The sequence below is a fragment of the Haliotis asinina genome, chromosome 9, assembly GCF_037392515.1.
Source record: "Haliotis asinina isolate JCU_RB_2024 chromosome 9, JCU_Hal_asi_v2, whole genome shotgun sequence".
Lineage (NCBI taxonomy): Eukaryota > Metazoa > Mollusca > Gastropoda > Lepetellida > Haliotidae > Haliotis > Haliotis asinina.
Genome location: NC_090288.1, coordinates 37,568,886 through 37,629,833, shown reverse-complemented (window position 1 = coordinate 37,629,833; position 60,948 = coordinate 37,568,886). Strand labels below are relative to the sequence as shown.

At 39.0% G+C, this 60,948-nt stretch overlaps 3 protein-coding genes across 4 annotated transcripts in view; all 3 read left to right on the top strand.

Annotated features, from left to right (window-relative positions):
- The first annotated feature begins 1,091 nt into the window (after nt 1-1,091).
- On the top strand, nt 1,092-9,929 carry LOC137296309 (uncharacterized). The gene has a single exon (XM_067828080.1). It carries the CDS (start codon nt 1,571-1,573, stop codon nt 4,532-4,534), a length of 2,964 nt encoding a protein of 987 aa, XP_067684181.1. The 5' UTR covers nt 1,092-1,570; the 3' UTR covers nt 4,535-9,929.
- A 9,850-nt stretch (nt 9,930-19,779) lies between these two features.
- Nucleotides 19,780-46,314, top strand: LOC137295899 (uncharacterized). Of its 2 annotated transcripts, XM_067827468.1 has the most exons (8): nt 19,780-19,859; nt 26,117-26,161; nt 28,573-30,899; nt 33,602-35,167; nt 36,449-36,617; nt 37,453-37,582; nt 42,360-42,572; nt 43,663-46,314. In XM_067827468.1, the coding sequence occupies exons 3-8, from the start codon at nt 28,589-28,591 to the stop codon at nt 43,801-43,803; spliced, it is 4,530 nt and encodes a 1,509-aa protein (XP_067683569.1). In that variant the 5' UTR covers nt 19,780-19,859; nt 26,117-26,161; nt 28,573-28,588; the 3' UTR covers nt 43,804-46,314. The 2 variants fall into 2 exon arrangements, with proteins under 2 accessions (XP_067683569.1, XP_067683568.1); XM_067827467.1 differs by lacking the exon at nt 26,117-26,161.
- Nucleotides 46,315-52,731: 6,417 nt separating this feature from the next.
- LOC137296747 (uncharacterized) overlaps nt 52,732-60,948 on the top strand; it is a 17,929-nt gene continuing 9,712 nt past the window's right edge. The window contains exons 1-4 of the mRNA XM_067828588.1: nt 52,732-52,781; nt 55,180-58,042; nt 58,768-58,899; nt 60,334-60,481. Coding sequence (XP_067684689.1) covers nt 55,186-58,042; nt 58,768-58,899; nt 60,334-60,481 — 3,137 coding nt within the window. The 5' untranslated portion in view covers nt 52,732-52,781; nt 55,180-55,185. The remainder of the gene's footprint in view (nt 52,782-55,179; nt 58,043-58,767; nt 58,900-60,333; nt 60,482-60,948) is intronic.

Below are 60,948 nucleotides of genomic sequence, written 5' to 3'. Positions count from 1 at the left end.
ATATTGTGAGTAACACCGTCACTATTTGAATTAAATTTACACGAATGTATACATTGTCAAATGTACCGTGTTGCCTATAACAAGCGCTTATATTTTTTCAACGGCTCATATAAGAGGCCCGGCGCGTTATTGGGATGTCCGCCTAAGACATTACATTCGGCAAACTAAAGTCAGTCGATTAACAATATTTTCTGTTTGTGAGAAACATGTAGGTTGTTCAGCGTTTGTTTACTGAGCAAAAATTGGGTGTACTTAATTTCCTAAACAAATCATACCGAAAATCAGTTTCATAAGGACAGCTTATTAAGAAACTGACTTCTACAGTGAGGACTGTCCGCAAGGGGCGTCCTAGGGCCAGAAAATCTACCACTTTCTCTGCTAATGTTGGTGTACCATAGCGTAGTTTACTAGCAGCCTACGGTGACGTCTGGGCAGTATAGAAGTTACGTATGGATCTGGAGTAACGATGTACTTAATCTGTCCATATGTGCGTAGCTTATTGTTAGAGAGCTGATTTATCCTTTGCCCTTATTATAGACAATACGGTACACTGCACAGCGACAACGCATGTGTTATTTCAACATCGCAGCCAGGGATTAAGTCACATTGAGCAGCACGTCATTGTTGTTTGTAAACAACCAAACCTTGTCCTCTAATAAAATATATGCGTCTTTGCACGCATTCATCTGAAAAATCTTATTTTGTGTTTCCAAAGAGACCATGCCCGATTTCTTCAAATTGATGCTCAAAAGCCCGATGTCATTTGTCCCGGCAACCACTTAAGTAACGTACGGTTTTGAATTACGCGTCTCTTGTATTATATCCATCCAGTCTTTCCAAAATACATTATTTTGAAAATTGTTTTTGTCTTTTCGGATTTCATCCTTCCTCTGGACTTAGTCTAATCAATCAAGCACGATTTCGACACATTTTATTTTGGACTCGGAGGAAGATACGTTGAGAAAAACATAATACGCATGATACGGAAGAATGTCACCCAACCCACGGACACAACGCAAACACAGTTATGTCACCTTGACATTGATCCGAAACCAGGACCTATAAAACCCCGCTCTATCTCCTGTACCTAGGCGACATAGCTTAAGCAGTCAACGGTTTCACCTGGCTGTGGACCACAGACTACAACCTGTGGCTGAAAAGTACAACAGCTGTTTGATTACAACCACCTCGGGCTGACAATATTGTGCGACTGTACTCTATCTGCCTCTGCAGCGAAGCGCGACCGCTGGCCAGGTATACCTCGATCGATGCTGACGTCAAGCTCTGAACTGGGGTACAAGTTACCTTCTGTTCAACGTGTAGTGGTGTATGAACGACTGCTTGAATTGTAAGACAAGAAGGAATCAGCCTAGCAGTGTATCCATGGGTTGACCTGAGGTCGATCGTCACAGGTGACTTAGCGATGGAGACGCTCTTTAACACAGCTTTGCAGTAAGACTGCATTACAGGCTTACAGTGAGACTGCTCCTCCCAATCGCTTCTCGTATGAAATATACCGCCGGCTTTTGTGGCAATACAAACAATCGTGTCGTGCAAGCGGGAAATCAACATGGCGGTCCGCCGTTGCATACATGTTGTTTGTGCCTTGTTGATGTTCAGAAGTGTTGCTACTGTAACTACAGCATCATCGAACACCACAACCAATATGACGACTTTGACTACAGCCTCAAAACCCAAGACGACTGTGACTACAGCGACAACAGCCGGTGCTGGAAAATGTGAGTTTTTCCTCACGAATTCTAAACTTCGGGATGAGCTGAGCGAGGCTTTGAAAAGTGGAACCAGGATGATAAAGTATAACATTAGATTCAAAGGATATCCTGATGACATTTTACTTGCTAGAGGAGGTGAACTCTTTCGGCCGAACCTATGGATACGATCAACTTCGAGACAAGGACAAAGTTTGTTGATGTTGGACGACAACTTCGAAATGTTGTCGTTGTCGTTGCTTGGAATAGGAGTTGTGTTGATGGACGTTGAGCTCGACGAGAAGCCTTTTGGATGTATGAATCAACTGACAGCAGCGGAACGAGAGAACATGACAAGGTACATGGTATTTAATGACTTTAAGTTACCTGGCCCAGGTGAGAAGAGTGGAAGCCTTACTAAAGGTGAGCAAATATGCAACATGAAAATAGTCGCAATAGACCACGCGGCTAATTTTGTGTATCACTGTTGCCATATTGATCCAGATGGTAATGAAATATGTGAAGATGTTCACCGCGACTTATGGATCAACGTCCTTTTGATATGCATCATTCTCATCAAGGTCCTGGTCGTCCTGTACAGTCCGCTGTTTGTCCCTGACACGTTCTACAGGAAGAAGTTCACAGCCACAGAATATGTTTACCGTATTCCTCAGGACAAAAAGAAAAAGAAAATTAAAATTGTGAAGACGATGTATCCAGGATCTTACACCAGTGAAAACCCTCCGATCAGGCTGGAGGAGCTTGAGGGACTAGAGTACATGAAGCTTTCACTCAACAGTCTGCAGGTTGACAAAATATATGACCTGAAGCTCGATCGTATCCAGCTCTTTGTGAAGGCAAGGAAACTGTTGTCAGAGACTTACGTTCCTGTATCTGTTACGAAAATGATATATGAGAATATATTCCGTTGCAAGATGAGAAACCTTCCGTCCCTCAAACCTTGCTGTGATACTGGAGTTTGTGGCGTCATTGACGTGGGCTGCAAGGTGTTAACCTGGTTCAGATGTCTGAGAATATTTGCCAAAATGGTCCTCATTGGTCTCCTGGCCGTCCCCTGGATTATTCGCCTTGTTATGTACTTCACATACGAAGCTGTTATAGTGGAGGAGAAAAACGCAGCAGCGGACCGTTTTCAAGCTGGTATGCACTTCCATGGCAGTTTCACTCTGTACCTTACCCCACTCCATGGGCTGTTTGTTGCTGTTTACATAATAGTCGCCATTGATTCTTTTGCGTATGGACTCCTTGGGGAAAAAATGAAAAATCGATTCAAGTTTATTCTCAGAAAATGTTTCCGTGACATGCGTGAACGATCTCGTTTATCTGCGTATGGGTGGGCAATTAATCTTGCTCTCCTCCCTTTCAAGAGGTTTGGATTGATTGGTTTTCTCCTGGTCCCGTTTTACTGGATCATTCTCCTGCCTATAATGATCCCCGTCCTGGCCTTCTACACTTTTCCAGCTCTTAATCTCAGCGTCAGGCTCATCATTCATCTCTTTCTCTTCATGTGTCCTAACAAAGTCTTGGCTCGCTTCAACAAGATGTCAGAAAACATGGCCAATGTTAAAAATACTCTCAACCTGAACGACATTGGTGAAGAAGAGGAATTCCAGGGAAAAGAAAATATGTCCACAAAAGAAGTCTGTATTCAACTTTTCATCATTATCATGTGTCTCACATCCTTCTGGTCCCTTACATTCCTGCTGATGGAGTGCCTGTCATTCTTTGTGGAAGTTGGAGTGTACACTCTAATGGGCATCATTGTCAATGCCGGAGCCACTCTCCAGTATGTCACTGTCATCTTCCTTATAGGGATGTATGCTAAAAACGCCTTCGGAGGAGTTCATGCAAAATATCTGGCTTACCACAAAATCATCAGAGCCCAGTTGCTCGACAGGAAACAAGAGGAAATGAAGAAGACTGCCAGACAGGAAGCCGATGTTCAGGAGAACACCGTGTTCCGAGTGCAGAGTTCATATAATGCCACTGACAATACTTCCGGGATAGGAATTGAAGTGAAAGATGGATTCCTAAGATGGAAGACTGAAGGTCTGTTAGTGTTCCTAAACTGCATGGATCAGCCTTTTACACCAGAAAAGTTCTTCTTTGAGACGATAAACATGAACTACTGTGGATGCCCTGGAAAGTTATGGCAGAATACTCTTTATGCCTTCTACAACTTCATGAAGATCATGGTGTTTCTGTTCTTTGTGGTAATTGTAGTGCTTGCCTTTGGAAACCAGTTCTCCACAACCAACCAAATGTTGGCAACTTTGGCCGGAGGATTTGTGCCTTTTGTCTTCAGGAATTTCTTCATGAAAGGAGGTGCTTCCTTTACAGTTGACACTGGAAGTATTCAGTTCGTGACTGAATTTGACAGAACCATTGCCGCCTTTACACAGAAGTGGTTTGTGTCGGACATCGTACCAGCATCCATCACGGAGGCTGGAGTACCACTTGAATCTGCGGATGAAGTCAAGCCAGAGGAAAAGGAAGGAAGAATTGACGAGAGGGAAACAGTGAATCCAGAAAACAACAATGGTGAAAATAAAGATACAACCCCCCTCATTGATACCAGTGTGACCAATGAGACAAATGACATTAGACTTGAAATTGAATCTGATGACTCGGAGATGGATGAAACTAAGGTAGATTTAATCATTGATATAGCCAGGTTCGACAAGTTAAATCGCCGTATTGGCATGGAAGGGTCTCTGGTAAATGTAGGTTCCTTGTCAATGCTGGCAGATGGTAATTCATCAATATACAGATCTCCACGGCTGTCAAATGCACTTGTTGTGTAGTCATCCATTTAAAGTAATAATTGAAACACCTGATGTCATCACTGATTTTCAGTGACCCTTTCGTATAATTTCCACAGCTATATTTACCTTAAGCATTATTTGTTTCGGAGGACAGTCAAGGCTGACGTTCTATAATATACTTATGTGTAAAATAAGGAGACGTACACGAATAACATTGAAAAAGTGCTTCCTGTCATACTCATGATTCAGATCTTAAAATACAATAAACTATAATATTCCTTTCATACAATGTCCGCAGCTTCGGTCCCATTTGCACAAAACATATCTTGTTTCTCAGCCAAGACTTAGTATTCTTTAACACGGATATTCTCCAATTTTGAAATCCTATTTTTTAGATAAATGCTAGTTTTATTTTTTGATACCGTGATAAACTATTTGGTTGTACTGTCCTGCGTCAACAGGACTTTAATACTTGTATATTTATCACGAGTTCATAACTATTTTATTACTATGTCTGCAATGCCGCCGCTGTGACTATAAACTTTAAATCACTCATTTACTGGCCTATATTTAATGATTTGTTATTTACTGATAAGTAAAGAAAAGAAACGTAAATCAATACCACTGAAAAAGCTGTCACCGTTATACTCATTAAGACTTATTCAGACCTAAAACTACGTCTTCTGTTTCCTGTTTTTAATGTGAAAGATATTACTTGTTTTTTTATAACATATCCAAATAATATCTAGCCAACACGTGTATGACGCCTGAACAGTTTCCTTATACCTTATCACCAGTGCATCAAGAGCATCATGTAAAATTGGCAAGTATAACATTTTCGACGTGTATAACCACATACAAATGTAGTATGTCGGTTTAACTGCAATGACATGACCAAGATCTCAAGTTGGACAAAAGGTCCAGCTGTTTCTTGTAACATGATCTATGAAGATATAGATCTTTGTATTACAGGCTAATATTATGTCTCAACACTGCCTACTGTGCGTAAACACGCACATTCCCCGCTTATCAAATTTGTCTTTACTCGTACACTATTCTCACACTGATTGTGTGTAATATGTACTGATAGGTTCATTGGTGGTATTGTATTCGCATATGTAGGTTTAGTTACTATTAGCGAGTGCAAACTATTTGGATATGCAGCTGTGCTTGAAATTGCAATATGGAAAGAAACACATCTTGAATCATGGTCAATTCTCAAAGCGACCACTTTAAAATCTGGAATTAATCTAAAACAGAAATTTGTGGTTGTTTTATCAGGTAAAAAACATGAAACATAATATTTCAGTTATGAAGTCTTTCATAATCAACTTTGAATTCTGGATTGATCATAAAAAAAAATTACTCTGTTACTATGCAGGTAAATAACAGCTGTATACCACGATACCATATTGTCTGTCAACGCATATGACATGCTATATTACTATTTAAAGCATAAAAGGCGTTCTGCGCATGTGCCTCTTCAGATCAATACAACCATATTGGCAACTATGCATACTGCTCAAAATAGCTCGAACATTAACTCAGGTAAACGCGTTTGTACTGAAATATTGGCATGAACTGCAATCCATAAACATTCACATCAATGTTGTATATATGTCAAGAGCAGTTTGGTATCTCCGAGTAGTCGTTGTGTAATCGAAGTACTGCACTGAGTGATAGTCTGATATGGCCTTCACACCTGCCCACCAGCATGTAAACTGTTCTGTCAAATTGTATATTACATCACCAGCTGGTGTAGAACCTTGAAAATATTCACTTTGTATCATTAAATGACAAACACTTATCATAACATGGAAGTGAATCACGTGATATCATTAATATTGACGAGGCGTCACCACGAGCAGGAAGTACATTGATGTGCTCAGCTGTTAAAGTCTTCATGACAACAGCCCTTTGTTACCCTTGGTTCAAAGTTAGAGGTGGCCGAGTGGTAAAAGCGCACGCTCTTCAGACCCGAAGACCCAGGTTCGATTCCCCACATGAACACAATGTGAGAAGCCATTTTCCGATATTCCTGTGGTGATATTGCTGAAAATCGATAAAACGGCGTAAAACATCACTCACTCAAAATTAACACGCAAAAATCGGAAACTAGAACAGTCAGTTTTTGAAGTAGAACCAACTTACAGTAAAATCACAGCATCTACCTGTGAGGCAACTTGCCAACTGTAGGTAGAAGCTTTGTCAGTAATGACCGGGGTTAAATTCAAGCACTAGAAGCAGATGGTAAATATGAATGGTATACACACACTTGATTATAACGATTATTAATATATTTACCCCTTTTGTTCCATGTATTTGACCCTGGTGAGTTTTTAATATACAAGGTATTTTCTGCAACTGTCAGACATATGGGGAATTTTAATATATTTTTGACAACTGTCAGATTTTGTCAATGTATTCTATCCGTTGAGAGACTTTAATATATTTTTCACATGTCAGAATTTGTCCATGTACTTTGACCTAGGTGAGACCTTTCATATATTTTTTCACAACTGTCTCATTTTGTCAAGTCATGCTTGATAAAACATGTATATGTCTCCACAACATTATCTCTGTCCTTCAGCTTGTATAATGTACTTATATGCTGGAGTCTGAGGGACGCCATGATTAATGTTACGTGGAATGCCCGTAATTGTTGGATGAGCATTTCTGTCACAGTCTATTCTACCTTTTGAAATTTGACGCATCGAATGACATAACACTTGCTGCCTTCAAATACACTGACGTCTTTACGTCTACCATTCATGTCATATTCTCATGTTTGCTTGTGTAATGTAAATATATTGCATGTTCTTTACCTTATGAAATAGGCTACGCATATTCATGAAATCCATCACGTACAAAGCACCCAATACCATACAAAGCACTCAATACCATACAAAGCACCGAAGTTATAGACTGGGGTAAAATCAACAACCCTATCTTCCTGTTGCTTCGACCATGCTTCAACTGTAATTTCATACTGCCTGTTTATGTGAATGCATAACAGTCCATGAATGCATATGGTGCTATCAACTGGCCAAATCAAATGTCCCTTAAGCATTATCAGATAGTGTTTAGTATTGCATGTATGAACTGGCAATACGCGGGAGTCAATCAGTATTTTTATAATAGAGTATGAACAGCGTGTTTGACAGGACTGGATATGTGAGGACAGCATGATTGTTAATATAAGAGCTATATTTTACTCAATTCATGATATTCGCAAAACTACGATGCTCATATTGCTGTGTATTTGGTATATAAATACATTGAACTCAGACGTAAACGATTCTTCAAAGGCGATGTATACACTGAGAACTTAATTAAAACCCTCTGTGTGTTTGCTATAATGTTTTCAACACGTACATGGAATTTCTCAAGGTGACCACAATGTAAAAACATTTTTCTGATCCGTATGATCTTTTGACTCATACAAAACGTCAAAATGAGTGGAAGCAATGCTGATTTTCTAATGATAATTGCTATTTTAAAAAGAATATGCAAAACCATATCTGTACAAGCTTGATCATGCAATGTTTAATGTTGAATTTATTGATGAGTGTGAACATTCAAAATGCCATTTTGCTCGACACAGAGTGTAACCTCCAACTGACTGTGTACCAGTCAGCACTCTCCTCCTTATACCCCTTGTCAGCCTCCTGATCCCTCTGAAGGGGCAGTCCACGTCATACTCGTATAAAGCAACTTCTAATTGGACCAGGTTCTGTAGAGGAGGATCCTTTGTTGCACACGACGTCCAATCATGTCCCAGATATACTCCCATAGGGTTAAGATCGTAAGATATATCATACAATCGTAAGATATGTCAGGGGGTGCTTAACTTAGTTCTTTGTGTATATTCGATACAGGTATCCCATATTATTGACCTAGTATTTCCCGTTTCAGAGCCTAGTAACGTTTTTAAAACAATGATGTTTGCATTTGTGTTAATATTTAACTGTAAGGATGTACTTCCTGTGCCCGGCAGTATAGTTTCATAAAACGTGTCTGTAGTTTGAATTTCTCTTCCAGACTGAAACTCTTTTATTTCAGTCAAATAACATGTTGCTTTACACACAGGCGTTTGAAAAACAAAAACTAGCCACAAACTATTCGATTGTCACTGACGGAGTCTTTGCACTATAGATACGTATTTGTACGCAGTGAATCCGCAAGTGACAATTATATGTCTTGGGGCCATTTTGTCCGCAAGTGACAATTATATATCTTGGCGTTATTTTGTGATACACTGCCCACATTCGTAACTACTCGTGTCATTCCGGCGACTTCTTGTAGGTCACGGAAAGAGACGAGCAGTTATGAATAACACTAGCCTGTGGCTTTACAATCGTCATCTCGCTATATTTCCCTTGAAATGTTAACGACATAACGATTTTAGCAACAGTGTTAAATTAAAACAAGCGATAAAACTCTTACTATAGTCAGAGATAGCACTGACAAGGAGAGTTGATTATACGACTGCGACAGTGTCATCAGCATGTACCGGAACTGTAGCGTGGAGACGAGGGCGGGTTGTTTTAATCCCGACATGCGCAAATGGGATACAATGGCATGTGTCTACTAAGTCAGCAAGTCTGACCACCCGATCCCGTTAGTCGCCTCTTACGAAAAACATGGGCTATTGAAGGCCAATATTCTAACCCGAGTTCTATATTCTATATGCTATTATGAAAATCAATAGTACTGCGTTAAGTGTAAATATGATAATGTGTATTCCGCTTTTCATCAAATATTATGCTATTAATGTTGATATTAGCTAATGTAACATTCTTTTTATTGTGGTGAAACAACGACAGTGTGTCAGAAAACAGAATGATGACAGATGACATCCTGGCCATCTCACTCGTTTGTCATTTCTGTTATATGCATTAGGCTGCATAAGAAAATCAAATGTTTCACGGACACATTTGTTTCAGTAGTGACGAGGGCGGTAGGACTTATTTTTTAAAAAAATGATAGAAAAACTGTGATGACGGAGGGACACATTTTTTTTTCACCCTCGGAGACAGCTTGGACAATTTAGCACGTGTTAATGAATTGTAGATTCAGTCACATTCGTTCTTTGAGTGGACAAATGGATGATCGGGACGCGGCCAAGTCAAAATTATTTTTTTTAACGGCAATAAAAGATTGTTACGCACACAGATAAAAGTGACGCACCTATGCCCGAGAAACATTCAACTTGTTTTGTTTAGCCTTGCAATAGTTCAGATTACAGGGACAGCGGGTATTGTTAAGGTATATTGTACATACAGATGTATTGTTGCTTGCTATTTAACGAATCTCACCATGCCAACAATCTATTTACAGAAAGTATTTCTCATCTATTTTCAAATTGAAAGTACTTTCATATGCTGTTTACATTCCTATGCAAAAACGTTAGAAATAAACCTGTTTGAAATGACATATGATTTTGAGGTGTTTATATTGGTCCATCGTCTGCCAAGGTTCCTGATCTGGTCCAGAGAATCCAGTGGTCAACATCAAGCGATCTACGCAACTGGGATACGATGACATTAAATTTTGTCAACTTAGTCGCATCTTATGACAGGCATGGGTTGATGAAGAGCAATTTTAGTCTAGATCTTCACGTGTGTAGCAGAGCACTGCAAGTGGTTTTACAGCTATTTGTCCCCTTCACACTAAATTGAATCTCTGTATTAGGATAGTCTAGGTTGTGTATTATTTATTATTACCAACTGATGTTTTACATTTGCGATGAGAGTAAGCAAGGTACAGGCGGTAAGGTTGGTTGGTACAATGTGTGGTGGAACACATGACATACAACGTGCGTGGGAGATACATACGTGTACGATACGGGAGTAACGCGCAGTTCGATTGCTACTCTCACTATGCTAAGTGTGCTGTGATAGTACGCATGGTAAATGCAGTAGGTGTGTAATGGATACAACCAAACAGTGGCCCTGTGCAGATTCCGGAAATAACGTCATGCTACAAGAACCATCCTACCTATAAACTGCACTGTTTACCTGTAGAGCGAGACTCGTTTCTGACTAGCCTGTGCAACCTTGTCACCGTACCCCGGCACTATGACGAAACACCTGATATGCACTGATCTTATCAGCCAGCCGAAATGAAACAGATAAATGTTGGTACGGAAATCCATTAGCGCTTTGACACTGTGTGTTGACAATTGGATTAAATAATTGTTGGTTTGACAACTGGCTTAGCGAGTTGTACTTGCTAGGCTTAAACGTTACGTGTGTTTTCAAAAAGATTAAGGGTAGCGTTGGGGTTAAAAGCGTTCGCTCGCAACACTGAAACGTGACTACGTTACGTCTAGCGCCTCTTTCAGCAGTTTTGCGTCGTGTTAACTTAATGAGTGAGTATGGTTTTACACCGCTTTTAGCAATATTCCAGCTATATCACGGAGGGGGACACCAGATATGAGCCTCACTCGTTGTACTCATGTGGGGAATCGAACCCGCATCTCCAGCGTGACGAGCGAAAGCTTTATCCATTAGGCTATCCCACAGCCTGTAAACTTAGGGAGGAAAACCCGAGGTAATGAAGGTTTGGTACGTTTGGTAACATTACCTAGTATAGCATTGTTTTTCAAGAAACACAATCAGGATGAAATTAGGTTCGACCCAGTCACATATTTCTATCATGCACAGAGTCCGTCAGGGTGAAGACCCATTTCTCCACATGACTGAGTTGCTTGAATCCCATTTCTGTCCAAACCCACACGTGGCTGCTATATGCACGAGTAGATTACAAAAGTGTTGACTCTTGAAGATCCGAGTTAGAACTGATCTTCAGTAAACGGTGATCATCCTCGCTGTCATCTTATAGCAGTTTTGTACATTTTATATCAGTTTTGTAGATCGTGTTGTTAATCACTGGATTGTCTGGTCCAGGCTCTGTTGTTTGCAGACCCCCGTCATATATCTGGAATGGCGCTGAGTGCGGCGGTAAACAAACAAACAAACAAACCCAAAGCATGTTACAGGTGCGTTGCAGAGCATGAGAGGAGATTGCTTTTTGTCATGCAGTCACATGAAGGTAATACACGGTATTCACCTTGAATCGTGGAAACCATGCAAAATGACATTAATCACTGGATTGTCTGGTCCATACGTGATTATTTACAGGCCGTCGCCGTTTAGCTAGAATGCTGCTGAGTGTGGCGTAAAACTCTTACACTCACTCACTCAATGTCAACTAAAATCACCAAACACTAATCCCCAGACGAGCCTCACAGACATCTAGGTGTTCTTTTCAGATTGATACCGTGGGGTCTTAAATTCTAACTTCACACAACGTCATGTAAAGAGGTACATTTGTAACATTAACAATGGGAATCACTGCACCCTGCCGTTTAATTCACACGGAAGATGACATTGAGTTAAAACCACTGTCATCGACGGTAAGGCACTGTGCAGAAAACATCCTAACGTATGTCCATGAGCTTCACTACACATCCACCCCAACAGCGAGTACAGACTTCCTGACAGACAAGGTGTAACCTTGGACGTTTAGATTTAGTAACAGACGCAGGGGGCACGGGGTTCGTTGTGTAGGTGTCATTGAAACACTGTCACACAACAGGTGGGTTTTTTTATAGCATGGGGAAACTATTCATGATCAGCCTGGCGGAGCGGGAAGGCCTTGCATGATTGATGATGAACGTCTTCACAGCAGTTTTCTCCCCTGGTGATCGTTCAGCCCGGTAACCTTGAGGTTAAGCGTTGACGCATCACCCTAACCCTGAAGTTCATGCCTCAGAGCAGCACGATTTGCAAGGTTACTCTCCTAAAGCCCTGATGTCAATGACTGCATTCATGCCTCGAACGTTAACACTGCACTTTGGACATGAGGTACAAAAGTTAAGTTGCTTTGAGTCACAGGGATATACTGCACGTCTTAAGATATTCAGTATCAACTTCATTACAGTGTATCTTAACATCATATCTAGTATATTAGATTACAATTTATCACCTAACCGTATACCGTAAGTGATTGTTGTTTGATCAGCGTACACCCACTGCTCTACTATGGGATATCATACTGGTGTTCAGAGGCTGCATAACCCACCTTTGGTAACAAGGATAATATACACGAGAGTTCGGATATTGGTTTTATTTGTTTGTTTGTTTGTTTGTTTGTTTGTTTGTTTGTTTGTTTGTTTTGTTTTGTTTTGTTCGTTCGTTCGTTCGTTCGTTCGTTCGTTTGATACCATGCGCAATGATCAACGTCAGTAAAGTAGGGCGAGCGTGTCAATCATTCATCATGACTATTCGATCAACAGTTTATTATCCACCGGTTTAGTATCCACAGCTGTATTCAAGGTAATCTGTCTTACAGTAGCTGAACAACATTATTTTCATTTCTGCGATGCTGAAGCCCCTAATGAAGCAAGTCTAGATTTCCCCAGGGCCAGGTTTTGATATCACCAATCTCAGTGTGGATATATATTCAAAGACTAAGCGTAAGTCTGACAGCCACAACTGTTCATGTGGTTGTGTACAGAGCGTGACTTATAGAATTGCCTACAATCAAGATAGTCCCTCACACTTTCCATAAACTGTTCAGATGAAAATATCCCTGGGCGATTTTTAAAATCAACCCTTTCAATGCTTTATGTTTACGGTATTAAAATATAATCTTCTTGCGTGCACAGTGTATTAAAGCCGTTGACTATAGAAGCCCGCGAATTGGAGCGTGGTGCATAAACTATATAAATGTATGTATTCCGGCACGCTGCTGGATGTCGTATTGTCAAGGAAAGTCTTACAAAAAGTTTGCTCAGAGACATGTTCCGCTCTGCACGAAATTATAGCGATAAACTACTCATATTTAACTTGCCATCTAACTGTTCATAATAAAAACAGGGAATGAATACAAAATGCCTTGTATTATGGATAATGTTTGTTCGTTGTTCGCGTGTTTAGAATGTTGGGTCGTTTATACCCTTACTGTTCCAGCTCGTTCCGTGAGAAAGCACTGAGTGCACCGGTGAAACAGGATTGTCACCATCGCAATGGAACTTATTTAGCGATGTTTGCATTTTAAAATAACTTGAGTTGCCCCCACAGAAATATATTTAAGAACTGAACGTCAAGGGTGGTTATCATGATGGAAATGTAGGTTTGGTGATTCACCTAATCCACAGTAGAAAACACATTGGCTGAGTGGGTTAGATGGCTGATTTTGCGTGCTGGTGATTAGGTACCTGACTCTGACCGTGTGGGTTTGAATCCCGGATAGCACAACATAAACGTACTAGAATCCGCATTTTATGAGGAAAGTGTAATCCTGAATATAACATTAATGTGGTTAATAATCTAATCGAAGAAATAGATGCTTTTTCTCTTAAAGTAAACAAAAGTAATGCCACGACTCTAAAAGACATTCTAACACCTCCGATACAACGGAAAAAGAAGTTTGAGGAGTTTTTGGTACCTGCTGCACTAGATGTTATGCAGGTGAGCTACAGTGACTGGCGAATTCATTGGTCGCCATTCTCCACTTTCCGTAAACACGAAGACACTATTCGACTTTTTCCGGGATAACACTAAAGAATATTTCGCTCATATGACAAGGAGCATATGTATGTGTGGCTGCTTGTACTAGCCCAGATTTCAGCTGGTTATTTTGTGCTAGCTCACTGAGATACCATGCTGCAGTTAAGCATGAATATCCCACTCAGACACGTTCTGACTACGAGCCAACAAGTCCTTTAATGCCGAGCGCCAGGCAGGGAACAAGAAGTACCATATTGTAAGGTCTGTGGTATGAAGCGACCGAGCAACTCCACAGAGATCTACCTAGACATACTTCAGAATTTTCTGAAGGTTGATGTGTTTGTATTTTGCTTTGATGCATACACAGCCATGATGGGAAGTCGGTGTGTCAGTGAAAGAGTGAGCACGGTGGTATTTGGAAGCTTTCGTACCAGAATTTTGTTATTTGTTGGGTATAATTTCACAAGTTCATCTTTGACACCTTTAACTGGTACATAGAAGTTTTAGTACCTTTTAAAGTCAGAATTTCATAATTTTCCTGTATAACTCTTTCATCTTTGACACCTTTAACTGGTACATAGAAGTTTTAGTACCTTTTAAAGTCAGAATTTCATAATTTTCCTGTATAACTCTTTCATCTTTGACACCTTTAACTGGTACATAGAAGTTTTAGTACCTTTTAAAGTCAGAATTTCATAATTTTCCTGTATAACTCCACAAATTGACTTTTGACACCTGTAAATTGTACTTACAGCTTTGTTATCAAGTTAAGCAGAATTTCATATTTCCCAATTAACTCACATGCAGATGATACTTGGTTTTGACACAAAACACATGCACGGGCTGGGTAAACAAATCAGAAATACACCCTAACAATAAGTGACAAAATAAAAATCAGAGACGCAGCATGCAGAATATCGTTGTAATTTTGTCTAGACAGGTCTAGACGGTGCAATTTGATTACACAAACGTCATGACGTGACTTTAAACAGATCCGAATAAGGGGAATGTTTGCGCAGTGTAACTCGTTAATGCTATATATCCGAACGACTCGTGTCATATTTCACATTTAAAAGCATGTGAGTAAATACAAGGGCATGACAACAAGTGTAGTTCGGTATATGGGAGGAGCTGATATTAAACCAGTTCGTCCCTTCGCACTCTTATTAAAATCTTCTTTTTTTTATTCCAGTAAGATAACTACAATCTGTCAGTAGCTCGACGTACAACGTAGCCTTAGCTGGGGTAGTGGAGTAGCTTAGTGGTTAGAGCGTCACAGGGTCTCACCACGCTGAAGGCCCTGTTTCTTTTCCCCACATGGCTTCAATTTGTGAAACCCATTTCTGGTTGCCCCGCAGTGATATTGCTGGAATATTGATTGATCGCAAGTCAGGTGAACTTGCGATCAATCCGAATCAAGGTTCATATAAGTCCTTGTGCTTCTGTCAGTGCACGGGGTTAACCATGGCTCGGTGGTCTTCAGTATGAATACAGATTGAATTGAACTGGGTTAGATGCATGCAAGGTTTTAGTTTTACACCCCTTTTAGCAATACTGCAGCAATATTCGGAGTGAGTTTAATTTATGAGTTTTTTACGCCGCACTCACCAATATTCCAGCTATATAGCGGCACTGTAAATAATCGAGTCTGGACCCGACAACAGCATGAGCATCCATCTGCGCAATTTTGAACTAATGACATGTGTCAACCAAGTCATCCAGCCTGACCACCCGATCCACTTAGTCGCCTCTTACGACAATCATAGAGGCCCTTTATGGCAAGCATGGGTTGCTGAAGGCATATTCTACCCCGGATCTTCACTGTTCGCAACAATATTGACTACGGAGAACAACAGAAATGAGCTTCACACAATGTACCCATGTGGGAATCGAATCCGGGTCTCCGTCGAGTGAACGCCTGAACCACTCGGCCACTACATATGTCACTAATGGGTTCAAGTACTGACATTTCTGAACTGCATCAATCGGAGATGCTTGAGTGAATGGATTTACGTCGCTTTTAGCAATATTCCAGCAATATTCCAGCAATATCACGGCGGGGGACACCAGGGCTTAACATTTTGTACCCATGAGGGGAATCGAACCCCGGTCTTCGGCGTGGATGCTGCACGCTTTATCCTCAAGGCTATCCCATCTGTCACTAAAGGGTTCATTCCCTACATGCATCACACTTGAGCTAACTGCAAAACAAGGTGACGAGTTGTCTCAATTCGGTGTCCGTGTTTATAAAAATAAATAGCTACAGGTTATTCAAAGCTAAATCACAATCCGCACTTTTAACAAACACCTTTCTTAACATGTTGACTTATACTGAATGTTACCACAGGTATTATCAAGCGTCTGACATTTTGTGCGGAACGCATGTTAGCCTGTATAGCTCCCTGTTTTCTGAAAAGGAGCTGGCTGAGGTGTTCATTTATATCATTTTATACTTCTCCAAGGCCAGAATATACATGTATATCTAGCTGGGGTTTTTATCTTAAGAAAAAACATTAGAGTGAGTGAATTTTAATTCTTCGTCACACTAAGAAACATTCCAGATCTTACGACAAGCAGGGACTACAGGATGTCAATTCTATTCCAGTATTTAAAAAAAACCCCAAAAAACAAATAACAAATAGAAATTTCTGTATAGCATTACTATAAGTCAATGGGAAAATGTTTGGTTCTGTGCAACCTGTACCACGGTGTCTCGTTTGGCCAGATCACGATAAATCCGGCATTAGCCCAGACAAGCGGAAGCGTGCACACACATCCACACGCATTTAAAACGTGAAACCTCATTTCACCTCACCTCAGTGTAAGCATACAGTATCTCGCACCACCCGAGGCCACCCTGAGCTGTAGCATGTGTAATGTCCGTAAATGTGTCTTGTATCTCTATAACACAGCTGGTGAAGATATCAGCTTGGAAGTACGAGGTGCTGACACCCTACCAAATGACAGAATGAACGATTATGCTACCAGCAGGTAATACATCACACAAAAGATTGATAAATTCATATGCGTGGGAACTTTACAGTCTGTTGGAGCATAAACCTTTAGCTTTCTCACAATTACACATTTCATGGAATATCACTGCAAACCAGCTCACATGCACAAGGTATATTTTTATAGAGCATCAGTCAAAAATAATAATAATAAAGAAAATAATAACTAAAGAAGACTGAATATGAGTTTTAAGGTAAACATTGTTTCCTAATTAAATCTCCGTAGTAATAAAAACTACTGCATTAATACATAACTGTAATTCAAACATGATGTCTACTGATATAAAATCGGTACAAGATGATACTAACGTGAGGATTCGGGTTACACTTGATCTTTAGTAACCCATTCTTGTCACAAGAGGCGACTAACGGGTCTTGGTTGACACGTCATATCCCAATTTCGCGCATCCCACAACCCCTCCTTGGGTCAGCCTATGATGACAAAACCTAACTTTTCAGCTCACTGGTCCACAGAACCACTAACCTTTCAAATCAGCTGACCTTAAAGCGTAGATCAATGTTCATGCTGTTCATCACTGGATTGTCTGACAATCCGCCATATAGCTAAAATATTGCTGAGTGCAGCGTTAAATATCAAATTCTGCAAATATGCAATTCTGATATCCTCAGATACCGGGTCACAGATCAGTAGCTCGTAAATACCTGGCGTAAGATAACGTGTTTGAAGGAGTTTAGAGGTATGACTGAAATACCCGGGGGAGTTTATGGTCTATGTGGTCGAAGGTGAAAGGTATAAACTTGGTATGCATCTACATACGAGGATATAACTATAGAAATGCTTTGTTTGTAGATTAACACCCGCAATGTAATACTCTTCCCCCTGTGGTTAAATGTAGGCTGGGTATTAACTGATTATCGATTAGATTCATGTGAAGCAGTTTTATATTAGTAGGTGTAGAACGTGGAGTTTCTCTCTCTCTCTCTCCATGTGTGTGTGTGTGTGTGTGTGTGTGTGTGTGTGTGTGTGTGTGTGTGTGTGTGTGTGTGTGTGTGTGTGTGTGTGTGTGTGTGTGTGTGTGTGTGTGTGTGTTAAAGCGTTCGATTCCCTGCGTGGGTGCAATGTGTCAACCCCCTTTCCCACGCAATGATACTGATGGAATATTGCTAAAAGTGGCGTAAAACTAAACTCACTCACTCATTCCACCTGAACAGTAAACATTTCGAGACATGGAAACCGAGGTAGGCAGCTGACGTACATCATTTACACAACGTACGGTACATGTATATGCTCTGTGTGGAACATTTATTCCTTCTCTGAATTCAGTTTTTCTTTGTTGTGTCCTTTAGAATATTTATCTTTAATATCAAAATATCAATACCTGATAGTGGAAAGTGAGGCCAGTGTACCTGCTCTTGGAATTTGAAAAGCTTTAAAAAAGAAAAACACGAATTATATTGCCGTATTTCCTTTCTTATCTACGACAATGGCGTCATTTAATCAGAGATACAACGTGCATGAATCTGGCATCGGCATACAGCATAATGGTTACCTGTTGCTTGACGCTGTATCATTTTCAGTAGACTTGCCAAAAAGGGGGGCGATTTATGCGGATGAACTATCTATAACTTATATATGATCTAAACGCATCTTCTGTCAATGTATCTTTTGACCCGTGAAGATGTTCAGTCTTCTGTAACAGAGGTTTATAATGAGAGGTGACACATCGGCTTGTCAGGCTTGCTGACTTTGTTGATACATGTACCCGTGGTTCGATACTCATGTTGTTGATCACTAGATTGTCTCGTCAAGACTCGATTCTTTACGGACCGCCGCCACAAATGCCGGTAATGGTGTAAATGTGCGTCCAAAATCAACCCCCGCACACCCATGTCCAAGGTGTGGAACATGATTTCAAAAGACTAAGGGCAAAGGATCAACATCTGGTGTTTGCCATCTCAAAGATGGTGACTCTTTTCACAAACAAATTTGAAGTTGCAAACGAAATCAACAAACCACTCCTCCTGATCAAAATATAACCCTCGGTTCCAGAAATACCAAACCCATCAAGAAAAGAAATTAATCAATTTTAACTCTGATGTTGGAGAGGATCACAATGAAACATTTATCTCCTTGAATTACATACTGCCCTGGGCAGAATGCCATTATAATCCCTATACCACAGACGACTGGCTGGGATCATATTCTCTGCGTGCGTGTGTGTGGGTGAGTGAGTGAGTTGAGTTTTACGCCACCTAGTGGCAATATTCCAGCAATACCACGGCGGGGGACACCATAAACGGGCTTCACACATAGTACCCATGTGGAGAATTGGACCGGGGTCTTCGGCGTGATGAAAAAACGCTTTAAACATGGCACTGCCTATTAGTCAACATTATTTTCATTTCGTGTAAGGATATACAGAAATGGACTATTAAAAATTGCTAAAATTGTGAAAAAGGTCCCGAAGACAAAATCACTGAAAACATAACTTCCTTAACGCCACCAATGGCGTTTCTGTAATCTGCAGGTATGGGTGCACTAATTCTGTCACCTTATTTTCAACATCAATTTCTGGGACACTACCCAAAGATATGGCACTAAACGTTTTCAGGGACTCAGCATGTACAGACGTTGAAACAATTTTAAATATCTCTATACAATATCATACTAAAATTGTAGCATTTGAAAACAAAATCTAAGACACCTTAGTGAGAATTTTAGTCTCAAGACTTTCAATCGTTTTCCGTTTAAAGTGCCATGGTTCCAATGTGACATTTTAAGATTCCCGCGACGTATCACGTGATTTTCCAAGACACGATGTAGACGCGGAGGACTGGAAAGCTGGAAGTTCTCTCCTTATTAGTTTCAAATTTGTAAGTGTCAATGATATTTTATGACATAATTGAAACATATTATTGTAGTGTCCTCACTGACATTCTAATATCAGACGAAAGCTGGCGGAAATGATTTATTTCAGACACTGACATGGAACGGCGTGTTGCGTGTCAGATGTTGCTGAGTCGATCCGACGTTTACTAAACTTTTGGGCAAGAGGGCGAGCTTCTTTTAAACCGAATCAGATAAATTGATAGTTTTCCAAAATGTGTTTATTGTGTTCCATATATTAGAAATTTAATAAGAAACAATTTTAGCCGTTATAACGTAATTGGGGATCACCACTACTTTCAGTTTTCCGCACTGATTGATTTTAGACAATTTTTTTTTGCATTTTCATAAATGACAGTTGAAATACTTTCATATCCAACTGTTTGAAAAATCATATCAGCATCCTCTATACCTCATATATCTAAAGAAAGATAGATATTTGATGTAGCCCAGCCCCAGGTACTTTTCAAGATCCAGAGCTTTTCCCTAGCTTGTCCAGCATATAACCGGACGACTTCGCACTATCAAAGGCCTTGGTTGGAATACGAGTTTACTCATATGATGATTTTTTCCATCCCAGTCTTTTCAAAAACATGTCTTAATTTTAAAAAAAAGAGTATTATGATGGAATGTTGAATACTAGACTGTCAAGGGATGATGAGACGAGTTGGCCTGTATAGGTACATATTTGCTTATCTGGTTTTCAGACAGTTAAGGATACGGTGCTATTGCATGGATGAATCAGTGAGGAAACAACTCTGAAACAGTTTCTTTAGGGATCAAATCAATATTATTCCCAATCACTGTCAACTGTGTATCAAGATCATCACACAGTTACAGTTATTAAATTGCAAATGATATCATGTCCCAGCTAGTGGCAGACTTAATGTAACTAGATCAAAATTTTTGCAACTAGTATTTGGACCTTTTCTGCATCCCTGAGGATGTATCCACAGTCAATTTTGATGGGTATATGACTCAAATCTGTAAATGTCAAAGTAGCAGACTTTACAAAAAGTATCCAGGATTCCAATAAAGTTCATTCGTAATAGTATTGATGTCGTCCTTACATCAGGAAGTCTGATGCGAAACATTTTGCAGGAGTGACAGTGGAGGTGACAAGTTTTGATGAGGCCACATACCGTCTCTCGCTATAAATAATGCGACAGTTCACGAGTAAAACATGTATCTAAAAATAGTAGTAGTCTGAAAATCCTGTACAAGTTGATCCATGCTCCAGCAGACTGGCTTGATGCTCTTCATATTGATCACTGGTTTTCCAGGTTCAGTATTTATATCTGCTAAAATATTCCTCAGTGAAAATTTGAATGACTAATACATCCTAAGAGAAATGTAATTTGACATAGTTATTTTCGAAAATACAAGCCATGGAATGATAAGGCATTTGCTCTTAGTGTGATATATCCTTTCACCTATACAATGCACAGGTTAGTTCAATATTTGATTGAAAGATGAATCAAGAGATTAAACATATGTCAAGAAATCAATGTAATTACATTTCTTCTTCAAAGCTGATAATATGTAAGAAATTAAGTCTTGCTTGATACCTACATCTTGACATACCTTAACAAAACAAAAGTATTGCAGAAACTTTGGTGACCTCATTGGTCTAATATCAGTCTCTATCAAATCATGATAAGAGATAATTTTTTCAGTTTCTCTTAAGTTAGATTATTCAGTCAGTGCTGGATATGCTGGTCATAGCTTACCAAGCAGTGGTGTCCCAAGACCTTTGCACAGGGGCATTATCGTCCTGAAAGATCCAGGGTTAGTTGAGAAATTATTGGTAACAACAGGTCATAATAGGTTTGACAGGTATATGAAAATGCTTTGCTGTGTTTAATTTGTTCTAGACTGGTACCAGTACACCTACACCATTGTAGCTGCCAACCACCACCAAACTGTGATGCGTGCTTTTGAATTTTTAACATATTGAGACATACTGGTCTTGTCTTCTCTGGGCCTCTTCTCAAAACACATATTATGGTTGTTTTCCAGTTACTACCTGTGTCTCATTAGCAAACAATAGTTTTAAGTCCCTTGCCAATTTTCCCCAGTTTCTGACGACGTGTTTCCCCCAGTTGACTTTTTTAAATTGATGTGCCTTTCCAAGTCATTCTTTTCTTATAGTGAGTGAGCTGAGTTTTATGCCGCTTTCAGCAGTATTTTAGCAACGTGGTAGCAGCCTGTAAATAAGTCTGGACCAGACAATCAAGTGGTCAACTGATCATTGTTGGGAACCAATGACATGTGGGTCAACCAAGTCAGCAAGCCTGACCACCCGATTCTGTTAGTTGCCTCTTATGATAAGTACCTTTTGTGGTAAGCATGGTTGCTGAAGACCTACTCTACCCTGGATCTTCAGTGGTCTATTTTCTTATGACCTGCAAGATGTTACCTTTGTTTAAATGTTGGTGGAGACGCATCAAAGTGATGCAACGTCATTTATCACTTCTTGATAAATAGTCCAGTAAGTATTAACATCAAATACCATGTTGATGTATTCCTACACAAGGTTCGAAATTATTTTTTTTTTCAAGTGTACCTCACAAACACTGTCATGACAATTTAAGTGTGCCATTTCATTTTTAGGATTGTCTTAATTTCATGGTCTAGTAAAATGAACTTCAAAACATTACATCACTTGAAGAGAATGTAGAAGTTGCAATTGTAACATTAACTAATAAATCATGAGTACTAAAACAATGCTAGGTATGTATTTTTGTTTATTCACTGACAGACTTTGAAAAGACATTGATAATTAGCTGGCTGGCTGACCTGTACACATTATCATTAGCCATTGTTCACAGTGTCATTTTATATCATGAAAGATCACAAGTGTGAAAATGTTCTTTCATGCACTTTTGCAAACAAATCAAGTGTGCCATTTTGTTACAGTTAAAAATTTACCGTGACAAAAGGTTTAAGAAATCCCCTATGATCCAGCAAAATATAACAATGACAAGTCTAAAATATTCAATAATATATATTGATTAAAGAGCAAGATACAATGCACCTGAGTCAAATCTAAAGTAATGGATCACAAATATAATATCACTTCACCAAAGGCTTGGTTTTCAGTGAGACAGTTACACTTGCTGTTACACAGTGAGCAATCTTGAATGTACTTCAAACATTGACAAAGAGGCAGACAAATGTAGGTAGGCCAAACTCCAGTATAGCTCTGAGTGTAAGTCCAACAACCAACCTTTATATACAAAGTCACAGATTCTTGTTAATTCCAGCAAAGTGTGGATGCTTCATGATCTGCCTCATGTTTACTAACAGTCAAAACACACTTATGCACAGAAGACAGCCCAAAGGGAGGCAGCTCCAAAGCACTACGACCGCTGAAGGTCCCGGGATAGAATAGGTAGGCCTTCAGCAACCTATGCTTGCCATAAAAGGTGACTCTGCTTGTCGTAAGAGATGACTAATGGGATCATGTGGTCAGGCTAGCTGACTTAGTTGACACATCATTGGTTCCCAATAGCACAGATCAATGCTCATGTTTGTTGGTCACTCAGTTATGCAAAGAAGGCCGCCGCCATTTTGCTGGAATATTGCTAAGTGCGGCGTAAACCTAAACTAACTCTTCCATTTCAATCTTATCTGATTCAATTTTAGCCTTGCCATATGTACGATGGCACGAATAACTTCCATCCCTGTTTCATAATTACTTCAGCATTATTATGATTGTTGTTTCAAGAATCACATTGGGCTGAAACACTCTCACCAAAGTTTATTTCCATTTATCGCTGTTGTAGCATACGTTCAACCGTTGTAAAACAGTGGACGAGGGGTTCAGAAAAACTACAAAAGAGAAACGAAATACCTTCTGAGTAAACAATACAACTGAACCTAATAAAGTGTACAAATATTCAAAATCCTTAATTTCCAAATAAGCAATTACATCTAATATGTTTTCTGGTATCTCGTTTGGACATAGAAGCAAGATAAATTGAAGAAGTTACTCACATCTGTGTTCTGCCATGACTAGGTGTGTTTCGCTCACAACAAGGAGGCCTTCTGACTGCCTGAGCCAATGTGCTTCTGATCATGTGATCAGATTGCCAGGATGTAAATTGTTATAAATTTGAAAAAGTTTAGTCAGCAACCTGGATTCAAACCTACAACCTGCGTGTTTCCAAATGGTTAATGTAATAATTCAGTAAACAATCCTTTACACCAAAGGCAGTTGCACAGATATGTTGACAATTTTAAATATTGAAATAAACCTTTACTTCTTTACTTAAAATCAAGTAGAGAGACTAAATTCAGTGTTCTGCATGTACAATGATCATCCTGAGTAAAATAATGGTAAGTGGAAAATTAGTCAGTGGAAGCCTGTGGCAAGTGTTTTTGTTTTGTTTTGTTTTTTAAAAATGAACCCCATTCAACTGAACTATTTATTTCTATTTTTTGTATCCGTTCATTAGCCATTGTCTTCTTAACTACTGATCTCCAGATGATTTTTAATGGTGAATATTTGTGCCTCAACATAGCCATTAGTGGTTTGTTAAAAAAGAGGGCATTAGTCTGCCCTATCCTATTATCTGTTATTTTAGAAAATGTGTACAAAAAGAATCTTTCTATAAACATTTGTCATATTTGAACCACCCAAAATCAATACAACATGAATTTATTTGTAGCATCTGTGAGATTGGATCAACTGACAATTGTGTATTTATTTTATGAATATGTTCACTGAACAGCTTAAGGCTTGCCAATGATTTTTTGCTGTTTATTATCATTTGTCATGCAAAAATGTGCACTGCTTGACCTAGGAACCATTGACAGTTATGAAGGATTTTATTGGATGTTTTAATCACTTTTGGTGACGTTGAACTCAGGCAAGTCTAACATGGAGATTGTAACTGTTGGAATAGATGACTGTGACATGGTGTGGCTCAGTGTCATGTTGTGTAATGCCAGGCTGGTTTTGTCTTGAATTATTGGCAAACAAGAATCAGTTGGACCTGCGCAGACAACACGTTTATGAGAAGTAGGTTTTGCACGGCAGTGAGCAAACCTGTTTGGTTTGTGAAAGGTAGAGCAGATGTAGGCTAGTGCATGTGCAGTGCATGATGATGAATTCAATCCGCACATAGCTGCACATGCCTTGCTCCTAAGACTCACCTGGTTGATGTATGATGTCAGTTTTACACTACACTTGATCACAGACCACCAGGGGCCCCTACAATCATAATCGTTTGCACCAATGTGCTCAACTTATCTTTATTTGCCAGTAGAATCTCATATCCAAATGTCCTGATAAGTTCAATATGTCCAGGTCACTTGCTTTCATCTGCTTTCTTATATATTAATAAGATACAATGATTTCACAGGAGAGGTTTCTAGTACAATGCACTTAAGTCAAATCTAAAGTAATCAAGTCAGTAGTGTCTGCCAAGAGGATGGTTTTATATAGAACTGTGTGTCATGGCCTAAGTGGAGAGACAGTATATATCTCAATACCAGTTCAATGAGGCAAGATGATATATCATGGAACGTATTAGCAAGGAACCCATGGGACAAAAACAGAACATGTTTGATGCATAAAATGACTGAAACTTTATTTGTTATCATGGTTATACAGCAGGACTTGTGTTAACTTCACACACATGCACAAAAAAAAGCTATTCATCTGATAAACTTTCTGCATTTAAAGTATCAGTGCTCATGATGTTGATCACTGGATTGTCTGGCCTGATATTTACAGCCGCCATCACATAGCAGAAATATTAGAGTGTGGCATCAAACATCAAAGAAGAACACTAATATTCACCATTATTGATAGTTTGGGATTCAATAAATAACTTGTTTGATTATCATTATCTGGGGCTCCTTTCACAAAGCTAAGGTTAACCTTAACTCCCATTCTTTAACATTGCACTAAGGTTACTTAACACTAAGGTAACCTTAGTGCAATGTGAAAGAATGAGTGGTTATCTGTATATCATCACGATTTTCAAAACTTTTACTGCTAATGTTCCCAATATGACCAGAACAGTCCTGAAAAATAAGTTTTCAGTATTATGTGACAGGTCATTTCATGAAAGCACAAGAAGAAAATATCAGGTTTTAAGATTACACAGTGAATGTACAAGATACCCTTTAACAAGATAATCAAGTGAATGATTGCCATCAGCCAACTCCCAAGGAACACATCAAGAGAACTAAAAAATTGTCTGATATCCTTAATTTGACATTTTACTTTTAGCCCTGTTTGACAGATCTTCAAGTAAATTTCAAGAAATAAAGATTGGTGAGTTCAGCTTAAACTTTCTTCAGTATTTAAATTGTTTTGCCACAGTTGTGTTTGTATATGGGATATGGTCATATCAGTGAAGTCTACTTTTATATAACACTTACTGTGACGTTGCAATTTGTTCAATTTAATACTAATTCTTCAGATCTTTATTTTACTGATTTTTAAGTTAAGGGGCTAATCTGGATTAAAAAGTAATTGTTTGCCACTATCGTCAGGTGTTGATACAGGGATATATCCAGATCAAAATGTAGACTCAAAGTTTGCACCAAATGATAGAAAAAGAAAAAGAAAAAATCCAAATTACACAGTATTTCCAAATGAGAAAAGTTTAAATTTTTTATCTTCCTTTTTTTTTTGTCTTCGTCAGAAGAACAACAAAACATCCTTCAGTTGGCCTGTGAAAGGTCTTTAGTTTTAAGTCCCATATTGTATCACCTCCGTCTCACAATTTCATCCAAACATTAAAAAGGCTGTAAAGCTGGGTTTGATTCCCACATGGGTAAAACGTGTGAAGCCCATTTCTAGTGTCTTCTGCCATGATACTGTTGCAATATTGCTAAAAATGGCCTAAAACCATGCTCATTCTTTCAAATCCCATTTGCAAATATGGCTGTACATCATTAAAGGGTCCAGAAGTGTATGCAGATTTGTAAATTGAGCTAAGTCTTCTGTATGATATGTTGAGAAACAATTATATGACCATAATGTACTAAAAGTTCAGATATTGAATGCTTCATGTAGGATTAAATGATACTGGAAACACACAAACAGATCATTATGGAAAATGTTTCTTTGTAGAGTGTACATTGTAGATATTCAAATCATGTATATGCAATATGTACTCTAAGCATTGGAGCAAGCATATTTGTAATCATGTCACATGTACACCAAACAGAGTGGTTTTTTTGTTTTTATTTCCAAGAGACACATGTTAGATAAATACATTGGGCACTTATTGAATGCATAAAATGATCATGATGATACATACAATGATACATACAGGCATATATATGAACCTTCAAAGTCACCTTCATGTGGGTGTTCTGTAGTGATAAATAGTGGTACATCCTCATATTCTATGCAGAACCATAGGGATAGTTATTTAAGAAGCATTTTATGTTTGCTACCTGTATACAAACTCACAGGTTTCAAGTGTTCATATAGCTGGAATATTGCTTAGTTCTGCGTAAAACACAACTCAACTCACTCAAGATAGAGTTTTATGTAACAGGCACTTTGTATTAAATATGGACATGCATACATAAAAACAGCTTTCAAGTCAGTCATCATGGAATTGTACAGTAATCATATGAGAAGTGATAACATCAGACTTGGAATAGTACCACATTAGATCAAGGTAGACTTGTATGTAACAAGCACTTTGTATTAAATATGGACATGCATATTTTAAGAAAACAGCTTTCAAGTCAGTCATCTTGGAATTGTAGAGTAATCGTATGAGAAGTGATGACATCAGATGTGGAATAGTATGTCATCACATAATTATCCCTTGTGGGACCATATGAGGTCAAAGTAGACTTGCTATATATAAAACAGGCATTTTGTATTAAATTCATATATGCAAACATACAAACCAGCTTTCTAGTCATGATCATCATGAGAGTTCACAGTGATCATTCTCTAAGTACTGAAAATTTCCAATTAATAATACTTCATAGCACATTGACATGCATTGAATGCATACATACATCTATACAAAAAAGGGAGCTTTCTGGGCTCACCCATCATGAAAATGTTCAATGATCATTATCTGTGTAGTGGTAATATCTGGTTAATGATGGTAGATCATACTATTATTCCATGTGGAACTACATCAGGTAGACTAATACCGCAGACATGTATTGAGAACAAGTTACATGCATGCAAACAAACCAGCTTTCTAGTCATTGTCATCATGGAAATGTACAGTGATCATTATCTGAGTAATAGTAATATCTGAATAATGTTAGTGCTTCGTCATCAGCAACTTTCAGGTCACAGACAGTCATCCTAGAAGTGTACAGTAATCATTATCTGAGAAATGATATCTGATTAATGATAATAGTCATATATTATAGATCCAAGACCATACTGGATCCGGATAAATTCTGCATATTGCATATTATTGTGCTAGGACTGTGTGGAGATACGACCAATATGTGAAAAAGCTAGCTTGGTCAGCGTGAAATATTTCCAATACAAGATTATTCTGTGTATTTTAACAACTAATACCTATTTACATAACATTGGAATTAGGGAATCACCACTGTGCACATTCAGTGTGTATGGCATCTACTGTTTGAGTGTAGTTTTGTGAAGACCTTGTGGAAAAAAATTGAAGCATGTGTGAAGTTGAGGACTCTGATGTAGCAGTACTTTGTTAACATTTGTACCTGTTATTTCAGGAATAAACAGCCTGGCATGGAACAGAGGCCTGTATCAAGGAGGCATCTTGGAGGCATATTGAGAATATTTGCCAAGTCCGTGCAAGATGCTGCAAAGAACAGTAAGGCACCCAAAACCAAACCCCAAGAAACGAAAGTGAACAGTTCTGAACATCCAAATAATGGCACTGCGTCTGATACCTCACCTAGATATGAAGCCATATTAAGGAAGAACTTTAGTGATGGAGAAGATCTTGGTCAGATTCTGTCAGTAAGGACGAGAAATGAATATGAGAACACTGTGCTCAAACACGATGTTCTGGAACAAAAAACATCACCCAGTGTATCCAAAACACTTTCACTGGATAATTTATCTGGTCAAAGTTTGCAGGGGAAAGAAAATAACCCTAGATTACAGAAGAACAAACAGGATGCTCTGAAGAACATGGAAGACTGGGGATCAGACTTACTGGATGTTGACTCTGGTAGAAGTGATGATTGTCACGACAGAGGAGTAGTCAGTTCAGGTGTTGGTGGTAGTGTCACCCCTACAGTTGGTTTAGGTAGAAGGAAATCCAGCATTGATATCTGTGACAGAACACCCGCATCCCATGACATCCATGTTCAGGATGAAGAACCAGAGTATGCCTTTTCTTCAGTTAGTAGCATTGCTCAAAAACAGTGTAATGAAGAGGAGAGTTATGTTGGAGGACAAAAGTCAGAGAAGAAAACGGATCCGTACGATGAACTGCATTGTTGTCAGAAAGAAAAAGGGCCAGACTTTCACAACTTTGTGGAGCAGACTAGGAAAGAGGTTGAAAAGATACACCAGAAACATATTAGTATTGGAATGCTACAAAATAAGGATGAGGATACATGTAAATGGAAGATGCACAATTTTTCTGATATCAACGAAGATGACAGAAAACTACTGAAAGAAAATGATAATTCTGACCACATTGTCACCTCGCTCCCAGATAATCTTTTACTCAACTATGATACTAATGAAGGAAGTAATGATGAAGACTGGTCCTCTGAACTTATGGTAGTGGCTTCAAGATCACCTGTTACATCGACTGATGCTAATGCTTTGATTTTGGACATTACTTCAGACAAACAGGAGGAAGACTTGGGGATATCAGAAAAGGACAGTAACTCTTTATCTGACTTGGAGCAAGATATAAGGACAGTGGAAACTGAAGCCTTGAAAGGTGAAAATGAAAGTTTTCATTCTGATCAGTATGCATCTGTTTTTGCAGAAGAAGTTCATGATTGTCTTGATGTGACACTGACTGGTGTGGAATGTGAGGATTGGTCCACTGATCTTATGTCAGTTCCATCCTCAGCAAGTACATCTCCAGAAAGTGGGAGAATTCTATCTATACCCGAGGAACATGACAATCAAAAGGAACAACCTAGTCAACCAGTTAATGAAGTATCTGACCCAGAGTGTCCTTTGGGAGAAACTTCCAGTCTGTCTCAGTCAAATCAAAGTGATGATTCTGAAGGAAGTTTCCAATATCTTCTTTCAGAAGGGGGTGATATTTTGAATGATGGAGACTTGCAAATAGAGAAACCAATAGTGGAAACTGGATCCAGACAATGTACTGGCTTTGTAGATGACAGTTCTGATACTGCCAGTGATCATGGCTGTGTGTCAGACTTAGATTCTCAAGGTTCTGTCACTGGCAGAATGGAGTCTGTGAGGGATAATGCTAAGTACAATTTCCTTTCTCAAGAAGACTTCTTTGACCATGCCCCTACATGTATATGCCACATGCAGTCAGAAAATGAGAGGAGAAGAGGAGAGGAAGGATCCGCTTATTTTGGAAATGTTGATCAGGATCTGCCACGGAATTTGCAAAACAAATTCAACAAGGAACAGCTACATAATGACCGTCCAAGAGAGCAGCTGTCTCAAGACTCAAGTTACCACATCCAGGATACTCCTCCACAGAACTGTTTCCCTTTTCTGTGTATTCCATTAGAGAACATCAAGTCAAGAGCATCAATCGAGAAGCTTATGGAATATATTGCAAACGTTGATCTTGGCCATCAAATGTTTCCCATGGAGGCAAGGAACAGCCACCAGGAGCGGAGAGGAAATGTTTGGTTCAACATCACTCAGAACCCTGACAGACAAGAGCTTCATGTTGGAATGAATCCTCACCATCCCCCAAATCATGGAGGAGGCTGTCTTTGGACCTGGCCTTATGGATGGACACCTTTCATGGATCCAAGATATGACATGTATGATCCCAACATGTCCCCCAGCAGACTCCAGACTTGCTACAACAGCCTCTGGCATAGTTATCAGGGTGGCTATCCATATTCATACTCACATAGTTGTAAGTTGTCATTATGCTATCAATCTTGAAATTAATACACAAGTTAATCAAATGCAGAATGGTCTTGTGGTTTTGGCTCTTGTTAATTATATATTGTAGTTATATATAAAAAAATTACTTTGGGTTACAGAAATACCAGCTTAAGTATTAAATCAAAGAACTCTCTGTTTCACATCATGATTTTTTTAGCAGTAGTTTTCGATTAATGTATGGATATTATACATCTGTAAATCTTATAGAAGCCATTTCATAATTACATATACCACAAAAGGGAGTCTCATTTCATAGTCACACTTTGGCTGTTGTTGGTGATGGTAGTATCGAGACACATTCATTTCAAGATTTACAGGAACCAATGCATGTGAATATGAATTAATTGTCATGATGAAAGAAAAAGGATATTCTTCTACCATGTCTACTACTTAAAGTTACCCAGTTCATGGCATTTTGTCTGTGTGGCAGCCAGACTGGTTTAACTTTTATCGCCTTAGTTATAAGCCATGTGCACAATATTTTTCCAATTTTGCTTGCCACACAGGCTAGCTGTTCCTGAAAGTTCCTAGCCCACAACATGCTTACTAGGCTGAATTTTGAATGCAGACACTAAGCAAAATATTACTGAAATGCAAAACACCATCATTATCAGGCCATAATTTTTTATGATTTATAAGTGTATTAGAACTTAACAAGTGAGAGTGATTTGGGTTAGATTTACTGGCTCCACTGGATATTTACCAGCCACAGGCTAGTGGGGCCAGTGGCTGTTTTGCACACTGGATATATAAGTCAGTGTCTGTAGAATGCTGTGAGTAAATGATACTCGAAAGAACCTAATTTGTTAATGCAATGATTGGCAATGTGTACAGTTGTGTGATAAGTGTTTCAGCTGGCATTTTCTGCAACTGCCCATTGACCGGCTAGCATTTCAAATACCAGTCATCTTTAAAAATGATCACGTTTTTCTTGAGTTTCATGGAATTGTTAAGACCATTAATAAATACCTCAGAACAACTGGTATCAAAAAAGCTCAAATGTGATACTAGATAACTTTACAAACATAAGTATAAATGATCTCATTCGTGTGAAAAAGAACTATTATTTTAAATCGCAGAAAGTGAAAAGTAGAAGATCATTGAAAAATAGGAATATGAAACTTTTGCTAATATTAATTGGAATAATATCTTAATAATAACCCTTTAAAACCTCGTGTGATGCTAAATTAAGATAGATGCTATTCAGGCTGCTTCACTGAATTTTTCCAGTCAGTACATACTTGATTAAAATGCATATGATTGAGAATTATCTTTGTACATTTTGTAGTTCGGAGCCTGAATCCATAATTCATCTTTTTGGGGAGTGTAATTTTCTGTAAATAAAAACTTTTGGCAAAAAATGTTGTGGTGGATTTAGCTAAATTGTTCACCTGCCAATATTATAAACCTTCAGGTTGATTTTGATCCTTTTTGGTTGTTCTTTCTCCTTTGGGGCTGATGATATTCTGCTACCTGCTAAATAGTATGTATATAAGTGAGTGAGTTGAGTTTTACGCTGCACATGTATATAAGTATAAGCTGAAGAAAAATATCATGCACTTTGTCACTTCAACAAGGAATTGAAATACTATTATTTATTTTGTAACATGTCCACGGGAATATGAATATATATATATATTTCAGTAGTGTTGGGAATTGGTTTAAATCCCATAATTGATGATTGGTACAACCAATCAGTCATCAAAGGTAATCGGTTAGCATCCTTTATCAAATATTCCTGCTTATATTTCTTTATGCACAAACAATATGTGATGTGATGTTGTACCCATGAAATCATAGCTGCACAGAGACACAGCTGATAGCTGTTTACATGAGCTGTCATTGCCTAGACATGTATATGAATAGCAGTGTTTTGGTGCCATAGCTATTCAAAGATGAGCTCAAAACTGAGCTGACATATTTATTCTTATAGATTTATTGGTGATTTATTTGTCAAAGACTGACTTGAACCTTGTGCAAGTTAGACTCATAACTAGGTTGCAGTTTGTAATATTGGGTTGCACCAGTGCAAGTAACAAAACACTAACTTCAGTCCTGTGTTGGGAGCATAAATTTCCTTGAGTCTTGAAGATAAATTCAATCCTGACTTGGAAAGAGGTGGTTGTGCTTATGAAATGTAACAGACAAAACCAAGCTTGTTCCAGAACTGCTTGTGTTCAGTTATGAGGAAACATGATCGATTGCTTTGTTGTTTTGTCATTGTAACCAATATTTGATTATTTCAATTGTTCGGACCACCACTAGTAATTAGAAAATAGATTTTATAAATTGCCCGACACGGTTACCGACAGCCTTTGAAATTGCTGGACACTCTAACTTTGTACAGTCAAAGTTATATACTGGATAACGGAAATATTGGATAATGGATTCAAATCCTTGATTTTTTTCAAGTAAATGATGCTTAGCCTTACATAACCAATACATTCATCCACTTGTGACCTAAAATTGAACTTTGATTTGACCTTTGCACAAATCCATTTTCTAAATTCTCGTGATCTCTACTCGAATGTTTTAATCATCCAAAAATCCTATCCTATTATGAAGGAATGTTGGTATCCTTGAAGCATCGTACCTTTCTTTTAAAATCTGGTCATGATTTACCATGTGTCTTCCAACTTGATATTATGATAAATTTGTCAAATCTTTCAGGGGAAGGAGTGGACTCAACAATGCCAGCTGATGAGTGCCAGTCAGCTCCTCCAGTTCCTCCTGCAGGTACAAGGGATCACAGGATTGTGGACTATGAATCTAGTAGTGAGGATGAGGTCATGGCCAGACTTGCAAGCAAGCATATGATCGATCTGAATTATAACAGTACTGGCCATCAGAACTATATTGATGCAGAACCAGGAAGTAAGTCGTATGCATCATGTGTTACTGGGAATAAGAGGTCCTTACCAGAAACTCTGAGGGTGTCTGGAAAGAAACTACACAATCTTAGTGCTCCCAGACCTGCCAATGCCATGCCTGGTGTTTGTGTGGACTGGAACATGTCATATGATGAACAAGAACTTGAGGTCTTGAACAGAGAAAAGGTTTGGGAGAAGACGAGGAGAGAGATGATAGGACAGTGCAAGATGTCCTCTTTCGATGATAAGAAGAGAAATGTAACTCAAAGTTTGATGAATGATGAAAGCCAAAACATTAAAGGAACAAAGCCTGAGCTGTGGAGTCAGATGAGGAAAAAGCAGTATAATACTGCCCCTCAAGAAACTCATAAGTTGGAGACACTTGACAGGAAAGAAAATATTCCAGCAAGTATCAGAGGGGAGATGAAACCGGCTGGACACTATTCTTATGAGAACTTTCAAAAAGTCAATCCTAAGTATGAGGAAACTGGAAACTATTGTGAGAAGACACATATTCCTCAGTTAATCCCTCCAGGTCACTGGTCTAGCTGGGCCATTGGGAAGAGTCCCGAGTCTTTGAAGAAAGAAACCCATACGTCTGTTCACGCATGTGGTCATGAACCTCTCGAGTCAAGAAATGAGACAGAAACCAACCCACTACTATCCTCTTCATCTCCACCACATCCAATGCCAATGTGTCCGCCGTACTGGGGAGATCCCAGGATGAGCTTCCCTGTGCCTGCATTTTACCCCCCTCAGTGGCTTGCATCATATCCAAACAACTACTCCCCAGGATATATGTCCTATCCCCCTCCAAGTACCACTAGTCCAACAAACGTGAGCCAGTCTATGAATACAGGCTCCGCAACCATCACTAGTCCTGTGTCTACTTCTACTAGCTTCCAATACAGAAGCCAGCAGACTCTATCTTTCAGAAGCAGGACAACATCAGCACCAGGACCAGTTGTTGATCAAATTTCAGAAAGTGTTCAGGAGCAAAGTGGGGATAAGTCATGTACAAGTTATTTCCTTGCTGCCAAGAACAGACGTGTCTCTGATTCTGTTTTGAGAACTGACAGTGAGGTATTTGTCCCTAGAAGAAGTTCATATGCATCACGCCTGCACAATGATGCCCGACTGAATGCAAACTTTCCTCAACTTGATTGGAAGATCCGTCTGAAAAGTCGGTGCAAAGGCTATGGAGTAGGGTTCATTGACACACACTGCCATTTAGACTTCCTGTTCAGTAGGGAGGGCTTTAAAGGTACCTTTGCCAAGTACATGTTGAAACATGAAGAAACATTCCCAGAGAACTTTGAGGGTTGTGTGGCAGTGTTTTGTAATCCAGCATCATTTCTCCCGAAAGGTAAGTGTGATCTTTGCCACCATTTTTTATGACTTTCCATCAGAGCAGGTGTCACAATCCCTCTATTGTTCTGACATCATAGAGCTAGACTGTGGCATTAGACAACTTGCATCACTTGAATCACTGCATCCTTGTAAATATTGCCTATTTGGTTCCTTGATGCCAATGGATTGTTGGTATATTACTGATATAGTTTAAATGGATAGAATTATCATAAAAACACCTACACCTTATCAGAAATGAGTGGGCCAGTGTTTGATTTCTGATCTTCATGACGATGAAGTCATTTTATTATTTAGTGCTTCATTTAGCTGTTTTGGTGAAAATAATCACTGTGGGCACATATAAATTTCTTGAACGTATTCAGCTAAAATGCCTGTGTGCAGCTACTAAACATCAATTATATTGTCAGTCAAATATTTAAAGGACATTAAAGCAATTTGTCATGATGAATATATAAGAACACCAAGAACTCTTTAAAAACACAAAGATGTGAAGTTATGCCCACAAAGAATGTTAAAAATAAGCAGTAAAGGCTGAATGAGTTGAAGTAGTTGTCCCTACTTTGAATCCTACAGCCGCTGTAACTTGGTAATACATGCAGAATGCTTGATGGTGTCGTAAATTGCCCAGCTCTTGATGTTCTATCACCTTTGGCTCGTTTGAATTTTAGTTTCATTATTGACGATATTTCTGACTCACAAACTCTTAATGTTTTGAAAAAACTAGCGGCTTGTAGTAAGGGCAATGGCCAGATGTCATCACTAAGTGATGTACCATGTTCTACAGTGTACACTGTACTAAGTGCTTCAAAAGAAGATGTTCTGTGACATTTCCATATTTAGAAAGTGTCTTGGTAACCTCTGTCATTTGTTGTTAACAGTAAATGTTTCAAAACTGATGCCATTTTTATATTTATTTTGTCCATTTTGTCTATGATAGCAGTAATGCTATTTTTTCAGGACACTGTCATTTGCAGAAGCCCTCTGTCCTTTTAACTGCTCTGCTTGGACTTCTGCAAATGATAATGCCCAGAAAAACATAGAATTACCCTTTTAGTGTGGCAGTAAACAGAAAACAAACATTTTGTCTTAATGCCATGTATTGTCTATCACAGTTTAATATTAATATAAAGCATTATACAAGAACATATATTGTTGGAATATTGCTATAACCAGTGTAAAACCTTACTGACTCACTAGGATAAAAATATTGAAAATAACTGACCAGTTGTTGAGTTTAATTCCACGATATTCAGATGTTCAGTGTCTTCTTGTGTAGGTGGTATGTGGCGGGATGTGGTGATGGAAAGTAAGGTGTGGCTAGCTATGGGCTGTCATCCGAAGAATGTCACCAGTTTTGACACAGCGGCTGTGGAAGGTCTCAAGCAGTGCATTCATCACCCAAGAGTCATTGCAGTTGGAGAGATAGGCCTGGACTACTCTGGAACGTGAGTACACATAAAAATAAACATTTTTAACAAATAGGTGTCTTCTTATTTTCTAGGAAAATAATGAATGTCTACTGCATATTTAAATCTTTCAAAGAGTCATATATTTTTTTAATCTGGATGATGTATTTCCAGTTTCCTAATGAACAAATGGTGGAGTTCATGTGTTTTCTATTACTTAAGGCACATTATAAGGGTAACAATGACAGATCTAAACTTGTGCTAATTATTAACAAATCTTTTCCATCTATTTCGTACATTAGGACATTTTAGTTAGTGCACATTCAAGCCTTTCTAAGAAATGGAGCCAAGGCTCACCTGCCTTCAGTTATCTACCCAGCTGAAATGAGCATGTAAATGAGCATGGTATACCATGGATGAACTTCTCCAGTAAATGGCACCACAGTTTACTGTTTGAATAACCTTAGACCAGGGTAAGAAACCAAACCTGAAACAACACAATACTGAAAAGAATTATAGTCAGTGACACCATTGCACAGAGATCAATAAAATATTGTGTACTGAAGAGTGAAACATTTTTGTGGCTCAATTTATCTAACAGTATAACATTGTTGAGAACTAAGTAGCAGTGTGATTGTCAAACCAGAACTACTGTAACCGTAGCCTCCTGACAGGAGAATGGGGCGGTGGGAATAGCCTGGTGTTTTCACGTCACCCAGAAGTCTGGGGTTTGATTCCCCACATGGGTCCAATGTGTGAGGCCTGTTTCTGGTGTTCCCTGCCGTGATATTTCTTGAATATTGCTAAAAGTTAGTAAAAGCAGCATTAAATTAATCTCATTTTCACAGGATGATGTGGTTGGTGTTTGTTGCAGATTTCGCCAACATGAAGTGCTACAGAAGAAGATGTTTGCTTACCAGCTACAGCTGGCCCTGGACGTGAAGAAGCCACTGGTCATCCACTGTCGGCAGGCGGAGGAGGACTGTCTGGCTATTATGGAGGAGGTAGGGCCTTTTGCCACACATTTACCAGTGTTGTATAATCAAGGATGGCAATTTTCCTCAAATCTGTGAAAATCTGCGGATTTAGAGGCAAATCAATCGATCCTGGACCCTTTTTGGAGCCTGTGGCCCCCAGACCACCAGCTGATTTTCAGCTGAAATCACTTTCACCTGTTGCCATATCTGTATAATTTTGTGGTCCAAAGGACTTTTGAGACCTATAGTAGGTAAAAAATTGGTCAGTCCCTAGGTACAAAGTCGGGATCTTAACAAAATGTGACACCAATAAATAATAGTCTATGTGATGTAACCTCTTCATTCAAATTAATCTCATGAAGTCATCAAGGTTAGTATGGGCAGGGTTCGATTTACCAGACAGAAAATATTGAAATGGCATGGATGCAAAATGTTCTTGGTGCCTTTATGGCTTGGCGGGGTGGGAGTGATGATGATTTTTATGGGGATTTATGTAGATATTTACAAATTCTATCACCACTCAGTCTCAACTGGACAGGTCTACACGAGACAGGAGATGCACTGGGTATCAACATCATTAGGCCAGTCAACATATTTGGGACAAGGTGGGCAAATCACTGAAGTAGAGCACTGTAATCAGCACACACTGCAGCCAGGTTACAATACAAAATACGACTGGCACAAGTTCTAAGGCAAGAATATTGTAGACAGTATGAAGCCTCTGAATATTGTGGTGTTCATGCACTTGATGTTGCTCTACTTTGCTTCATTGTCAGATTGTTTTCAGGACATTGACAGTGAGAATGCATGCAGCTTGTGTCAAACTTACTGAAATAGACATAGACCTAATAGCTCAGGATTTCATAAACAGGCGTACTGGAGGACAGTGAAGCTTGATAAAAAGAAACATGGGCTTCCAAGGAGACACTGATCAAGAAAGCTATTAATGAATTTTGAGAATTTCGAGGTCTGACAAAAAAAACAGCAGAAAGTCTTTTCTCCAGAATAGCAGAATTGGGAATAAAGATGTGATAGATGCATTCCATATTTTCTCCCCTTGTAATTTGCCATGAAAAGCTTACTTGGTCAACTATGGAAGGGACCAGAGACGATTGTTGACCATTATTCTGATCACCTCAAAGGAAGAGGCATCATTCAGGAATCCTGTTTGACCAAATTGCCTGATCTGACTGAAGCTTGTCCCCTCCAGAAGAGAAATCAATATTATCTGACTTACATTGACCTATTGTCAGGGATGGTAAAACAAGACATAGTTTTCAGGTGGTACCACACATGCTTGCCTTGGTTCACATATCTCTTGTGATGGCCATGTGATCTGCAGAATGTGAGAGAGGGTTTTCAGTGATGGGGAGAGTCAAAACTGACTTTAGATCTAAGCTGAAGCCGAAAACACTCTCCACTCTCATGACATTTCCTTGGTGCAAAACAAAGTTTGCTGACAATAAATGCAAATGTGGCATACGATGGACCCCATCTTATAGTTCAAGGACAAATGAAGCTTAAAGGTCACATGCAACCAAAAAATCAAACATAATTTAAACACATTCATCACTTATTCATGACATATAATATACATGTCTGCTTTTAAAAAAACAAATAAACAAAATTATAAGAGTACAAATCGCGATTCAAAAGTACAATATTTTGTACTTGGGCTTACTTCCCCCGAAACGAAGCCCTTGGGAGACCGAACCCAGTCATAGCGGTTGGATATGCACTCAAGTGTAACAACGGCTTCCGATTGGCTGTTTCATTTGCTGATATGCTGAGGGTTCATTGTGTGTACAGAAAGATGATCTGTTTGATTTTAGAAGTATAGCCAGTCACAAGAAAGTAAGATTCTTTATGGATAACAACTTCTTTTTGTGTACTTGATGCGCCGTTTCAGTATGGATTCATATACTGTTGTCAAACAAAATCATATACCCTAAAAGAAGTCATTATCCATGAAGAATGTATATAGAGATGTTAGGTTTGGAAAATACATGTTCTCTGAATTTGGGCTTGATCCAATCAAAAATCATGTCAGTAGAGATGGTAAACTACTGTGTGGCTGGAATCTGTCATTCGTCCAAGTACAAAGCAGAACTTGAAACTGACAAGAGTTTGCACCAGTTTCCGTCAGATCCAGTCATCCGAAAAAAATGAATGTAGTTTGTTTGCAACCCACAGACATAAAAACATGTCATGTGTATCACACGTGCCTAATTACATAATGTGGCAGAGACGGGACTCGGGTGCACGAGTCATAAATCAACGTATTTTCTTTATGTCGTGTAGTCTGATAGGTGTTAAGTTCAAAATGCATGTGGTCAATGATTGAAGCTGTGTTTTGCATGCTATCTTTAGCAGACAGGCCGACAGACATATAGGTGTGAATAAACCAGACACTGAGCTTTCTCTGTGACAGTGACTGCTTACCACAATCAACAAGATTTTTTACGTAATGAGTAGATTATTTACTTGTTTGTGTACACAACCAAGATTAGACTACTGCTCACAACCTTAGACGCTGGATATGGTTACTGTTTCAAGCTCCACGAACCTATTCACTGTCCATGCGTTATGCACGCAGCGCAGCACAACTGTTGAAACCAGTTTTCCCCCCAGCGCAGGGTGGAATTTAGTGAAACGTTTGAACTCCGATTTCGCTGGCTTTTTTTTCATCGCGTTTTTTTTTTTCAACTTTATAGGTTGAATTGGCATTTTTTATAATTTGTTTCGGTAAGAGCATACCGAAAGGTACCAGAATTTGCAAAGTTGTGTTTTACGTTGCATGTGACCTTTAAGAAAGCCATCTTAAGCAGAAGACACAACAGTGATGAAAGAAAAAAACTAGATTTGATGTTATCTAACATTCGCATCATTGTTACAGTATTTTATTCCCAAAAGTATGTGGGCACCCTTAATTACTAAATGGGACAGACACCTACAATGGTTGTCAGGTGCCCTAAGGCATTCTTAGAGAAGTATGTATTTCTATCCCTGATGAGTCTTCAGTATATCACTGCAGGATCACTGACTTAGTTGATATATATCATTGTTTTCCATATGCGAAGATTGATGTCAGTCCCCGTCTCAGTTAAGTTCTGATATTTCTAAGAATACGAAGAATTGTCAGCTTTGTTGATGAGGCTGATGAAATGCTGTGTGTAGTTATCAAATTATCCTTTGTATGTTATTTCCAGCTCTGTGTTGTGTTCAGAGGATGTAATTTGTTGTGATAAATGCAAGATACATGCTGAACTATGTTAACCCCCTGGATGCCAGAGGGACAACCCTCACTTAGAAGTCCAACAGAATTCTATATATATCACGCACATAAGTATACTTAGCACTTTTGAATTCTGTGAGAAATTCCGTTACTTGATACCATCCACTGTAATCTCAGACAAAACTCAAGTACTTAAAATAAGCTTTCAAGAAGTGCTTTATAACAAATATCTCCTGTTTTTTACACTGTTCACAGTGTTATTTAAGAGCTAAATATACTTTGTTGTTAAATTAGATGAATGTTATGCAGAATTGATAGTCTCTAAATTTCATTTGGAACCGAACGCATAGCAGTGTTGTATGTGTGCGCAGTGAAGCGCCGTGAAATCAGACACAGTTTCATTAAAAATTGATACCATCTGATTTTATTGATTGACCAATCAAATTCAAGCATTCCACATAGCCATGGTAGAATTGATGTTTTGAAATGTGAAAATCGGCTAATTGCTGGGAGTATTGAATTTCAAAAGTTACATATCAGTGGTCACTGATATCGATTTTTCATGTAATCAGAAATTATAATTCTGAAATGTGGCCGATGAGCCTAGAATATTTTGGGAAAAATTTCGAAAACACACTTACATTAATGTGAATACATCACAGAATTCCCCATCCAAATTGCAATTATCTGCTTTCTCATGTAGTACATTGTCATCTTTTCTTATGAATTCTAAAACTACCAAAATGTATTTGTTCACACTGGGGAACTTTGCACAGGAATAATTTGGTTCTCTGCAAACAAAACATAATGTAACTGTAGCATCCACATCCACAACAAATTTTCTCCGAGTGATCAGAGTTACATTGATCTAGTGTTTAGCAGAGGGGAGTTATGCCCCCTTGTCTTTATACCTGTATAACCTCTTTGTTGTCATTTCACATCATAGAAGAAAATCCTCTCCTGACATTATTGAAAGTCATTTTTAATGTAGTGCATATATCATTATTCATAAGCACATAAACCCATTTCATATACTCTTCAGGCTGTATTTTCTTTGCTCACACTTTCTGTAAAGATGCGCAGCACAGTGCTTTTATCAGTGCACTATGTAAAGTGCAGTAATTTCATTGGGTTTTTTTTTAACACATAAAATTCTGGACAATATTTTGCAGTGTCTTTTTCTCAAAACAGTGAGGTATGTGTATTTATGTGTATACCAACTGATAGGAAATTTATATTCTATATTTCTGTGTATTTTTATAGCCATATGCACATCCAGGACCACTCTCAGACAACGTTCACATTTCAAACCTTTTGAAAATGTTCGCCAGGGGATGATGAGTGACATCAACACAGTAATATGTCAGTGATACATGTACATGCTGGGGCAGTATGTAGCCTAGTTGGTTATGGCTTTCACTTGTCACAACGGAGGGTTTGATTTCCCACATGGGTGCAATGTGTGAAGTCCATTTTTGGTGTCCCCAGCCGTGATATTACTGGAATATTTCTAAAAGCACTGTAAAACCATACTTGCTCTTTTACATAGCTTACTAATTTGGCTTGCAGATTGTTCCCAAAAACTACAAGATCCATTGTCACTGTTTCACTGGCTCATATGAACAGTGTAAGAAGTGGCTCACCAAGTTTCCTAAGCTTTACATTGGCCTCACCAACCTTGTGTCATTCCGCTCTGCCACGCCAACTCATGAAGTAGCCAAGCACATCCCTCTAGGAAGACTGCTGTTAGAAACTGATGCCCCTTACTTTGTCCCTAGACAGGTAGGTTCTGCTCATCATCACTCTCTACAGTTGTTGTAGTGCATCCTTGGCAATGTTTCCACTGCTGTTCCTGAGTAGAACTGATCCCAAACCACCATGCTAATGGCAGTGGATCAAGAAGATGTTGCATGATGATATCTTGGCACTAAGGTGATTGCAACTTCCATACCTAAACAAACTAGCTGCAGTTGTGCCTGTAGGTTTGTTATGTATGATGGACACCCACATAGTCAGATTTAATGTTTACAATGTCGGTGTCCAGATCATCGGGTCAAAATTTGATTACTTGTGGACCTCTGCCATATAGCTCGAATATTGCTGAGCTAACATTAAACAACAAACGCTGGGGAGATTATTACTTTGCTACATGCTCCATTGTTGAATGTGGCCTGACAGGATGGTAGGATATTGTAACCTGTATGGGTTAGAATTGATCTTCAGTAACCCATTCTTGTTGCAAGAGGCAGTATCAGGATCGGGTAGTCACAGGCTTTGTTGATGTGTGATCATATCCCATTTACGTAGGTCAATGCGTATGCTGCTGATCACTGGATGTCTGGTCAGACTCAATTATTTACAGACCTACGTCAATTAGCTGGAATATTGCTGAGTGTGGGATAACTCACTGGTAGAATATTGCTGTTACTAAAAGGTGGAAGTGAGAGGACAATCTCACAATGTTTTCAGTATCTCTTCTGATGCACATACTTAACATGTCTGCAGTAGAGAGAGAACTTAGTTGGTGAAGGACCTTTACCTCTGCTGTGTGGACTGTCAGTAACAGTGTCTTCCCTCACTCAGGGGTAATGGCAAACAAACAGTCTTATCCCTTTCAATATATTCTGCTTTTGATGATATGAGATGTCTTAAATGGGAATTCAGTGACTGGTGTTCCAGCTCCTGTACTTTACCATAACTCTTCTATACTCTTAAGGCTACAATTGACTTTGTGGAAAGAGTGATTTATTGTCTATTACTGGTATGTATTATTTTCTGTGTGGGATATCCTGTGAAATCAATTTGTAGCTGAAATTTGCTTTCAATACATCAAACACACCTTTGTTTCACCAAATGTATACCAATGTTTCAGATACCAAAAGGATCATTTGAGTTGTCACATCCAGGGATGGCAGTTTTGGTTGCAGAAGAAGTGGCCAGAATCAAGGAGATATCTGTTGGACAGGTTCTTAAAGCTTGTCGCAGCAACACTTCTGCAATGTATGGTATATGAAGGAGATTACTTGATGTGGCAGGTGACAATTCTCCGCATGAATGCCTCAAAGACTTTATGAAAAGAGGAATCAGTGAAGAGTGTTCTGGATGTGAAAATTCTCACATGACTGTTTGATTATTTTTTCAGGTATGCTTGAATTGAAGGGCATCCAAAATGCATGCTAATACTGTTCACTTAAGTCTCTATATGATTTCTAAGTGTAGATAATAATCATAGGGTGTCTATGAAATCTGGTATTGTTACTTTATGGGAATCCCATTGGTTTTAAAGTCTGCTTCTCTTAAAGTGGAGAATAAATTTGCATAAACAGTATGTACAGTTTTAATCTTGAAAACCACCTAGTTCGAGCCACTGTAGCATGCCAAGATCATTAATTACCTGAGTTATATAGAAAAGCTCATTCTTTGGGGAAAACAGTAGCCAAGATCAGAAGTTGGAAAAGGCTGTATGTTGTGGAAAGCTTAAATGTTGTGAAAACTGCATATCCCAATAGTGTTCTCAGCAGAGATAGTTTATCCTTCAGCTTTTATGTCCATACATTCTTGGCCAAGTCTCCAAAAGTTGGTGTTTTCTGATGATCTTTTTCAGAATGCAAAGCAGTAAAAAGAATATGCATTAAATTTTGTTGGAATTCCATTTGATTATTTAACTTAAGTCATGTTTTGTAATATTTTTCATACACTTAATATTACCAGGAGAAATTCTTCCTTATTTTTTCACTTGTTAATGTACTTTTTAGGTTTAGAACTTCATATCTTATTTGTATTTAAGGTATCTGTTGAGTTCAATAAGGCTTTCAATTACAGATTTGCCTTTTAGAAACTTTTGATGGAGAATGTTTTTTCCAAGGGTTATACAGTCCAAGTAAACTTAAGCTCAGTATTATTCTAACACTGCTATACTAAAACTAGAAAACCCTAGTAGAAGGCTGCATCAGCTAACCTATGACCATCTAATCAAATGTGAGACGGACAAACAGATTTAACCAGTCAAACAGCGACTACTATTTAGGGTTTTGTGGGACTTGCAAAATTGCCCAGTTACTGACACTGATCTCTCAACAAATGAAAATCTGTATGTAACAAAATTATTTGACCAGCAGTATATTCACTTAGGGCTTTCTGATGATATAGTTACAATTAGCTAATATTTCCACAAGTTGACATTCTTGAATATTGACAAAACCGCTATTTCCAGTGATTGTTAACTCACTGTTGTGACATGCTCCATGTGCGTCACTCGAAAGTGATCATACAGAAATTAGCATTCTGAAACGTTTAGGTACAAACTCTGTCAAGGTAAAAGTTCTACAGGTATGTGTGGTCATGTGAAAAAGTTAGCTGACACGATGTTCTGCTAGGGTTTGTTGGACTCAGTATAAGCAGGGTAACAAGTAATACAGAGTCTAAGTTTACTTAGACTGGTGGGTTATATGACTTGAATGGTCTGCTCTGGTAATCCATAAACCATTCCTTCTTCCTCATGTACGCTGGATCATACACAGGTTTCTTTCCCCAAAGCCCTTTGAGTATTAAAACTTAATTAATGTTAAGATCATGTATACCAGTATGTTTTGTTGAACCAGAGGTAATAGTATCAGATTGAACATCCTTTCCTTCTAAAACAATGAATTTGGTTGCTCAGCTGGTTCAAATTATCATTGAACAGATAAAGTGACGTTAACCCAATTCTCACTCTCTTCTAAAATATAAAATCTCATGTGGGTGAATAAGCTACAAACAGTGCTTTTGTTTACTTATCATTAACATGGTGTTTCCAACCAAAGTTGTAGATTTGCTCACTTCTGAAAGGTTTGAATGCTATTGAATTTTAACATTACGTTTGTTTTAAGGTATTGTCATAGGAACATGCCCGTTGCTCCTTTCACCATATTAATTGAAGGCTGAAAATCAGGGCTGTTTTCAGAACGTGACTTTAGCCATTATCCCAAAGCCCTAGTCAAGTAATGGTTCAGTCGACTAATTCCTGGAAATAACAGTTTGTGTAACAACACTAAAATCTGCTGAAAATAATGCTAAGAAATTGTTTAAGCTAGGTGACTATAGTTTAATATAGTCACTTCCCATTTAGTTTGTGTTCTAGTATCAGTATTACTGTGTCATTTGCAGGCTGCTCTCATGGCTGATGCAAATTGATGTTTAAGATCCAAGTTTGTCTGTTCCAGACCTGAACCTGAGACTTCAGACATGGGCAGATACGCTTTGTAAATATTTTTAAAAGGCTTTTTTGTTTCCTCCCGAAAGACTGTATACAAATTTAGTTGAACAGACACATTGTCAACCCTGCTCACACTCCTCCAGCATAATGCGGTGATATTAAATTTGACAATAATTTGCCACACAGAGATATGTCATTTAGGTTGTGTAAGGTCATGAAATATGGTGCTAATTTGAGGTTTTGTGGTTCAGATTATTGTTTCGTGCTGCTAAACATCTGTTCAGATGGTTGAAAACTTCTTTTGGATCATTAAAATCGTTACTGTGGTTCTGTGTTTGTGTTGTGAGAATTACTGTGAGTGGAATGTGTGAAAAGCCACGAAGGTCATGAAAACACTGGTGGGCAGTATGTATGCCAGGTAATGTGGCAATATGAATTCCTACTCTTGATGTCAACCACTGTTTTTGTGTGGCCTAGATTCAGTTATTAAGAGACATCTGTGATTTTGCTAGAATGTTTTTTATGGCTGCTTCATGGGACAACATCAATTTATGTAGTCTTTGATTGGCATTTAGAAGTGATATGACCAGTGGAGATCCAATTTCGAATAGGTTTTCAGCAACCCATGCTGGCCATAAATGGTGACTACGGGTGTTGTAAGAGGTGACTCATGGGAATGGGTGGTCATGCTCGCTGACTTGGTTGACACATGTCATTGTTTTCCAGTTTTGTAGATTGGTGCTCATGCACTGGATTGTCTGGTCCAGGCTCAATTATTTACAGATCACCTCCATATAGCTGGAATATTGCTGAGTACGGGGTAAACCTGAACTCACTCACTTACACTTGTGCCTTGGATACACTTCCCCATATTGTAATAAGGAGAAAACCTCACGTCCTTGTGTAGAGAATGAGACCAAGTGACCATGACCAACCCATAGTTATAATTATCCAAATTATAAAATTAATCAAATGTTGGTGATGTCAACTGCCATGCTCATGCTGTTGATCACTGGATTGTCTGGTCCAGGCTCAATTATTTACAGACCACCATCATATAGCTGGAATATTGCTGAGTGCAGCATAAAACTAACCTCACTCGCATCACTCACAAGAAGTGATACACATAAATACAAGAAATGTATTTAAAACTTCTTTATTGTGAAGGACATGATGTGCATTCAGAGTATATTCTAATAATTTCAAACACTGTATCCATTAGAATACAGAAGTTTGCATCAATATAATTCTTGCCTTTATCAAGTAATGGAATTTTTAAGTTAGCATATACATGGGATAACGTCCACATTCTCCTGATGACATGGTTCAACATTTCGGATTTAACTCCAAGAAATAGTTTACATGCAAACATTTGTAAAGTTTCAACGTCATAATTACCTAAGCCCCATATTTCCAAATCATAGAGGAGAATACGACTAATTTTAGAATTAAAAAAACTTATAGAACAGATCATATGACAATGGATTATACGTATATGTGAAGATTTAAGGACACTACGCAAAATGTTTTTCCTTGAAAAGCTGCAATGTTTACATGAGAAGTCCATGACGAGGATCTCTACTCCTATACCTCATAAATCCATGGAAGAAATACGCAGAAAGACAGACGGAAAATCTTTGAATCATGCAGAAGAAAGAGCTTTATATTGATGACATGACGGATATCAGCAAATTCTTTCGCAAATCGAGGAATATTCCAACAGATTCCCATGCCAATTTCTGTTTAAAGTTTATGGATAAAGTCTCAAAAGCCTACCTCGTTGAGGTACACTGTGTTAGGCCTAATGAATTATATTTGTCTGTTTCTCCATCATGAAAATCAAGGGCAACACAACAATGACAGCAGCATGGCTTGGATTTTCTACTGCCTTGTATAATTGGGAAGATTTTCGAATGCCAGTGATTGTCCACTCCTGGGTGGAGACCAAAACAACACGTCATAACATCTTAAGTAGCCTCATTGTGTTGTGATCTGGACAAACGCTGTGTATATTTGCTTTCCTCTGTTTCTGTGATATTTCATTTGGTATTGTCCCTTGGAGACTCGTGAAGGTCCGGGGTACAACAGGCCTTCTGCAACCCATGCTTGCCATAAAAGGCGACTAATGGGATCGGGCGGTGAGGCTCGCTGACTTTGTTGACGCATGTCATCGGTTCCCAGTTGCGCAGTTCGATGCTCATACTGTTGATCACTGGATTATCTGGTCCAGACTCGATTATTTACAGATCACCACCATATAGCTGGAATATTGCTGAGTGCGGCGTAAAACGAAACTCGCTCATATTTATGCCCTGAATACACTTCCCCGTCGTATTGTAATAAGGACAAGACCTCACGTGGTAGTGTAGAGAATGAGATCAAGTGACCGTGATCAACCCTTAGTTATAATTATCCAAATTATAAAATTAGTTATAATGATCCAAATTATAAAATTATTACACTATTTACATGTGAGTTACAAATGTACATTCGGTGCAGTTAACTGTCACATTTCCATTGTAAGTTTCATGAAGTGATGCAGATCATGGGAAAACAATAAAATGTTGGTGTCATAAAACGGACAAAGTTATGATATAGTCCAGTTACACAGTGAATCTAAATGATGGACATTAAAGACAAAATCAGTTAGTTGCTTTTTACAAATTGATTTAAATGGAAGTGGGAATAGAAATAGTTGTGTTGTGTAATGGCCATGCATGGAAGTTATGATATAGTCCAGTTACACAGTGAATCTAAATGATGGATATGGAAGACAAAATCAGTTCATGGCATTATAAAATGGACATTGACGGAAGTTAAAAAGGATTGTCGGGCCACATTTATAATTTAAAACCGATAACATACATACAAGCTACAATGACATTTAACTAAGATAAAATGTGACTTGAGAAAGGTGGCGGTGTGTGAAATGTTCGTGGAATCCAGTGATGTATGTTACAGGCCATCATTTGTGTGTAAGATGTGTTTTGACAATAACACTTGAATTTATGTGTGGGCGGCTCATTAGTGTCGTGGTGGTTATTAGGGGTAGGTGTTGAGCCTGCGTTTAGGGATGGGGAGGGGGGGGGGGTGAACCTTGGCATCGTCATCATATGCAAATGCATCATCTGTCCTTAAAATTTAACTATTCCCGAACAGTTTAGAATAAATACAACTGACAGTAGAACAACTGACCGGAATTACTGTATAGGTATAGGTCCATCATATTCAATCACAGGGCTCTTTAAAGTGGTCTCTGTGCACTCGTTCATCCCGGTCAATCCTGAGCACGTCCTAAACACGTCCATCTACACTCCTACTCACATCAGCTGTATCCAATCTTCCTTAGGTCAGCTAGCCCTTTACTACCGGGACTTGAGGAATAGTGAATGATCGCTCTAAACACTCCCCCACGCCTGTGGACCTGTCCATGATCAAGAGACTGTGATAAACTTCCCAATTTGTCACGAGGACATTGACAGAAAGGGGCATGAGTCAGATTTGGGGAATTAGCTAAATTCTGTGACTGTCTATCTGTTTTGCATATATATATTCCACATGAAAGGGAATTTAGATGCCACCATTTTGAGTGGACATTTGTTGCGGGGGCCCACGTGTCAGCCAGTGAACTACATCTCAGACTTAATGGCCTCAGCAATGAAGATGACAACGTTCCACACAGTGTGTATCAATCAGATCATTCGACGTTACCTGAAGCACTATTGGACAGGCACTCATATGAAGCTGGGAAGTTTCTTCTTGAGAAATATTGTTATAATCAGAACCGCTTTTGCTTGCACAGACAACCAGATATCAACACAGTTGGTGGACCTTCTAAACACCTACAGAAACCGAAGCAGTCAAAGAGCACCACTTGCATGAAATCTTCACTGCACGTGTCTGAAAAGCAGAAACGAGAAATGAAAAGACAGCATCTTGTCAGAAGACACTCCCGGATGGCTGACTGTTGGAGTTTAAAAATGAACACTTTTCAAGCTGTAGTCAAGTCTGACTGCAGTAAATCTTGTGTTCAGAAGGGTCTCCTAGCATTACTTCAACAACGTGTGCCATCACCTGGAGATACCACTGAAGCAATGTTGATAAAAACCGGATGTTGTCAATCATCAGAACAATACCACCGGAAATAGCAAGAACGATTTCTGTTGCAATAGTGGAATGTGCTGGCGTCAACTTCAAGACAACGGCTACATCCGGATATCACTATTTGTTGCAGATTAAAAATGGTCTGACCAAACCTTGGCAAAAATACAACTGTCACACTTGAAACAGCTGATAGTTTGTGAAGAGAAGTACAGATCTACACCTGATGACTTCAAGGCTGCTACGAGAGCAAATGGACAGAAAAAAAAGATAAAATCTGGAATTAGTCACTTAAAACTTGGAGATGACATTATCAGTCAACACAAAATGTCTAAGCCAGCTCTTTTGCAGACAGGTATACTGGTAAAAGACTAATCGGTAGTTTCCTTGCAAGTAATTTAAAGCAGTTAAAGCTCACAAACCTAACTTTAGACATTGACAGTGAATGCCTTCTTGAAGGATGTGAATGCTCAGGGATGATTAGGAGTGCAGGTGTTGGATGTTCACAAAGCCACAGCGAGCAGTGTTTGACAACAATGTTCCCAGGCACAATATCAGGACCCCGGCTAGCCCCCGAAGACCGAGAACAAGAGAATGGACATTAAAGCAAACAGAAGCTAATGACTTACTGAGTGCTACATTGCGAAAAGAAGCCCTGGGTGTATAGTCAGTAAGTCAGCAGAGTGAGGCAAAAAAGATTATGAGAAGATCGTCATGAAGAATATGCTTTGGCTTCTTATTCGATGATGATGAAGCACATATTCCAGATCCGGTTTTACCTGATCCCGTGGATGGTCACTAATGGACATTCGATAGAGGTGCCATGCAGCCAAAGTGGACTGCGGAGACATCCTTCAACGGCTGGTAGATATTGTAGAAGAAATTGTCGCCGAATTAGATGGTGGTGGTGGTGGTGATGATGATCACGGGGGCAAAAAAATATTGCCATATTTGATAAAAAAAACCCCATGGCTACAAAAAGTAAGATACCCAAGAAGAAAACCTGTAACGGCGGCATGGGGACCCCATCAGCCAATGGACTATGATGTCCACCACCATGATATTGCTGGAATATTGCTAAAAATGGGGTAGAACCCAACTCACTCACTCACAATTACAGTTGTCATCTCCGCCACAGACTGCAACCTCCATGGCACCTTACTCGGAGGTTTACTTTCTGCTAGGTGTTGTTGGAATCCGAACCCAGCAGTATTCCACCTATATGGCGACAGTCTGTGAGTAATCGAATCTGGACCAGATAATACAGTGATCAACAGTATGGGCATCGATCTTCGCAATACGGATACCGTGATCGATCCCATTGGTCGCCACATGCCACAGGCATGTGTTGCTGAAGACCAGTTCCAACATGGATCTTCACTGGTTGTTTTCCCCGCAACTCGTTATTGACTTCCTCTGTCCAACAAATTTGTTTTTGGGAGGGGAGGAGTGAAGTTCGTGTTGGAAGGGGTCAAAGAACCCATGCATTGTTACCCCAATTAATGCCGTAGCCTATTATTTATCGTCTGAGTAGTTACCTGGATGATAGTATGATACCATGTATGTTCATAACGATGCATCATTTCAAAGTCTTACGAAAGGGAGGTACAATACATCCTTAATTCTAAATAGGTGCTGGTAGAATTCGTTTATTGGAATGGGTGGTCAGGTTCGCTGACTTGGTTGACACATGTCATCGGTTCCCAAGTGCCCAGGTCGATGCTTATGATGTTGATCACTGGATTGTCTGGTCCGACTCTGACTCGATTATTTACAAACCGCCGCCATACAGCTGGAATAGTGTTGAGTGCGGCGTAATACTAAACTCACTCGCTCACAATGGCAAATGTATTCAATGATACTTCTATTTTTCAAAGAACAGTTATATGTTAGGGTATTACTTTTCAAAAATGTTTTATTTTTAAAAAGGATGTAATTAATCATTCAGCCAAGTGTGCAGTGTAATATTTATTAAACAACCCGTTGAAAGTGTACGTTTAGAAATCAAAGATGAATACCTGACGAATAGTCTTAATTTAAATTTTTTTAGCTGTTTTTTTTTGTAATTTTTGCTGTATTCATGTTTGATTTCTTGTTTGTTTCTTTTGTTTGATTTATTGGGTGGTGGTGGTGGAGGGGGGGGGGGGGGGGGGGTTGGTTTGATGTGGGTGTGGGTGTGGGTGTGGGTGTGTGTGTGTGTGTGTGTGTGTGTGTGTGTGAAGTGATTTAGTGATTTATATGTGTACGAGTCAATATGAAATCCACGATGCGCTATTCACCTTGTGGCGAAGGGCAAGTTTGTGCTACGAGGTTAGTGGGTGGGGCAAGGGCTATGGTAAACCTACGTTACCAATACAAAACTGTTGAGTTTGCGCAAACAAACAATATATCCAGTTTAAACAGAAATTCAATACCAAAACCCTCACCGCTTCTGTATGTAACAAGAAGTATTTGCCAATAATTTCCGTAAGATGAAAGAGGAAACTTGTCCTCCAAAAAACTTCACTAAAACACATTTCATTCTTGACCAACAAGTATTTTTCCGGGACAACCCGAGCTTACAGAAAGAGACGAGTATTTACGAATGAACCGGAAGACAGCGTAGTTTTATAAATAGTAACATGGAATTCCCAACTTTTACTCGTTGGTGGAGATTGGAGAATGAACGGAAGTAAACATCTTGAAAAGCGATAACTGTAAGTATCAAATATATCATCATCATAATATTACCATTAACGTTGATTCTCAAAGTTGATGTTACATGTTCTGTCCGAAACATGTTTTCAAAAGCCGACATGGACTGCTTTTCGTTAGTCATCTTTCCATATGATGTGGTGTACTAGTCACAACAGTCCCGCCGTTTGTTTTGGATCTTGGAACATATCCGACTGAAGACACATAACTGTTTGTGTTGATGTTATAATCAGTGTTATTATGTAATCACAATTATACACATCCATTCACACGCATAAACGCTCATGAATTGTGTCCATAATTGTTCCCTGAAGATCCGGGTTAGAATTGGTCTTCAGTAACCCATGAATCATGATTGTCGCAGACCTGGTTGACACATGTCATCGTATCCCAGTTGTATAGATCGATGTGCATGCTCTTGATCACTGGAATGTCGGGTCCAGACATCATTTACTTACAGCTGGAATATTGCTGTGTAAAGCTAAAACATTAACAGCTATTCAATCAATGTATCCATAGTTATACACATATCTTCATTGTGTGTATATGAGTGATTACTTGCCATATCCATAAAAACTGGGGTTACTGTTAGTTGCCAGTAACCCATATTTGTTGTAAGAATAAAGCTTCTCACTGAATCGAGGTGTCATGCTAGGTTTGTCCATGTGAGAGAGGTCCAAATTTTTTACTTGGGTACCCCAGCCCCAATTACCCTACCATACCTGGATACCTGTTATGTTAACTCCTTAGATCAAATTTTCAAGGAGTGGCAATGTATCCTTCAGCCTGGAGGCTGAGTTTTTAAGTATCTTTATCATGTATTTTATTGTAAAGAAGTGACTGTAATTATGTCTGAATCTTCAAATACAATGCAGCCTTTTTTTCATGAAAGAATGATATTACATTGTTAAATCTGTTAATCACATGATCATAATGGCTCTGAGTATTGATATGAATCCCCGAGTTGAACTCATTACCCACCTATCCTAGAGGGAGGGTCCGACCATAGTACATAGGTTGTGACAAGGTACACTTTTCATGTTATGTCATTGTGTACCGGCGTTGTGTAAATGCTGTTCAGAGTAGGGGCTGTGGGAGGTGTTAGCTGGCAAACTTGGATTTGATTCCCCATGGTACAGTGTGTGAAGTTCATTTCTGGTGTCCCCTGCCCTGATTTTGCTGGAATATTGCCATAAATGGCACTCACTGTTCAGATGAATCTTCATCTAGCATATTAACCTCATTATTATCAAACACACCAATACGTGAAATAATTTCCTTGAAAGCTATGATTGCACAGGTACCCTGGTTTGGTATGGTTTTACAGCACTGACGGCAATATTCCAGCAACATCATGGTTAGGAACACTAGAAATGGGCTTCACACATTGTACCCATGTGGGGAATCAAACCAGAGTCTTCAATGTGAGGAGTGAATGTATTAAGTTTATCCATTAGGCTACCCCACCGCCCCAGCTCTGTGATGTAGCAGGGTGTAGAATCATCCCACAGATGACATCCTTACCATGGCCCCTTGCTGAGGGTCTTAACCTCTGATGATGAAGGTGTCTAACTTCAGACCAGAAAGTCTGTGGTCCAAAAACAATGACCAATTTTCATTGTATAATGTTTTGTAGAAATGTACGTCCAGTGTACAGAATGAACACAGAGGAATAATGCATATGGTATTTATTGTACCAAGTTCATGACATCAGAAAGGTCCTGCTAATGAAGTAACTATTAAATCTCCTTGTAAACTATGCTACACCATTTTGTTACTTTACATGACCCTCATAATTAAGACATTAATTAATAAGAATATTTATATCTTGCTCATAGCAATATTAGCACAGAATCTAATCAGTATTCCCCCGGAATAGTCTCATGACTCATTTCACTGGGTACCCATTTTCTGCAGGGTGAACAAAGACTGTTTTGGACAAATTCTAACTCCCTAAGGTGATACATGTGTATCACATCTGGTTTGTTGTGGTGGCAGGACTGAAATCCTTGAAACTCTCAGGAGTCACGCTGTCACACGCAATCAACTCTCCTAGAACTCTCATGGCCAGCATTGCTCAACTGATTTGTGCCTGAGCTCTATGCAGAAGACCACATACCTCCTTGTATAATAGTTATCAGAATTCCTCTGAACCCCTGTTTTCATAGTGAGTGAGGTTAGATTTACGCCGCTTTTAGCAGTATTCCAGCAATATCATGGTGGACAACACCAGAAATAGGCTTTACACGGTGTACCCATATGAGAATTGAACCTGGACCTTAGGCATGACAATTAATCACTTTAACCTCTAGGCAACCCCAGCTCTTGATATGTCTAACTAAAACCCTGCACTTAGGTATAAATGCACAAGTTGCCATTGACATTCCTCATCTATTTCAGGTCAATATGGATGCAACCAATCAAGATATCCAGTGTGATGCACAAGGATATTCCACTGACAGAGTACATATTGTTGGTAGACATCTTCAGAATGCAGATCAAGGTTCCGTAACGAGTCAACAACATGGTCAGCGAATGCCATACAACAACATGGGAGGCATAGCCTTTGGTGTGCCTCAGTCTAACTTTTCTGGCATCCCGCCTGAATATGAACACTTTGATGTTGCTCTACTGTATGCTAAAGAAGATTTGGAGCTTGCTTTAGACATACGGGATAAGCTGAGAGGATTTGAACTGAGGAATAAAATGTATCCCAAAATATGCTTGTATGATGATAGCTGTTTTGTAGCTTCACAAATGGAGAGAGCTGAGAATGTTGTGAAATTATGCACTTTGATATTTGTTGTTCTGACTGAGAATCTACGAGATGACATGGTTGTGCAAGCTGTGAGAGAGGAGGCATTTGGACTTACAAGAATAGCAACAAAGGATGAATGTGATACGACAAAGAGGTACTGCATACGACCTTTGCATACAAAATCTGAAAAAGACCGAAAAGGCGTGTACAAGACTCCCAGTGGTCTGTTAGCAATTGACTCAGTTGACTGGTATAATTATGAGAAAAAATCCTTCCAATACAGGCTGAAAAAGCTCTTTGATCACCATCTCCCATATAGACTAAAACGAGAGAACCAAGACTTTTGTGGGAATTCTTTCCAGACAGCACAGATTTATAGATCATTTTCCTCTGATAAACCCAATGGCAATATGCAATCGATGCAGGGACAACTTAACATGCAAGTGCAAGCAGCAATGTATGGGTCACACTTCAGGGAAGGTCTATACACAGTTCAGGGCAATCCGCCACCTCCAGGATTGGAGTCAGAAAATCATGGACAGAGCGGAGTCCATGGAAACACCTCTGTTCCAAACATATTCCCCACTGAGCACAGACTGACTCCACCTAGAGCCAACACATCCAGGAATCCAGTTTATTTGGCACATGATGCTCAACCACAGGGGTCAGTGGACCAGGGTCCTGGAATCGACCCTGTCCTTATTGAAAAGAGCAGGCAGAGATTTGAGACAGCATCTCATGGCAATACAATACATCATCCTCAACAAACTTCCAGCAATATACATCAGGAGTCATTACAGACTGATGAACAGAATTTGTCTGTCAACTTAAGTCAAATTCATGTATCTGATGCAAGGCCTTTTGTCAATCGTGGAGGCCAGGAAGGTCATGGATGTGGCAACAGCAGTTTTGAGGCAGATGTACAGCCATCTAGAAGCCTTTCTGGTGCCCAGACTGGAGGATTAACGGGTCCTGACAGAGGTGATACTGATAATTGTATCAATGGAAGATCATCAACCTCCCAAAACGTCCCCAAACATGACTGTTCACCATCTGACAAACCTTCCTCAGTTACTACACATTATAAAACTTTGTCTGAGAAGTCATCAGAACAACAAACTGCTGCTTCATCTTCCAGTTCAACTGTGCTGAGAAATAACCTCCCTCAGTATCAGAGTCCTTTGAATACAGCTGACAATGCCAATCCTTCAGAGATATTTCGGTCCCTTCCTGAGGATGATCTGGTCATAGAGCCAGATCTAGATGAAGACGGTATTCAGATAAATGCTACAAAAAGTAAAGGCAAGCTTTTTGAATCATCCAGATCAGAGGGAGAATCATCATGTCTCTCAAAGTGTGAAGATGAGGAATCTACTGTTGTAAAATCAGTTAATTCAAGCCAAGGCACGAACAGATCCATTGACACAACAGCAATCAAAGACATGGCCAGGAAGGACAATGGATCAGTTACAAGTAACAGATTCGTTGATGTAGCTGATCAGGAACCTTGCCATAACAGTGGAGAAGACAATGATAACAAATCTGGCATAGGGTCATGTGATACCACAGAGCCATCACAACTCACTGCTGATGAAATCCCTAGTACAAACCCTGCAACTATTACTGTTATTGAAGGACTTTGTGATGATTTACCAAGAAATCACAGGGGCACATCTGTGTCCGGCCAAGGACCTAAAAAGAATATTGGAACAGTTGCTTCTGGTTCAGGAGATGGACAGAATCTTGTAACTGCTGCTTCTAGTCCATGCAGTGGATGTGACCTTGGAACATTTGCTTCTGATCAAGGACAAAGAGATACTCCTGGAAAAGATGATAATGAGCCCAGTGATGGATCTGGCAGTCTCGGTCAGAAACCAAGTGATAACATTGACACAGTTGGTCCTCATCAGGGACCAAGGGATGGATCTGCCAGTCTTGGTCAGAAACCAAGTGATGACATTGACACAGTTGGTCCTCATCAGGGACCAAGGGATGGATCTGGCAGTCTTGGTCAGAAACCAAGTGATAACATTGACACAGTTGGTCCTCATCAGGGACCAAGGGATGGATCTGGCAGTCTTGGTCAGAAACCAAGTGATGACATTGACACAGTTGGTCCTCATCGGGCACCAAGGGATGGATCACCTAGCCCTCCTCTTGCTCCAAGGACACCAGGAGATGGTCAATCTCTGGCTGATCAAAAAGTAACACTTGCTAAACAAATAGCATGTTCAGCAACTCAAACATCCAACGCAGACAAAAGCAATACAGTATCAGTGAAGCCACATATCACCTCTGGGTCTGCAAAGCATCGTGTACTGGATAAAGTAACTAAACCACTGGAGACTTATTCTGCTTTGTCTAACAATCTTAAGACCCCACTAGCTAAACAAGGCATTGAAGAGATCAACAAGGTACTAACACATGAGTTGAAAACCGATGGACCAGCTTACACATCTTCCGCAAAGTGTGCTGCACCAAATGTTTTGAAATCTTCAGCAGGAGGTAATCAAGAAACCAGTAATGCAGTTAGTTTATTTCTGTTGTCAAATAAAATATACTTTATGAGATTTTTTACCAAATGATATATTGCTTTACTTAAAATGAGTATTTCAGTACAGACTAAATAAAATTACCACAATTGCTAAAATATTGTGATTGTTTGATATCAAGCACTATCCTTTTTCAAATCAGTTTCAGTAGGTGTAATACAAAATGAAAAGTCAGAACACTGATTTCTGACTTGCAAAAATGATACAATTGAGATGTTTAGAAACTTAAGGAGAAGGGCTCGGACAATACACAATGTCACAAACGATATGTGTCGCATTGTTTTACCTGTGATACAGTATGTTTCACGCTACATATTCATTGAAAGGATGATGCAGTTTTAAGATTGAAAATGATTGGTTTCAAGGTAGTTGTGTATAACATAAACACTATTGTAACAAACAAACGCGTAACCCTATCATACTTGTGTATTTTCCTCTAAATAAGTGCTTGATATGTTTAACATAATACTGTTATTATGTATCATTTTGTATTGATATGCCAGTCGCCGATATCGATAGCTGCATCAGACTTAAATGTCTTGCAATGTATCGGTGAATCATCCTTGCCCTAGTATGGAAACGGACATGTCTTTGTCTCTACTGATGACTTTAACAGTATTGCCCCTGTCATTACTGTATATTTGTTATGTCTGTGTGATGTTCAGTAATATCTTGCAGTGCCTCCCATATCCCCGGCGCCAGTACTCCACTACCATTACCATGCAGGGAATCAGGGTCCTGGAATGTTTGATCCAAGTGTCTTCACTCTTCTGGAGGAACCACCACAGTTCACACCACATCACGTCAATGGTTGGTCACATCTCATGCACAATAATCCTAATGTCTTCCCATAAGACATATCTCCCAAAAGACAGACCACTTAGTTGCGTAAGGCTTACTGAGACTGATCCCTTGGCCAATGCATTTTACTGAGATAACATTGTTTATACAAGTCATATAACATATATATATATACAGTGCACTCTGTTTAATTTGGACTGGTTTGGGACCGACTGATAAGTCCAAGTTAGGCAGGAGTCTCAGTTACACAGAATTAACACAAATTTAATGGAGTTATCTCCCTTTGACAATCATACATAGAAAGACGAAACACTTACTTACATAGTCATTTGTTTATTACGTACATGTATATGTTATATGATGTCTTGCCATATTTGTACACTTTTTGGCATTATTCATCTTTTATAAAGTGAGAAGAAAAGGTAATTATGTGCGTTCATAGATTTTGAAAAAGCTTTCAATAATATATGGAGTACAACAGTCATAAATTTACACTCTCTAATGCTTACCTAGAGAATGATGAGTATAAATACCTGGTATTATATTTAGTAAGAAATGTTCCTTCACATCACACATGAGAAGGCTGTTAAAGCTATGAACTATATTTTATCAAATGCTAGACGTTTTGTTTTATCTATCGCCTGGCAACTGAAGTTATTTGATGTCACTTCCATTCTTAACATTTGAAGCTGAAATATAGGTATTTAAGTATTATATTAAAGTATTATTTGAAATGTTCATTTAATATTTTTTTAGAGAAATAATTGCCCAAGAGCAGTTAATCAGTTATGCTAATAACACATGTCGATGAACAATGGACATTACTTTCACCAGTGGTTTAGTTTTTCTATGTGAATGCCTCTGGTAAATCACCAGATATATAAAGTGGGTCTCATGTATACATGAAACATCCATGAAAAGCCAGCAGTTTAACTAGTATGCTGTCCCAAGCTCTGAACATTTAAAAAATTTTAATTTGAAAGGATGATAGGCAGAAGCGCTTCTGAGTGGCCTATTTGTCAGGATGGGTTACTATGGAGAATCAGATGTCAGACCAAGGCCATTGTCCATTTTTTCTGCTATTTCTAGTCTGCTGTGACTAAAATTGATTTTCACCAGAAGTCACAATATAATTTGTCTCCCAGTAGACATATTCACATCTAGTAGCATGGAAACTGCTTAACTTCAGTATTTCCCAGCAGGTATCAAAGTTTTTTTTGTGAGTAGTAAACTTGCAAAATATTTATAGTTTATATTGCGATATTTGAAAGCTGAGTTGTATCCCTTTGCCAAGACAGAGTCTGCTGTTTTCCGGAATAAATACCCATCCAGAAATATATCATGGCAATCCACCAAATGAACAGACAGGCTTTAATATTGCTGAAATTCTTCTGGGAATGGTCAGTAAGACCCAATTTGTTTTCTCATTCAACTACATCACAGGTCCCCCACATTACCCAGGCCAGCCAGCTGCACCTCCAGCACAGAACCCCCAGCAACATGGACCTGTGAATATGAGTCAGCAAGCACCCATCAACATTGTCAACTGTAAACACGTGCAGATTGGATCAGATGGCAAGATGATAATTGGGTAGGTATTGAAGAGCATTGGGGTCAACACTATTAATTATTCTTAACTCAACATTCTTACCTTTGAACAGGTTAAACGTCCTTACCCGTATTTTTTCTAGTCTATCTTCAAAACATTTAGGTGAGTGACATTGTCAAGTGAGTGTGTGTGTGCCACTAATCTGCTCATACAAGGCAACTATGCTTGTCATAAGAGGCGACTAACGGGATCGGGTGGTCAGGCTCGCTGGACTTGGTTGACACATGTCATCAATTCCCAAGTGCCCAGATCGATGCTCATGTTGTTGGTCACTGGATTGTCTGTTCAGACCCCCACCATATAGCTGGAATATTGCTGAGTGCGGCGTAAAACTAAACTCACTCACTCACTCACTCACTCACTAATTTGCTGCTACTGTTGAAGATGTGATGCTGCAAAGGTGCTGTTTAGATGGAACATGGACATGTGAATTCCAGTGAAGAACATGC

Bases quoted from the DNA above. Each gene is read 5' to 3' on its own strand.
- LOC137296309 (XM_067828080.1), top strand. From the start codon at position 1,571: ATGGCGGTCCGCCGTTGCATACATGTTGTTTGTGCCTTGTTGATGTTC.
- LOC137295899 (XM_067827467.1), top strand. From the start codon at position 28,589: ATGGAACAGAGGCCTGTATCAAGGAGGCATCTTGGAGGCATATTGAGA. The intron at 35,168-36,448 runs GTAAGTGTGATC...CTTCTTGTGTAG, and splicing joins AGCATCATTTCTCCCGAAAG to GTGGTATGTGGCGGGATGTG. The intron at 37,583-42,359 runs GTAGGGCCTTTT...TTTGGCTTGCAG, and splicing joins GTCTGGCTATTATGGAGGAG to ATTGTTCCCAAAAACTACAA.